The 72,089-nt window shown below is 32.8% G+C and overlaps 3 protein-coding genes across 7 annotated transcripts; all 3 read left to right on the top strand.

Moving 5' to 3' along the window:
• Positions 1 to 19,751: 19,751 nt before the first annotated feature.
• Positions 19,752 to 22,371, top strand: LOC114943106 (uncharacterized). 2 transcript variants are annotated; one of them, XM_029318685.2, is made up of 2 exons: positions 19,752 to 21,896; positions 22,252 to 22,371. In XM_029318685.2, exons 1-2 carry the CDS (start codon positions 20,134 to 20,136, stop codon positions 22,253 to 22,255), a joined length of 1,767 nt encoding a protein of 588 aa, XP_029174518.1. In that variant the 5' UTR covers positions 19,752 to 20,133; the 3' UTR covers positions 22,256 to 22,371. The 2 variants fall into 2 exon arrangements, with proteins under 2 accessions (XP_029174518.1, XP_085344157.1); XM_085488031.1 differs by lacking the exon at positions 22,252 to 22,371 and having other exon boundaries at positions 19,752 to 21,900.
• Positions 22,372 to 23,929: 1,558 nt separating this feature from the next.
• LOC114943103 (luciferin 4-monooxygenase-like) lies at positions 23,930 to 50,598 on the top strand. 4 transcript variants are annotated; one of them, XM_029318683.2, is made up of 10 exons: positions 23,930 to 24,010; positions 25,496 to 25,603; positions 28,419 to 28,538; positions 38,838 to 39,045; positions 39,906 to 40,381; positions 40,888 to 41,065; positions 41,198 to 41,419; positions 44,964 to 45,193; positions 49,872 to 49,971; positions 50,222 to 50,598. In XM_029318683.2, the coding sequence occupies exons 2-10, from the start codon at positions 25,583 to 25,585 to the stop codon at positions 50,263 to 50,265; spliced, it is 1,599 nt and encodes a 532-aa protein (XP_029174516.2). In that variant the 5' UTR covers positions 23,930 to 24,010; positions 25,496 to 25,582; the 3' UTR covers positions 50,266 to 50,598. The 4 variants fall into 4 exon arrangements, with proteins under 4 accessions (XP_029174516.2, XP_085344180.1, XP_085344179.1 ...); XM_085488054.1 differs by lacking the exon at positions 50,222 to 50,598 and having other exon boundaries at positions 25,568 to 25,603; positions 49,872 to 50,124; XM_085488053.1 differs by lacking the exon at positions 50,222 to 50,598 and having other exon boundaries at positions 49,872 to 50,124.
• Positions 50,599 to 68,871: 18,273 nt separating this feature from the next.
• LOC146720782 (uncharacterized) lies at positions 68,872 to 70,470 on the top strand. The gene has a single exon (XM_085488045.1). It carries the CDS (start codon positions 68,872 to 68,874, stop codon positions 70,468 to 70,470), a length of 1,599 nt encoding a protein of 532 aa, XP_085344171.1.
• Positions 70,471 to 72,089: the final 1,619 nt, after the last annotated feature.

Below are 72,089 nucleotides of genomic sequence, written 5' to 3'. Positions count from 1 at the left end.
AATGGGCTAAGTGAAAATTATAAAAATGAATTTACTATACATTAATATATGCTAAAGACGTATACATATACATATATATGTTATTAATATATGTATACCAGGGTTGGGAAGTAACGAGTTACTTGTAACGAAGTTACAGTTACAGTTACTTTTTTTCGGTAACTATAACTTAACTTCGTTACTTTTTTCCATCTGTAACTGTAACTGTAACTTAGTTACATTTTTTTAGTAACTAGTAACTATTTTAATAGTTACTTTATTAGTTACTTTTTTTGGAAACATGCGCTAAAAGTATTGTTTAAGTATGGTAGCCGTTATATTATTAAATTAAATTTTGATAACAGTAGCATATGGATCTTCATATGATTTAATCTTTTACCTAAAATTTTCATTTTGTGTACATAAAATAATATAACACATAATTAAGATCGACCAATCACAGTCAAATATTTAAAAAAATTCTTAAAGGTAATAATTGATCGATTTGCTTGCGACTTTGCGATTACCATTTAGTAACTTACTATAACTATTTTTACTGTTGTATATAAAGATCATTCATACATTGATGTTAATTGCAAAGTCGCAAGCAAATCGATCAATATTACATTCAAGAATTTTTTTAAATACTTGACTGTAATTGTGCATAAAATGTAAGCTCCTTATATTTAAAACAATGTATAATTATTTTTAAAAAGTAACTGAAAAGTAACGACTCGTTACTTTTAGAGTAACTGTAACTGTAACGAGTTATTTTTTAAAATCGGTAACTTGTAACTGTAACTAGTTATTTTTTCAATGAAATAACTGTAACTGTAACTAGTTACTTTTACAAAGTAACTTTCCCAACCCTGATGTATACATATATTAATTAATGTATATGGAGCATTTCAAAGTGTTTAATTGATCAATCAAAATATAAATGAATAAAAATTTCTTTATTCTGATACATGTTTTAAAGCATTTGCAATGTTTTCCTGATCGCAATCAAAGTTTCGAGATAGATGTTTAAAGCGCATTATTTTCATTATGAATTTTTTTATAAAAAAGATTCAAATATAATTTCATGATTCTTTAATTTCGACTTATTTTGACTTCATCATTTCACTCTCCAAAGATAGGATGCGACTTCTGTGTGTGATATATTCTGTATATACACATTTCGTTACTAATCATCATTTTTAAGGACGTTTCGTAGTCAAAGGACTATAATACAAAAACAGCGCTAAGTATTTTTTGTACATTACATTTTTTTTACTTTCTTTTTACTTTTATTTTTTAATTTAAATTAAAAATTTTTATTTAACTTTAAATTTTTTTAATTTCCTAAATTTAATTCTTTGTGCCTTATATTACCTTTTTTGAATATACGTTTAAATATATTTGAATTAAATAGTTATTTAGAGATAAATAATTTATTTTTTATATATATCTATTTATCTAAATATTTTATAAAAATATATAATAACTTTACAATGTATATACATTCCAGTTTAAATTAATTACATAATTATTCATGTTATTTAAATATAAAGATGAATAAATATATATATATATATATTTTACTGAATTTATTTTGTTATTGTATATATTATAAACGTTTTAAAATAAAGCAATAATTATACATTTGTATCATTATAAGAAATTTATCTAAATATTATATATTATGTTGTCACTTACTTAGTGCAACTTTTCGATTTGACTACTTTTTGATGCTAATATTTTAACCTTTTTTCTCGTATTATCAATATAATTATTTAGCGCAATTTTTTGATTTCACTACTTTTTGATGCTAATATTTTAATTTTTTTCTAGTATTATTAACAAAAATAAAATATAATTTATAAATATAATTTTTGAGAAAATATTTTTGATAATGATTAATTTTTGCAAAGAATTATTTTGGCTATAAACATAATTTTTGAGAAGATTATATTTTTTATTATTATAAAGAACTATTTTTGCTGACGAAAGATATAACTTAGCGCTTTTTTTTTACATCTGTGATGTCTTTTTTTGTGGGATTTCACATATTTTTGCAAAGATCATTAAACAAAATGCATTAAATAAATGTATATTTTTTTATATTTATAATGAGAGAAGACGAGAGAGAGCAAGAGGACCCAAGAGAGAGAGCGGGAGAGAGCAAGAGGGAGCAAGAGGGAGCAAGAGAGAGCGAGAGAAAGCGGGAGAGAGCAAGAGAGAGCGAGAGAGAGCGAGAGAGAGCGATAGAGAGCGATACAAAGCGGGAGAGAGCGAGAGAGAGCGATAGAGAGCGATAGAAAGCGGGAGAGAGCGAGAGAGAGCGGAAAAAAAACGAGAGAGAACGAAAGAGAACGAGAAAGAGCGGGAGAGAACAAAAGAAGGCGAGAAACAGCGAGAGAAAGCGAGAAAGAGCGAGAGAAGACAAGAGAGAGCAAGAGAACGCGAGAGAGAGCGGGAGAGAGCGAGAAAACGCGAGAGAGAGCGGGAGAGAGCGAGAGAACGCGAGAGAGCGGGAGAGAACGAGAGAACGCGAGAGAGAGCGGGAGAAAGCGAGAGAACGCGAGCGAAAGCGGGAGAGAGCGAAAGAACGCGAGAGAGAGCGAAAGAAAAGCGAGAGAGAGCGAGAGTAAGCGAAAAAAAACCGAGAAAGAGCGAGAGAAGACGAGAGAGAGCGAGAGAGAGCGAGAGAAAGCGAGAGAAGGCGATAGAGAGCGAGAAAAAGCGATAGAGAGCGGGAGAAAGCGAGAGAGAGCGAAGAGAGAGCGAAGAGAGCGAGAGAGCGAGAGAGAACGAGAGAGAGCGGGAGAGGACGAGAGAAGGCGAGAAACAGCGAGAGAACGCGAGAGAGAGCGGGAGAACGCGAGAGAGTGCGGGAGAGAGCGGGAAAGAGCAAGAGAGAGCGAGAGAGAGCGAGAGAGGGCGAGAGAGGGCGAGAGAGAGCGAGAGAACGGGAGAGAACGAGAGAAGGCGAGAAACAGCGTGAGAAAGCGAGAGAGAGCGAAAAAAACCGAGAGAGAGCGAGAGAAGACGAGAGAGAGCGAGAGAACGCGAGAGAGAGCGGCAGAGAGCAAGAGGGAGCGAGAGACAGCGAAAGAGGGCGAGAGAGAGCGAGAGAGAGCGATACAAAGCGGGAGAGAGCGAGAGAGAGCGAAAGAAAGCGAGAAACAGCGCGAGAAAGCGAGAGAGAGCAAAAAAAACCGAGAGAGCGAGAGAAGACGAGAGAGAGCGAGAGAACGCGAGAGAGAGCAGAGAGCAAGAGGGAGCGAGAGACAGCGAAAGAGGGCGAGAGAGAGCAAGAGAGAGCGATACAAAGCGGGAGAGAGCGAGAGAGAGCGAAAGAAAGCGAGAGAGAGCGAGAGAACGAGAGAAGGCGAGAAACAGCGAAAGAAAGCGAAAAAAAACCGAGAGAGAGTGAGAGAAGACGAGAGGGAGCGAGAGAGGCCGAGAGAACGCGAGAGAGAGCGAGAGAGAGCGGGAGAGAGCGAGAGAGAGCGAAAGAAAGCGAGAGAGAGCGGGAGAGAACGAGAGAAGACGAGAAACAGCGTGAGAAAGCGAGAGAAAGCGAAAAAAAAACCGAGAGAGAGCGAGAGAAGACGAGAGAGAGCGAGAGAACGCGAGAGAGAGCGGCAGAGAGCAAGAGGGAGCGAGAGACAGCGAGAGAGGGCGAGAGAGAGCGAGAGAGAGCGATACAAAGCGGGAGAGAGCGAGAGAGAGCGAAAGAAAGCGAGAGAAAGCGAAAAAAAACCGAGAGAGAGTGAGAGAAGACGAGAGGGAGCGAGAGAGGCCGAGAGAGCGCGAGAGAGAGCGATAGAGAGCGGGAGAGAGCGAGAGAGAGCGAAAGAAAGCGAGAGAAGGCGGGAGAGAACGAGAGAAGACGAGAAACAGCGTGAGAAAGCGAGAGAGAGCGAAAAAAACCGAGAGAGAGCGAGAGAAGACGAGAGAGAGCGAGAGAACGCGAGAGAGAGCGGCAGAGAGCAAGAGGGAGCGAGAGACAGCGAGAGAGGGCGAGAGAGAGCGAGAGAGAGCGATACAAAGCGGGAGAGAGCGAGAGAGAGCGAAAGAAAGCGAGAGAGAGCGGGAGAGAACGAGAGAGAGCGAGAAACAGCGAGAGAAAGCGAAAAAAACCAAGAGAGAGTGAGAGAAGACGAGAGGGAGCGAGAGAGAGCGAGAGAGGCCGAGAGAGCGCGAGAGAGAGAGCGGGAGAGAGCGAGAGAGACCGGAAGAAAGCGAGAGAGCGAGAGAGAACGAGAGAAGGCGAGAAACAGCGAGAGAAAGCGAAAAAAACCGAGAGAGAGCGAGAGACGAGAGAGAGCGAGAGAACGCGAGAGAGAGTGGGAGAGAGCGAGAGAAAGCGAGAGAGAGCGGCAGAGAGCGAGAGAACGCGAGAGAGCGGTAGAGTGCAAGAGAGAGTGAGAGACAGCGAGAGAAAGCGAGAGAGGGCGAGAGAGAGCGAAAAAAGACGTGGGAAAGCAAGAGAGAAAGGGAGAAAAAGGGGGGAGAGAGAGGGGAGAGAGAGGGGAGAGAGAGAGAGAGTGAGAGAGAGCGAGAATTTATTTTTCGTTTGGTTGCTTAAAAGGTTAAGCAGCTGAGGAAAATGTCACTATACTAGGATGGGTGACCGCGGATAAGGTAAAGCAGCTTCGGACAGAATCACTTTGTCGGGATGGGTGACCGCGGACAAGTACGACGCCGTAGTCTTAAAAAAAGTGACACCTTTTCGACCAAAAAATAACTTGAAAAATTCATATCTCCGCAACCAATAGAGCTATCAAGTTCGTTAAGGTCTCATTTTACTCGGAAAAAATCGCGCTTTCGATTGATATGGTCATCTTTTGAAAAATATGTTTCCGTTCATGAAATATTTCAAATTTTTGTTTTCAAGGTTACGAAAATCGTGTTACGTCCGGTAAAGGATACACAGTAGCGTCCTACGGATAATTTTCGCTATTGTTTCGATATTTTCGCTATCTTTTCGATATCTTTCGATATTTTTTTTTGTTTTTTTGTAGATTGTATTTTAATTTGACGAATGAAAGATATAATTTAGCGAGACGCTACCGCGTCTCCTGATAAATTGCAATATGGATAATATAAGTCTTTCTTTCATCTTTCTCTACTATAAGATGTATGATTAGTACAATCGACCTTTTTATACACGTAAAAAAGAGAAATTATGCGTTAGATTATTTAAAAAATTTACGAGTAAAAAAATTAATACAAATATGACGAGATTAAATTTAACACGTTTTATTTACAAATAATTTGAGTTTTATTTGTCCGATATTTTATATAACAGGCATGGTCGGTAATCATTTTTTAGTATGATATTATAAATAGGATGTTATACTACGCATATTTTTTAATTGAACAAATAATAATCTGTTATTTTTTATGTACAAAAATATAATCTGTTACATCTTTTTAATGATTATAAATATAAAAATATTAAAAAACTGTTATGTTCAAGTCTCTTTAATTTGTCACACAGCTAATTATTAATGTTACTATTGAATATTCAAACATTTTTTACAACACGGCACGTTAAATAAATAAATGTCACTTGTATGATGCAATAATTAAAGCATATATATAATCGCATTATTTAAAAAATTCAATTAATATCGGTTTTTGAGACAACTTGCAATTTATTATGCCTCTTCTATAAAAGTTAATTGTTTCAAACTGCTTGCCACTCATAAACAAGTCACACGTCAATATTTTTTTAGTATAATCAATATATTTAATTAACATAAAAAATTCAAAGTTATTATGCATACCTGACGTCAATCTGTCATGAGTTGAAATGTTATGCAAACGTAACGTAATAATAATTACAAATTATGTAAAAAATAATTCGTATATTTAAAAATAACATTAAAGACTAGAATTAAAACTGAAATTGATGTCAGTATTTAATATCTGATAACGTAGATTACTTATTCTTTGATTATAAAAAGATTTTCAATCTTTGAAAAAGAAGTTTTTATAATTCTTGATTAAAAAGCTTTAAGTTTTCTTAATACATGTTATAATACTCATTTAATAAAATCTGCAATTCTCTCATTTTAAATCGATAATTATTAATGTTCTCATTAAATAAAGTTGTGATGAAGGAAAAATATATTTATAGTGCAAGATTTTCAATCTTTGAAAAACAAGTTTTTATAATTCTTGATTAAAAAACTTTAAGTTTTCTTAATACATGTTAATACTCATTTAATAAAATCTGCAATTCTCTCATTTTAAATCGATAATTATTAATGTTCTCATTAAATAAAGTTGTGATGAAGGAAAAATATATTTATAGTGCAAATTGTACACTATAAAAAAGTAAAGTTGTTTCACTAATAGAGGATCGAGAGGGATATACGCTTTATTTGCGATTACCTTGGACAGCGATGTTATCTGCGTGATGAATGTGCAATCATAATTCACTACGATGGTATAACGATGTATCGTTATCATTTGAGAACCGGTCAAAATAGTGCGCCAAAGATACAACCATCCATTTAAATATTTTAGGGTAAAGGGAGGGAAGAAGCAAATTTTTTAAAAAATTCATATACACAGTATGTTCAATAAATAAGGGGACTTTTAAGATATAGAATAAAACACGTATCGTACTATGTTTGAAAGTTATTTTTTATTCGAAATAGTCTCCATTTAACTCAATACAACGTTTAGAACGATCAACCAATTTATGCATAGACTCTTTCATGTCATCTAAAGGAATGTTCTTTAACACCTGTGTCACGGCTGCTTGAATGGCTGGAATATCATTGTAAAACGCTCCTTTCATGGCAGTTTTCAGTTTAGGGAACAGAAAATAGTCGCATGGTGATAGATCAGGAGAATACGGAGGGTGGTCGATGACACAAATCTGTTTTTTTCATCAAAAATTCACGAACTTTTTTGGTTTTGTGAGGTAGTGCATTATCATGCAATAAAAACAGCTGTTTCCCCTCTGGATTCAGGTCTAACACGAACAATTCTTGACCACAAACGATGTAAAACTTGTAAATAGTATTCTCCATTAACAGTTTGACAACAACAGCAATGATTTCGCGGACTTTTTCCACCAATTCAGCACGATTACTTCCTTCTGGACGACCAGGTCTTTCATCATTATTCAAATCTTCACGACCATTTTTAAATCGTTTAAACCACTTATGAACTTTTGAACGAGCTAAACAATCATCACCATACACTTTTCGCATCAATTCGTACGTCTCACTAAATGTTTTTCCAAGTTTAAAACAAAATTTAATATTTCCATTGTATTTTTACGACACAAGCACAAAACATACTGTCATTAAAAAGCGCGTAACTTTTTAACCTGTCAACCGATTTACATGAAGTTGGCTGCGTTTGAAAGGTGAGACCTGTACCTTTCTAATGCTATCAACGTTCAATAGATGGCGTTACGTGTTCCATGATTTAAATAAAAAGTCCCCTTATTTATTGAACATACTGTGTATATAATATCTAGAAAATAATATGCAAAGCTGCGATTTTTGAAATGTCAAATCAATATTGCTAAATCAGTGCGAGTGTTAATACATCCTACATATATTATAAATGCAAAAATATATTATAACCATTACAGCGAAAAAATGAATAACTTTAAAAATAGGATTCTTTCATAAATAAATATATCATAGAAAATCTGAATATTTTTGAAATTTATGTAAGATGATTTAATTATATATCATAGAGATTTGATTGGTAATAGAATGCAAGAATTCTAGATGACTTCATATAGTTTTTCTATCAACATTACATATGTTGGTCTTTATATATTATATATAAATAATATGTTTTCTTTCTTTCGTGTATTTGATGCCTTTTTTGTAAACGCACAATATTTTTACTTACTTATTTATTATACAGAAATTATTGCTTGTACATAATATCGTCATATAAACTTTACTTTATTATACCGTGTTTCTTGTTTTAAGAATTTATTTTAACTTTTTCCCATCGAGGAGTTCCTTCTATACATTGCAAAATTCTGATATAAATGTCGCGAAGCAAAAATGTCACACAGAAAAAACAGTATTTTTGAGAGAATGCAAATATGCCTTGATTCAAGTATATTTTATCCTTATAATAGCGCCAAATATAAATAATTTTGGATAAAGGATAATTTATTCTTAAAACAAAGTGCAAAATATTCTTAGTTGAAGCTGAAATTTACTTATAAATATTGCAAGGACAAGTGACAAGTGTGCATCGGATATAAGCGGTACTTTCAAATATATATAATAATTCTTAGTTTAAATGTGACTAAGTTTGTTTTTACCATATGCGATTTTTAAAACAAGAATATATCTTAAGGATAAAATATACTTTACACAAACTTATTTATTATTAAGGCTAATGAAAATTTGTGATTAGAAAGAGCATTCTATGCTTAAATCAATCAAAGAGCTTTCAAGAATAAAAATATACTTGAATCAAGGATTCCTTTTTTTCTGTGCAGTTTTTAATAATACATGTGCAATCACGTAACGGCAAAATGGCTCGAAAAAACAGATTGCATCTGATGTCTGCTACTACTTCTTGAGCGTTCAATATAACTTTGACCCAACATCGCGGCGACGGCGGGACATAATCGTATTAAAGTTACACACCATTGATCGTCGCCTATTAATAAAATCAAATTTTTATCCCGTAAGTGCGATCGACCCGCGGCCATCATTGCTGAAACCAAACTGGTACCGTTGAAGTGGAGGCGACTGCTAACACTGGCTGACTGAAGCCAGGTAGTTTTGTCCGAGATACGAACAACGAATTCATTAATGGCCTCATTATTTGTCTACCTCCGCTTAAAATCAAATTTCTTACGTTAACAAACATTCGTACGAGTCGGCACATCTACGAGAAGTACGCTAACTCGGTTTCTCGGTTCACGATGGGGCTCACTTGACCTCATTACTTGCTGTTTCGTAGCAATTTTCGACTTCGTTTCAAGTTTCATGATTGCGCACAGAGAGTTGCGGCGGAATTTCTTTGCTTGGCAGCGCTTGCGGGATAATTATTAAAGATCCAGTAGTAGCTACTCGTTATATACGCGTGCAAAGCCAAAATTGGCATTGTTATTTTTGTGGTAATACTGAGAGAAAAACATTTCTCACATTTATTTCACGCGATTGTACATCAAGATAATGCTCTCTCACGACTGTTTAGATCGGATATAACTGGATTATTATAAATTCTCTTTGCCGGGAGAATATTTCCATTTGATTGCAAATGACTCATAATTTTTCATGCTCGAAGTTCATCGTGAAATAGTAACGAACTGTCATGATTTATTATCATCAAAAATAAGATTTAAAAATTAAACATAAAAGTAAATGAGGAATTATAATGTTGATTAATCAATAAAATAAATAAGACAAAGATTAGTAATAAGACTAATTAATTAAAATTATTATAATATTTGTCTCTTCAAACTCATTTATCAATAATAATTATTATGTAACTGGGAAAGTAGTTGATAATAAATAATATATGTATAATATATATATATATATATATATATATATATATATATATACACGCGCAACATATAATAACGCATATAATTATTATTAACATATAAACCTATATATATTAAAATATGTGATATAATAAAAGGCCAACTTAACGAGCTTATATGATATTAATTGAAAAATTTTTTTATTAATTTACGTCATAATATACAAAAGTTAAGATAAACGTTTCGACTGTACGACAGTCTTTTTCAATATCCTACTAATATGTCAAAAAAATTAATTAAGTCATATCGACCTTATTATAAATACAACATTTATGAGATTATATGACGAACGCAGTACAAAAGTCATGTTTGTTGGCATGAGTTAGAGCGTCAGATTTATGTATGTCATGCTGTTATATTATGTAACGACACTGTGAACAAATTAATATATCCGCTTAAGGGTCGGCAGTACACCCAGGCAAACTCCGAATTGATATTGGAGACCTCGTGCGGTGACAACGCAAAACTCCGGTTTCAGTGTTGCCAACGCCGAGAAACCAATTCTCGGGTTTTATGTAGTGGTGTATGTCTGTACACGTACATACACCAACTGCATCGCTCACGCGGACGCACGTAAGAGAGACAAGGACCGATAATCACGTGTTCTCCTTGTTCATCTACCGTGCCGGTATACGCGAGATGCCGCCTGAAAATGCTTTCTGGCCTTCCGTAGCAGAAAGCAGTAACGTAGCAAGACTAATAAGCACCCACTTTTTGGAAATTGTATATATGGTTATGCACATATGTGCATAACGTATATATATAACATATATATATATATATATATATATATATATATATTATATAAGGGATATGTTGATTATATTCTTGATTTCTTTTTGATTATTGATGCTATTGTATAATTTGCTCCAAATACTTATAACGTGAAAGAACGTTGAGTAATGTATAATCAATGCAAGGATGTTCAGTATATCATAAAGCTTTATAATAAATGAAGTCAAATATATTTCAATTACCTCCATTTTTTCATCAATATATATACGATATTCAGACCTCGAACCCTATAGGAACAATGATTAAAAACAATAATTTCACGGCGATTTAAAAATTTTATTATACTATGAAAATATTTTTGACTACAGCACCTATATATAATGGTCCCCACAAATCACACTCAGAACAATAAATTTAATAAAATTTACATACCAGCTTGTGTCTAGGTGCACTTGATTTACTGTATTGGCAAACTTTGGTACGCGACCGCTTATTTTTGTTATTCTTCTCATTTCATTATTATCGTTATACGCATGTGTAGTGTAAAGACTCAAACCCCCTCTGTTCTTCAATATCTAAATTTATTGCGGAAACGCGAAATTTTCCCGGATTTTTATGGGTGCAGGGTTTTAAACGGGCGGGGGAGTACTGTGGCGATTACATCATCACATACTTCCCTGAAATTAATAAGGAAAACACGCATACGAATACGGACACTGACATATACGAAAAGGACAAAGGCATAAATAAATATAAATAAAATATTACAGACGAGACGAAAGACGAGTAGGACAGAAACAAACAAGTAAAAATAGATAGAAAATTCGCAAAGCCTCTCGAAGCCTAGCGAAGGGCGTTTTTGAGGCAAGGTATAAATAGGAGATTTTTAGATAACGAGAGATTCCGTCTTCGACAGTCGCCGCGCACGAACGCACGTTTATTAATCCGAGCGATATACGTATATGTATTTTACACTGATATCTTGCATTGAAGAATATATACTGCGAGTTAATTATAATCGCTGCATCAAGTTATTAATTCCCGTATCGTTTCTTCTAAGCAATTGCGACGACGCGCGAAAAGACACTAAATATGTATAAGATTTAACGTTGTAGGATGCCGGGTTAACGTGATCAAATGATTGTACGCGTTTTGAAACGGTTTAAATTAGTTTATTCACTTTCTACAAGTTCGTCGCGTACCGAGACTTATGTTTCTCGGCGCTCGCTCTCTCGAGGACTGACTTGAGGGCTGCGCGAATTTCGGAGCTCGATTGGACCATCAAAAAATCAGGCGATGTACACACGCCAATTAGCGGCGAGTGTACACGTTGGTTTCACGTGTTTCCTTGGCGTAAACACTAAGGAATTTCACAAAAAAAGCGTTCTAGAAAATTTGATCGTCCTCGAGGATTCGCTCCGAAGAACGAATCTTCAACAATTATAATATTTACTTATGGGTATAATAATTATTATGCTTATACATATAATTATTATATTTAATTATTTTTATTATTAATAATTGTATTAGTAATTATCACAATTTTATAATTATGATTTTTTTTATATTTTCTAGATAGTAGTGCAAAATTCATATACATATACATATAATTAGAATGTTTAACATTAAAAAAATTATAAATACGAAAAAGAGCAATTCGAGAAAAAAATTTTAATGGAATTCAAATAAAAGATTTATTTAGCATTATTATACTAAAAATGTTTTGCAAAAATTAAAGGAATGAGAAATACAAAGATAAGAATATAAAAGAATAATGATTAATAACGCTAATTATATTATTATTACATATAAAGAAAGAGAAGAGTTAATAATTAACACATATATTCGACAAATTATATTCTACAAATATAAAAATAATAATAATAATAAAAAATAATAAAATAAAAATAAATTATCTCTTATTAAAAAAATGTATAACCAATAAATTTTAATTAAAATCATAAAATGCGGAAATAATTATTATGTGATATTTGTCTTATCTCATGCAAATAAAAGTAGAAAGAATATGCTTCTATTTGCCATCACTTTGCGCAACATCATGAGATAAATCTGTATTTGCAAGATCTCCACATATGCTACAATAATTAAGCACAAGTTTTAAGTACACGCAGGCCTGCATTAAGGGGATCCTAAATGCACGGGCGAACTCCGATAGGGTCGATAATGAAGATTTTTTAAATATAATTATCGACAAAACTCTACAGATGTCGCAATAAAAAAGTTGTCAATCGACACACACATACATATACAGGGTGTCCCATTTTATATAATTTATAATTATATAAAAATTATATATACACAGGTTGTTACACATACATATACACATATGTATGTGTGTGTGTATTTATACAAGGTGTCCCATTTTTACTACCCCTAATATCTCTTTGTTTCAATGCATTTTATAATAAAACAACAAAAGTTATACGGTTTCAAAGGAACTATAAAATAGTACCATTAGTGTTGACCTTGCACAGTCATAAAGATTACGTGAAAGTCACTATCACATGATAAGTTATAAAGTTTCAACATTGCAATATCGCTTCTGAGAATTTTGCGCACATGCAAACTGCATCTGGGGTAAAATATTTTGTACAGTTATCAGCAAACGAATAGATCGCCTGTGGAATTATTTTTTAAAACAACCAGCACACGAATAGATCGCCTCTGGAATTATTTTTTAAAACAACCAGCACACGAATAGATCGCCTCTGGAATTATTTTTTAAAACAACCAGCACACGAATTGGGGCGCCCGGGGAATTTCATTTTTAAAAAACCAGCACCAATAGATCCCTCGGAATTTTTTTTTTTTAAAAAAAAAAAAACCAGCACACGAATAGATCGCCTTGGGAATTCATTTTTAAAACCAACCAGCAAACAATAGATCGCCTCGGAATTTTTTTTAAACCCCAGCACCCCGAAATAGACCGCCTCGGGAAAAATACTATAAAACTATAAAATTTTAAATTTTAATTTTTACATGAAAAAATAAAAAAGGAGGGGGTTTCTTTCAGAAAAAAAAATTGAAATTGCTTTTAAAAAAAAAAAAATTTAAAAAAAAATTAAAAATAAAAAAAAAAATTTTTTCTAACTCTTATTGAAATTTTTTTTTTTTTTTTAAAAGGGTTTTAAAAAAGGGGTTTTTTTTTTAAAACCCCCCCCAATTTTTTTTAAATATCTTTAAATTTAAAAAATGTACCCAATATTTTATTAAATTTTAAACCCCCATTTAAGCTAACATAAGTTACTTTTTTGGGGAAATTTTTTGGGGAAAACATTTTAGAAAAAAATAATTTTAAAAAAAATTGTTTTCTGTTTTCCCCCAATCTATTACAAGCAAAAAAAAAAGGGGGAAAAAAAAAATTTTTTAAAAAAAAAAATTATTTCCCCCTTGGGGTTTTTTTTAAAAATTTTTTTTTATATAAATCGATTCCCCTTTATTCTGCATTTTTTGGTAAGTAGGAGGCCCCCAAAAAAACCCCCGAATAGCATGAGTTATTTTTTTTTTTTTTAAAAATTACAAAAAAAGGGGGAAAATCTAAAAAAAAACATTTTTGATTTTTCCCTTTTTAAAAAATAAAGGGTTTGAAAAAAAACACAGAATAAATAAAGATAAAAATTTTTTAAACCCAAAAAAAGGCCCCTACATTTTTTTTCTTAAAATCAAATATTCGAAAAATTTTTTTTTTTTAAAAATTTTTTATTTTTAAAATTTTTTTTTTCCCCCCAAAAAAAATTTTTAAACAAATTATTTAGTTTAAATAGGGGGGGTTTTTTTTTAAAAAAAAAATTTATAAAATTTTTTTTTTTCAGGGAAAAAACTTTTTTTTTTAATTTTTTTTTTACCGAAAAAGCTTTTAAAAAAAACCCCAAATTTTTTTGGGGTCCCAAAAAAATTTTTTTTAAATTTATCAGAAACTTTAAAAAAATTTTCATGCGCCACTTTTATAATTTTAAAAAAATTTTTTTATATATATATATAAAAAATTTTACAGCCCGGGCATACATAATATTTTTTAAACTTTACAGAAAAAACCCCCCCAAAAAAATTTTTTAAATACTTTTATTAGCACAAAATGTATATAACGATTAGATATACAAAAAAAAAAGAAATAGAAGAAAAAAAAAAAAAAATAGAAAGAAAAGCGAACGAGTGAGCCTTTTTAAAACCGTCGACAAGGAAAAAATTATTATGTATGTATACATGTATGTGTGTATTATATAAACTTTTTAATTTGTTTTATGATATTTTTTTATAATGTAAAGAGGCAGAAAAACCCCATACCACTATCTTTTTTTTTTTTTTCTTCAGCTTCTGTACATTAATTTATCTTTAAAAAATTTCCAGTAGTTTTAAAAAAAAAAAAAAGATGTAAAAAATTTAATTTTTTATTGTACTTTTTATAAGGTTTTATAATTTTTTATTTTAAAAAGAGATTTTTTTTTTTTTTGTCTAAAAAAATTTTTTATATACATTTATTTAAAAAATAAATGGGTTTTTTAATATTTTGTTTTTTTGTGCAAAAGGTTAAAGGAATTTGATTGAATAAATTTTTTTGATAGACAAAAAAAAAAAACCCCTTTTTAAAAAGGGGGCCCCCTTTTTTCTACTAAAATCGGGGGCCCCAAAAGGGGAAAAAAGTTTTTTTTTGTTTGCACCCATTATAAAACTATTTTTTTAATAAAATAAAAAATACACTTTAAAATCGGGGGATTCTATCTATCAAAAATATTAAACACTTTATCCACCTTATGGGGGTTTTCGAGCCCGCCCCACTGGTGTAAGCACGTATAGTACGTACCCGGGGGACAAGTAAACCCCCCCCCGAAAAAATTTTATATTTTTCATTGCGCCCCCCAACGATTTTGTTAAAAAAAAGGGGGTTTTAAAAAGGGTTTTGTCTACATGCTTTTTTTGGGCATCCCCCCAAATTTTTTTTGTTATTTTTCGAAAAAAATTATAATTCCCACTTTTTTTAAATTAATTAAAAAAAAAATTTTTTTCCCCGCGTTATGTGTCGTAAGGAGATAGGGGGAAAAAATTTGATCGTTTGCAAAAAAACCCCCAATACTTTCTAAAAATTTTTAAAAAAAAAAGAGCTCTCTCCCCTCTCCCCTCTCTCTCTCTCTCTCTTTTTGATCCTTTAGGGTAGTTAGTTTTTAAAAATTTTATTTAATCAATGCAATCAATCATATTTTTTACGGCAACAGGGGGGTTACTCGTTTCACTCACTCAAAATTCCCTTTTTTTTTTTAAAAAAAGGGGCCATTTTTAAAAAATAATTTTTTTTTAAAAAATTTTTATATAAAAAAATTTTAAGGGGGGATAAAAAATTTTTCCCAAATTTTGGGCAAATTTGGGAAAAAAAATTTTTAAAAAATTTTTTAAAAAAATTTTTTTTATTAAAAAAAGGGAAAAAAATTTTTTTTTATTTAAAAAAATTGGGTTTAAAAATTTTTTTTAATTTCAGGGGGGGGGGGGAAAAAATCCCCTTGGGCCAAAAACCCTTGGGGGTTTTTGGGTTTTTGGGGGGAAAAAAAATTTTATGATTTTTTCCTTAAAAACAAAAAGGGGAAAAAAACCCCCCAATTTTTTTTTTTCGGGGTTTTTTAACGATTGAAAAAAATGGGTTTTTGAAAAAATAAAGGGGTTTTGGGGGGGTTCCAAAAAATTTAAATTTTAATTTCCCCCTTCCCCTTTAGGTTTTTAAAATAAAAAGGGTTTAAAAAAGTTTCCCTTTGGGGGAACCCCAAAAATTTTAAAAAATTTTAGGCCCCTTGGGTTTTAAAAAATTTCTTTTAAGGGGAAAATTTTTGGGGAAAAATTGTAAAAAAATTAAACCCCCTTGGGGTTGGGAAAAAAAATTTTGGGGGGGTGAGGAAAAATTTTTGTTTCCCCCAAATTTTTTTTACCAAAAAAAATTTCCCCTTTGGGGGACCCGGGGTTTTCCCTTTTTCCGAAACCCCTGTGGGTTTTAATTTATATATTTAGGTTTTTTTATTATTTTTACAATTTTAAAAATTAAAATAAACAACCCTTTTTTTGGGGGAAATTTTGTATAGGGGGGGGTTCCCCTAATTTTTAATTTTCCCTTTTTTTCCCCCTTTTTTTATTTTTCTTATTTAATTTTAAAAACCCCCAAAATTTTTTCCCCCCCGGGTTTTTTAAAAATTTTTTTTTCCCCCTTTTTTTTTCCCCCCTTCCCCTTTTCCCCTTTCCCCCCATGTTTTTGGGGGTTGGGATGTTTTTTCCCCGTATTTTTGGGTTTTTAATTTTTGGGGGGGGATTTTGTAAAATTTTTTAAAAACCCCCTGTTTTAATTAAAGGTTTTTGTAAATTTTTCCCCGGGGGAAAAAATAAATTTTCGGCCCCAAAAAGGGGGGGAAATTTTTTTATTTTTTTCCCTTGCTAAAAATTTTTTTGCCATTATTCAAAACCCCTTTTTTAAATTTTTTTTATTTTTAAAAAGGGTTTTTTTTAAAAATAATAAATAAATAAAAAAATTAAAATTGAAAAAATTTATTTTTATAAACAAATATTTTTTAAAAAATTTTGGGGAAAATTGACTTTTAAAAAATTGGGATTTTTTTTTTTTTTGCAACTGCATTTTTTCCAGGGGATAGAAAACAAAATTTTAAAAAAAAATTAACCCCAACCCCCTAAACACCCCCCCCCCCCAAAAACACCCCAAACCCTTTTTATTGAAAAATGTTTTATTACCAAAGTTATAAGGGTTACTTATCATTACATAGTAGTATTAGTATTATGTTGAATAGCATTATCAAAGTCACATAAAGATTATTTGGAAATAATGGAAACCCTCATTTTTTATTGCATGTACATACATGTAGCTTACTTTGAGAGCATTTCTAAATAAATTTTTCATTCTGTGCATGCAATAAAAAATGAGGGTTTCCATTATTTCCAAATAATCTTTATGTGACTTTGATAATGCTATTCAACATAATACTAATACTACTATGTAATGATAAGTAACCCTTATAACTTTGGTAATAAAACATTTTTCAATAAAATACGTATTTTCTTCTAAAAACTCCTGATATATGATCGTTGTTACATCCTGTATATGTATAATTTATATAACATTTGTTATAAGAAGTTGTGTGCGTGTGTGTGTGTGTGTGTGTTGTGTGTGTGTGTGTGTGTGTGTGTGTGTGTGTGTGTGTGTGTTGAGAAGATTGGAATATATTATTTTATTACTTTATGTTTCTATCTGATAAATGCAGCTTTTTTTAATTAAATTTATAAAATACAATTTCTATGAAAGTCAATTTTAACAAAATTTCGATTTCACAAATATATGTTTATATGAATATATTCTTTTCGATATTTTATATTTTCTCTATTTACTATTTATTATTTGTTCAATAAATCCATTTTATTATGAAATAAATTAATAAAGATAGAATAATGCAAAATATATTAGTCTAATTGTGCAGTAAAAAATATTTTGATAAATTTAAAATATTTGTAGAAAAATTATTTATTTCGGATATTTACAAAAAGCTGCATTTATAATATAAAAACATGAAATAATAAAATTTTATCTATTCCAATCTTCTCAACATACATACAAATCCAAATTATACATGATACACATACAACATAATAACATGCATGTAAAGACAGACAAGAATGGGGAAAGAAAAAGAAAATAAAAGTTTAAAATACCCCGGGACAAAAATTTGTGTATATAATAATATAACATTATATAGAAATATATAAAAGTATACGTATAATCGCAGAATTATATTATGAAATATGTCTATACATAATTAAGTAAAAGTGCTTGTTATATATAATTATATAAATTTATATATATATATATATATATATATACAAGTGTAATAAATAAGTATTTCTTTATATATATAAATATATATGTTTTATATACAAATTTGACATGATTATATATGCACCCTTATTTTTTATATATAAATTTACATAATTATGTATAAAAATGGACATATTTTAAAAGAATAAATGAGTGAGTGAACGAGTAACTGGCTGTTGCCGTAAAACGATATGATTGATTGCATTGATTACTAATTGATAGAATACTAACAATAAGCATAAAGGATCAAAAAAGAGAGAGAGAGAGAGAGAGAGAGAGAGAGAGAGAGCTCTCTTTTTTACTTTTCAAAAAATAGTGACATTCAATGCAAACGATCAATTATACATATATTTCTTTACGACACATACAACCCGGGAAAAAATTTTTTATATATAATTATATTAAATAATTGTGTAATTTTATACATATATAATCGCAAAATTATATGCATAATTATACAATTATTTTATATAATTATATATAAAAAATTTTTCCTCGGCTGTACGTGTCGTAAAGAGATATACAATTCACCGTTTGCATTGAATGTCTCTATTTTCGGGAAAGAAAAAAAAGCTCGCTCTCTCTCTCTCTCTCTCTGTCTCTCTCTTTTTGTTTTATAGATTGCATACAATTTATCTTACATTTACAGTAAAAGTAATTTTTATAACAATTTACAGGTATATGCGAACAAATAAAATTCGTTAGAATCACAATGTCTATCAAATATATATTTCAGTAAAATCATTACTCGAATTACTTCGATGTATGAAAAATAAGATTTAGTTTTTATAAATTATAAATGCATATACTTATTATCTATAAAAATCATGTGAATATTATTGTATTATACAAATATAATTAAAATAAAATTGTATGTCATTATATATTTCATGTGTTTGATAATATAAATAACACAAAATTTTTTCTGTTTTATATATAGTTTTTTATAGAAAAAAATTGATGTATTATTTATATTATCAAACATAAAATATATAATGGCATACATTGGCTACACTAATTCAGAGGTTATCTTTTTCCTTCCAATGTCAAACAAAAAAGACAACTTCTGAACTAATGTGGCCAGTGTAGCCAAAACGAACAGACCTTATAAAAAACAGAAAGAGAGAGAGCGAAAGAAAGAGAGAGAAAGAGAGAAACACGTTGCAGCTCCATCTATCACGATATCACGCAACTAATCTACTGCTCTGTTTTATTCCGCAGCCTCGATTTGCACACACACATATGCGTGAAATGTTTTTTTATATATAACTTTTTTATTAGACTTGCAATCTCACTTTTAATTGCTTACTAATATTTCTTCATATAATCCTTACCGCGCATACTATATTTCATGCACAGACAAACTGCAAAACTTTTTTTATTAAATAAGTATTATTACGAACTGACACAAAGCAGCCGATAACAAAACTGTAATTTTTGATTTTTATATGATTTATATATGCAAACATAGCTAGCGCGGTCCGTTTTTATAAGTACTTTAATCGTGGAAAAGGATTTATTGATCAGTATAGTCAATAAAAAGTTATATGAAAAAAATAAATATTCTCGCATTCGGTCGGTAAAAACATCATTTAGGATCCCCTTAAGGGGAGATATACACCTAGCATGGTCGAAAAAATCGATTTTTTTTTTTGCATTTTCTTGATGCTTGAGGTCTCAAGAATATCTGGTTAAAATTGCAAGTCAATATCTCGATAAATAACGAAGTTACAGCCGAGAGAGTAAACCGTCTCCGAGAGCGCGCCGTACCGCCTGTTTTGCGGCCGAGCCGAGAGGCAGCGACCCTTCGAAGAGAGCGTGTCTAGACCTGTTTTACGATTCTATTGTGTTTTCGAGCGTGGTCGGGTCCAGGTATAACGCAAATATCACACGACCGTTATTCTTTGCCGGAAATTGGACGCGTTTCGTCAGTAACTTGCCGTTCGTGCAACTGTGCGTTACAGTGAGTTTTCGTCTGTGAATACATATTCTGAGGAAAATGGATAACAGATATAAAGGTTCTCGGGAAGCTCATCAATCCGGATCTTTTCGCAAAGATCGAAGCAAGAAGAAGATACCGCCCAAAAATCGAAATACTGCCGAAAAAGTAGAACTTTCCGACGAGAATATTAGTTCCAGTGCCAAAAAATTGAAGACTGATCGTGAGACATCCGCACCAGAAGATCCAAACATCGGGTATCGAATTTTGAATTTTCTGGCAGTGTTTTCTGCCTTATCGGAATGTGTAAAATGCAAAAAGTGTGATAGTGATGTTCGATTCTCAATAGAAAGCACTCGAGGACTCGGTTTTAAAATTGTAGTTTCGTGTTCATCGTGCAAACCGACTTTTATTCCTTCGTGCCCGTACATCAAGACTGCTTACGAAATAAATACACGATTCTTTTTTGTTATGCGTTTATTGGGGATTGGTTTGCGTGGAGCTATGAAATTTTGTGGCCTCATGGATTTACCGCCTCCGGTTCAACAAACGACGTATGATATGATAATTGAGAACATTCATTCTGCTGCTTCAAGTATTGTTCAATTGGTGTTAAAACAAGCTGTAAGAGAAGAACAACAGGAAATAATAAAACAAAATTCGAGTGATGATATCAAAAAACTGACCATTTCAGGAGATGGTACGTGGCGAAAACGTGGTTTTACCTCATTATATGGAGTTGCGGTTCTCATTGGTCACTTGACAGGAAAAGTCGTTGATTTCATTGTAAAGTCTGCTTATTGTGTTGAATGCAACTATTGGAATAAACACGTCAATACCGAGCAATATCAGGAATGGAAATCTAATCACGAAGAAAATTGCCAGGCGAATCATGTCGGATCGGCAGGCAAAATGGAAGTAGACGCCATGAAGGAATTATTTTCAAGATCTGTCGAAAAGCATGGAGTTATGTACATTAATTACGTCGGGGATGGCGACTCTAAGACGTACACGGGATTAGTGAATGCGAAACCGTATGGTGATGAGATTGAGATTATAAAAAAAGAATGCGTGGGACACGTTCAAAAGCGAATGGGAACCCGTCTTCGCGAATGCAAGAAAAAAAATCCTGGAATCGGCGGCAAAAACAAATTGACGGCAAAGTTTATAGACAAACTGAGCATTTACTATGGCTTAGCCATTCGAAGAAACAGTAACTCCAAGGATGACATGAAAAAAGCGATATGGGCAACATTCTACCATTACGGCTCAACAGACAGCAAGCCTGAACATCATTTTTGTCCCGAAGGCCCGGAATCGTGGTGCAAGTGGCAACAAGCGAAAGCTAAAGGAGAACTGAGGAATTTCCGTCACGATTATTCAGCATTGCCAAAAACGGTGTTAGATCCCATCAAACCAATTTACGAAGACCTCAGCAATGACAAATTGTTGGAACGCTGTGTTGGCGGATACACACAAAACAGCAATGAGAGCTTCAACCAACTTATTTGGAAGATAGCTCCAAAAACGATGCACAGCGGGGCAAAAATTGTTAACATTGCTGCATTTCTTGCAACATGCACGTTCAACAATGGTGTCACGTCATTGTTAGAAATTATGAACGTATTAGGAATATCAGTCGGATCGGGCGCGCACTTGTACGCTGCGCAAGAAGACGAAACTCGCATAGCGAAAGCCGAGCTGCAAGCGCAAGAACAGACTAAAGAAGGTCGAATACGGCGCCGACAACAAAATTTAGAAAATATGAACATTCCGTCGACCGTAGAAGACTTACACTATGGGCCTGGTATCGATGATTCCATGTAAGTTGACAAATTTAATGATTTATTCATTCCCAAATTTTCAAACGCGTTTTTCTCAAAACCACGTTTTTCAAATCGGTACCCAAAATTTCTCGAAAACCAATGAACCGATTGCCTTGAATTTTTTTGTGGTTATTCTATACATCATTATCTAGTACTTGTCATAGGATTTTTTTTTTTCGTTGCTTAGTTTTTGTTTTATAGGCAAAATAATAACTAATTTTTGGTCGAAAAATCGCTATGTTATGTTCAAACGTCCGCCATTTTGTCATAAATCGATATTTTCAAAATCGGCTATGACAAGTACTAGATTATAGTATCTAATTTAATAATCTTTTTGGTTTTTTTGTTTCAGATGATTTTTGAAGAAACGCCAGTGGGTACCGTTTACCCGGATTTTCTTACGGCGCTCCAAAGATTATACCACAACCTCGTCAATTTTTGATTTTTTTTAATAAAAAAAATTGGACATATTCCTGAATGTGTATACTTTTAGATAGAAAAACCCCCAATCCGAAATTTCAAATAGTTTTCCTTAAAAAAATTCACAAAGATGACCTTTTTTTCCGGCTCCTAGGTGTATATCTCCCCTTAAGAGGGGGGGGATGGGCTATAACTCCGGGACTCGCTTACTAGAGGGCCTCCTGAGCATCATTAAAAAATAATGTTTTTATTGTAAATGCTTTACGATTTTTCGGGAAAATTTTTTTTTTATTTTCTTGTTTTTAAATACATGAAATCAGACATGATTTCAAAAGTGGTTCGTTTACGACTTAAATGCAATTTTACCTAATTGCAAAATTTTAATTAAATTGTTATTAGAATAAGCAAATACCATCTTAAACAGTATAATTCAACAAATGAAAAGTACAATGACATTATACGTGTGTCAATGCGTGTTGATATTTTTCCAAACATTTGCATCGCGTATCGGTTATTTTTAACTATTCCTGTTGCAAATTGTGAGGTCAAAAGATCGTTTTCAGTTTTGAAAGGATAAAAAATTTGTATAGATCGTCAATGCTTGATAGCCGTCTATTATCCTTGACAAGATTAGCTATCGAAACCGAGTTACTCAGAACTCTTTTCGATGATGTTATTAGAGAGTTTGCGGAAAAAAAATGTCGGAAGAAGTATTTATAAATAAAATAAAATAAATATAATTTGTAACAGCTCTTTAGAAAATTTTAATCTACAAATAAAAAGGCAATAAGAGCTAATTAAGTTTTATACTAGAAATATATTTGTGAAAAGATTTATAACGTAAAATATGAAATATTAGACAGAAATAAATTCGTTTGTACGTTTTGATTGTCTTTTTCAACCTTCTTCAGCGCATCAATTAAAAATTAAAAATTAGTAGAAATTAACAATAAATTACTCATCACTGTCATTATAATAAAAATATACGGAGTCAAGTTATATTCTAACACACGAGATCAACGCATTTATAAAGCAAGAGCATTTTTAGTACATATAAAAGAGAGTTTACCATAACATTCATATCTTTAATGATGTTTCTATATTGTTCAGTGAGTGTCGGTAAAAATGGGATGCAAAAATACGAAACTTTTACATTTTGGTCATTCTTGTTTGTAAGATTAATATATATATATATATATATATATATATATATGTTTGTAAATTCTACGTATTTTACTTTTAACAATGTTTTGCACAAATATATTTCTAGTATAGAACTTAATTAACTCTTATTGCCTTTTTATTTGTAGATTAAAATAAAATAAATGTAATCAAAATTATGTTAGACTTTATTTTATTTCTATTTTTTTTTATAAAAGCTGTACAAAAAAATTGATTTGTGCATCTTTTATATTAAGGGAGAGAAAAGTATAAAATCCCCCCCCCCCCCCCGCTGATTCAGCAGAAAGCCTCCATAGAGTTAATAGCCCCGGGCCTCCAAAGACTTAAATGCGGCCCTGAGTACACGTGTCTCAGATAATTGTGTCATTGATAATTGAGATAATTTTTCTTGCGAGCAGCGTATGACAAATAAAGAATCAAATCAACATTATTATCGTATAAATGAATAGGTGCAGTGAATTCAGTCTTCTCATGTCATTAGTAAGAAATTCATAATTCTCGAGAAACTGGTACGTTTTTACACTTTTGTCATTTAATACTAATATATCATTCAATTCTCTGTATTTATTATCAATAAGTGCTTAATTTATTTTAAATATTTGTGACACATATATACATTTTAATATTTATGAGTCAAAATATCTACAGGATCGACTAAATAGGTGGTATCAAATTTTGACGTATGTAGTTCATGTGAAAACAATCCACAAAGTCATAATAAGTAGTATTCCAAAAACCATTTATTGCCGAGTTATATATAAAATATTTTTTATGTAGAAATTAATTCAATCTGCAGGAGTTCTACTGTTTTCGTAACTTTTTCACACATGTCTGTCATTTCAGAATTTGTATAAAAATGAGCCGTTTCTTATTATAATAATTATATACTTAATAAATAATATGTACATAATTATTATTACAAATTCTTTATTTTAATTATTTATTTTTTTAAATATATTTTTTTGAAATTTTTACTCTCTACTTTCAGCATAATCTTTTTTTAAGAAATTGAAACTAATAGTTATACAGAATGTCTCAGAACTGGCGGAAGTTTTTCGTAATGACAGATTTCTGGTATCATTCGGAGATAATTTTTCCTCAGCAAGAATATTCAGACACCAATAATTTTCGAATTATAAGCAGTTGAAAATAAAGGTTTTTTTTTAAACTAAGTGTTGTGGAAAAAAAATATTAATAGAATTACATTCTTCAGTTAATTTTAGATAGAGTTTGCTTTAATAGAATTTCAATATAAAGCTTAGTTATAAAGATATGTAATAACAAAAATTGGGAACATGTTAAAACTGATGGCCTCTCTCAATATTTTCACTAAGGAAAAATCGTCTCCAAATGATACCAAGAATCTGTTATTAAAAACTTTTCCGCCAGTTCTGGGACTGATCCTATATATTTTTTGACTATGTGTTTTTTTTATAGCAATTGAATCTTCTCATTAGTTTATGCATAAAAGTTATTGAGGTAAAATAATTAAAAAATAAATATTTTATAATATATTTTAAACAAATATTTTACAATATATTTTATAGTTTATGTAAAATTATGTCAATTTAAAGTACGAAATATCTCGTGAACTATTCATTTTTTGGTCATATTCTTTTTATGCCAAATATTGCAAAAAATCTATTTATATACAAAAATTATGGTAGTTCTATTAAAAAAAACAAATTTGATCTTAAAATAGTTTTGAAAATATCCATCAACTCGAAAATAAATATTCCTGCTATATTTGCTCCCTAAAACCAAGTAACTTTTGTGTGTGTGCAATTTTCTTTTTAAAAATGTATTGGTTTCTAGATATTTAGATGTCTCAATTTAAAAAAATTCATCCTGTATATATGTTGTACTAAAGATTTTTCATTTTATATCAAAAGTTTTTATCCTTGTGTTCATGTCACATTAATAATCAATTATCATTTAATTAAATATAACAGCAATAAAATCATTTAACGAATATAAACATTTGTAATGTGCAGTAATATCATCGAATTACTACGTCAGTTTTTAATTATATTTTACACTTTATACCTGGGACCATTTAAAACTAGAATAACATTGGCGAAATGGCTACAAATGACTTGAAGGTAACTACAAGAACAGTCGCAACTATTATGAATTAATTTGTTATATAATAATTAACTAGAACAACATAAACGCGCGCTGCGCACATTCTTCAATTTTATATTACAAAAATTGATGTAGTTAAAATAATATAATAAAAATATTCTTAAATAATAATCCTTAAGGTTGCCAGTAATAATTAATAAAAAACCACTCCTCAACGTTTAAAGTCGACCAGACTGGCGATAATTTATTATAAATAATTATTATATAGTCACATGAGTGACTAAGATTCTTGCGAACAGTTAACATCTATTTATTATGTGCTTACTTCTGTCAGTCTTGCATTGTTCATCAAAACAAGCGTTAACATTGTCGGTTGTTTGCATAGAAGTTGATTTACTGTTTTAAATTTGATGTACTTGAAAAGGGCTGCAATGACAGCCGAAACGTTGTATTTCAAATAATTATTTATAATAAATTATCGCCAGTCTGGTCGACTTTAAACGTTGAGGAGTGGTTTTTTAAAAATATTCTTATTAAAATAATATAATGTTATTAATATAATATTAATATAATGTAAAATAATATAATGTAATAATAATATCACTTAAACTCCGTTAATCTTTTGGCAGAAATCAGCTGATTAAAAGTCTGAACATGATAATTAAATATTGAAATAATAATACGTTTTAAAAATTAAAATAATAAAATTTAAATTAATATATTTTACAGTTATTTAAACTCAAATAATATCTTTTTGGTAAAAATTAACTGTCAAGAAATATAAATAGAATTTTAATAATTAAAATATATAAAACATTATTATTTTGAAATTTAATTAGCAAATTGAGATTTTAATCAGCTGATATCTGTCAAAAAATATTTACGTTAAAAGAATTATAACATAATATTTATAATATATTACTATATTAATATTTTTAATATATCATATCAAAATTTAATTAACAAATTGACGTTATAATCAACTGATTTCAGTCAAAAAATATTTAAAAAACAATTTCTTTGTTAAGTAAATTTTAAAATTTACTTAGCAAACGAATTGTTTTTTAAATATTTAAAATAAAATAAAATGTAAAAAAATTAAAATAGTAATATCTAAATAACAATATAATACATTATCTTAGATAAATAATTTTTGACAGAAACAGCTGAACTGTTCAAAATATTAATCAAATTTAAAGTATATAATAAGGTATTTAAAGTTATAACATATTCTTTAAAACATACATTCGGCCAGAAAAAACCAGAAAAAGACATTTGAAAAGTAGTAAAACAATTGTGAAATTTTAAAAATTTATAATTCAGCAAATAATTATGATAACATCAAAGTATTTAAAGAACGAAAATGAAGTTTGGAGTCTGTAGTTTGGGAAAATTTTAGTGCCAATTACGTAGATTTATCAGTTTTGCAATGTAAATGACAAAGTGATAACCTGTAAAACTGATAAAGTAGAAGGTTTACTTTCTTGAATTGCACGGCGTAAATCCATTGGCGTATAGCTCAATGGAATAAAAAGCACGTAAAAATTCAAACTTTTTTTTCTTTAAAATGCACTTTGGCAAACACAATAATTTTTCGCTGAATTATCTTAATTTTAAAAAGAAAAGTTAGAATTTTTACGTGCTCTTTATCCCATTGAGCTACGTTAACTCTGATTCACACCGTGCAAAATTCAGAAACAAACCTTCTATTTATCAGTTTTGCAAATTAATTCTTACTCTGTCATTTGTCATTGCAAAATTGATTATTCCACGTAATTAGTACTAAAATTTTCTCAAACTTTATTTAGGTTTTTAAACATTTCGATATCATAATATTAAGTGAGTTATAAATTCTTAAACTTTTACAATTTCTTACTACTTTTTAAGTGTACCGCTTTTTTTGGCCGCGTGTATTATTTTTACTTTTGTAACATAATTAATATAAGAATTTAATTAGCAAATAAACGTTTTAAATGTTCTGATTTTCATCATCAAATAATATTAATAAAGCGTTACACTTTATTAATAAAATTGAAAATAATGTGTTATATACAATAATTAAATAGTAATATGTTGGAAAAATAATACGTTATAATATTTTAACCTTTTGATTATTTTCAATTTTATTTCATTTTACAAAATTTAGTCAATGCATGTTTTATATTGTAGAATAATTAGTTTTAGGTAAAGTCAGCGAGAAACACAGTCAGTCGAGTTCTACGTATGCAAATATATTTTATCTTAAGTTCGAGTACACTCGATCTTGTTCTTATTCTCACGATGCTTGTCGATGGTCGTATCGATATCGACTCACTTCGGCCGCTTCGTATTTTCGCGATTTCTTAGCCTGTTCTCCCACTCTTCCGCGCCACATACTTCTCATCAACACACACACACATGCCCATTCACACGCATACATTCGACTTGTGAGGAATTCGTCAATATATTATATCCTACAATATCACTTAATCACAAAATTAATAATGACATCCGCTCACAAAAGTAAGCGCGAAAGAAACAATAAATATTGTGAGAAAGAGGCAACAATATACTTCGAGATATTCGAGAATCAATAAGAAATCTTTTTTTAGAGAGATTTTTTTATATAATATATAAATAAAAAGTCATCGCGTAATATGACGTAAATACATACACAGATTAAAGATATGAATGCAAGTTTACTACGACTTGCAGAAATATAATCATTATAAAATATATTATAAAAATTATTATACTTAAAATTATTATTATTAAAAATTATTATATTTTTATAAAATATTATATTTAAACATTATAATTATTAAAAGTAACAAACTCATTTATTAATTTTAGGATTTTACTGTGCAAAATAACGTTTTCATAGGAAAAGTGTCGCCTTATGTTAGTAACTATAAGAGCCTTGCAGAGTTAATATGGATTAAAATGAAGAGTAATGGAGATAAAATTGCACACGTGAGTCAATCTTTACACGTTTACTTAATCATTTTATAAAAAAAGCCATAAAACAAAAAATATTTTTTAAAGATGTATAATATTTGTTAAGAGATATAAATAATGATATATATATATATATATATGGGAAATATTAGAATTTATTTTTATACTATGTATCGTTTCTTTATGGATGTGTTTGAAAGAAACATAATGTACATCCATTAGTCTAGTAAGGCGGGTGTTTTCATGAATAAAATTTAAAAAATATTATAAATAAACTAAATTTTGCTACATTTGTTATCATTTAATTGTAAATACAATATTTTATAAGATTCTGTTAAAACTCTTGTTTAAGGGAGTCTCTTCCTTCAATAATCTTGACTTTTACATTATATTGTATATTATAAATATATTATAAAGGTCATCCTCTTGAGTAACAATTAAATAGTTTCAGTCGTCGCTCATTGTTTATTATAAAGTTATTAACAAAAACATTTTTAAATATAAATCCAACTAAGAAACGCCTTAAGAGCCATACGCGGATGTTGTTGTGTATATTTCCAACAAAAATTAATTTTTTGTTGGAAATAAACAGTAGTGCACAATGCACATATTATTCTCGGTGTATTATCAATACTTAAATCTGAAATAATTTTATACTTGAGATATAGGCCGATGGCAGAGAACTAAACGTAAGCGCTTATGTCTGCCGTAGTCGTAAAGTAAGACAGAAAAAAGATGTAACTACGTAAGTCGCAAAGTGCGTAGTACGGCCCGTTCTACAATACGTCGTATGTCGCAGTCGGATGTCGAAACGTAAGCGATTGTCCAATGCGGAAATTTTGTTTTCATAAAAGAAATTTCCTCATTGGACAATCGCTTACGTTTCGACATCTGACTGTGACATACGACGTACTGTAAAACCGGCCTACATGATAGTACAACTACGCGCTTTGCGACATGATTTACGTAGTTACGTCTTTTCTCTGTCTTACTTTACGTCTACGACTACGGCAGACGTAAGCGCTTACGTTTAATTCTCTGCTATCGGCTATAATTCCATAAACCCCTCTAAACCCCCCTAACGGAATAAAGAAATAAATAAATGTAAGAGAAAAATATAGATCCAAAAGTCGCTGAATCGGGAATCGAACCCGAAACTTTTCGCTTGTCGGGTGACTGGGGCAACTGTTCTTCCAACTGAGCTATTCAGACCCTTTGATTCTATACTTTTCTCTGCCTATAAGTATTCTAAGTAACGTTTTTTCAGCCGGCATGTATAAACAATCAGACCACGGTCTTATATACAGGTCAGGACACTTATTGAAATGAAGTGTATAAAAAATGTAACCAATATGGCGGCCAACTCAGGCCTGTTATTGGCAGATAATATGGTATAATATAATATAGATAAAGTATAGTATAATATAGATCCGTAAAGTATGCAAAAGTTTTTTCATTTTTTAATTTTGAATGACGTTTATTAACTATTTATGTAATAAAATATTTTAGTGTTTTACTTGATAAGGACCACAACCACATGGTCGAAACGTCGTGAAACTGAATAAATGATTTACTTGCTAGTCTGGTCGATTAATTTCTACAATTTCTATTAATCAATAATAACTAAAAAAGATCGACCAAACTGGCAATAATTTATTAACGACGTTTAATATAAATACGACGTTTCGACCGTCATTGCGGTCCTTTTCAAGTATATCTGCAAAAATATTAATAACAATTACAAGCAATTACACAAAAATAATTATTGAAAAATAAGAACAACAAATTAAATAATAAAAGAAATAACGTTACCAAAAACTCAGAAATATAAATCACATTTATAAGATGGTAGTGAACAATTTAATTCTATTGCAGACTGGCATCACTTCAGCAATTATTTTAAAGAACAATGCGAAAAACGCTATACTACATACAGAACGTCTGAAGCGATGTTACAAGTTCGAAAGCAACTTAGTCACTAACCGTATGACATACAAATTATGTAGATCCAGTAGTTAAAAATAACAGTAACAAAGTCAAATAAATAAATACAATTAAAGAGCATCAAGCACACGATCATAAATCACGCTGAAATTCTCCGTATCTTTTTGTAAATTAATAACATTGCTATGTTTTTTGATGTAAAACATCTCTGCGATTTCTTTTTTCTTTGTGTGTTTTTCATGATGTAAAATCTTAGGAGAATCCCACCGGAAATCATGGTCATTTGAAGTACGGTGCAGACTGACCACAGAATGAGATAAACTATCTTTTTTAACATTATTACGATGTTCTTTAATACGTGTCTCTAAATGTCGTTTTGTCTGTCCAATATATATCGAATTACAACATGCACATTCAATTTTATAAACCACTTCTGTTCGCTTTCGAGTGTCAAGCCTATCCTTGCCTTTTTTAATAAGTGTGTCTAATTTTTTGGGATGGTATATACTACATCACAACCATTTTTATTAATACAACGTGTAATATTTACTAAGACCTTTTATGTACGGTAAGAGAATACATGATCGAACATCGAATCTGTTTTAATCTTGTGAGCTAAGATTACGATAAAAAATAAGAGATTTTATCCTTTCTTGATATTCTTATTAACCACGAATAGAGGGTAACAATTATTAAGTAATATTTTTTTAACAATATTAACATTTTCCTCGTGAAACCTGGGATCAGATAGTAAGATAGCTCTATCAACAAGACTTGTAATCACACTAAGCTTGTATCGCATTGGATGGCTTGACAAAAAATTAATATAACGACCCGAAAATGTTGGTTTACGAAACCAATTGGTGGTCAATCTGCCCACTTGTCGGAAAAGGTTGGTGTCCAAAAAACTCGACGAATTATTTTTCTCTAGTTTGTACGTAAATTTCAGGCACGTATAAAAACAGTTAAAAACCATAAGCATAAGTTCTACTTTTTTTTTTGAATAATTGTAAAAATATTGTCAACATATCTAAAATAACAAAGAGGTTCAAAATCCAACTGACTTAAACAATGTGACTCTAAATCCTTCATAACAATGTCTGCCAGTATTGGAGACAAGTGTCCTGACCTGTATAAGACCATGAATCAGACTAACTCAAGGTTCTTTAATATTAAACATAAATCCAACTGTTAGGAATTGACAGTGAAACTCCTTAAATCAATGTAAAAACTGAACAAAAACTTAGAATGTTTATTGAAAATGTTACACGTCTGTCACTTCTCTCTGTCTCCTTCGTAACAAACTCGCAATTGTTTTCTTCTTTGTGTTAAGAATAAAGGACGATTTACAAAATGTATGGGCTGATAAAACAGAGTTGATGATGGTAATACATAGATACGTAGTGATGGTAGTTAACCAGATTTGTATACATGCGAATTCGTACATCCCGGCCGCCTTGAAGTATAACTTCAAAAAAAAAAAATTATAAACGATATATAAAGAAAGCTAAATATATATTAATTTGTCGCTGTGGTTTCTAACTTCTTTAAATTGAACATAAATATTATATTGATAATATAGTAGTGAAATACAATACGAATAACATCAATTCATTCAACTAGTAAAATACATATTTTTGGTAATGAACGCTGAATAACTCTTCCGCTAGTTTTTAACAATACGACTCTCACCAGACCATCATTGCCGGGGTGAAGTTCGCATATTCTGCCGGTATGCCATTTTAATGGAGGCAGATTTTTGTCACAAATTAATACTAGTCTACCTACTTGTATTTCATTATTGCACGCAGTATTTTTCCACTTAGTACGCTGTTGCATTAGAGTGACATATTCTTTAGACCAACGCTTCCAGAAAGACTGTTGGAGTTGAATTATGAGTTGATACCGATTAACACGATTTGATGGAACGTCAAGTACTGACTCTTCCGGTAATGCTAAAAGAGATGTTCCGATCAAAAAATGTCCAGGCGTTAACACTTCTAAATCATCTGGAGCGTTGCTCAACTGACATAGTGGTCGAGAATTAAGTATAGCTTCTATCTGGGTGAGCACGGTATATAATTCTTCAAATGACAACAAAGTCTCGTTAATCACAGCTTTAAGATGAGTCTTAACCGACTTTATATTCGCTTCCCATAATCCTCCCATATGGGGAGAATGAGGCGGAATAAATTTCCAAGATATTCCTTGAGTAGATGCAAAGTTGATAGTTTTCTCTTGAAAGTCTGAACATCATAAAAGTTCACCTAAAGATTGCAGTGTGTCACTAGCTCCAAGAAAATTCTTGCCATTGTCTGACCAAATAGATTCACATTTACCTCGGCGAGATATAAACCTTTTTAGCGCATTTAGAAATGTTTCCGAGGTGAGATCTGAAGCTAACTCTATATGTACAGCCTTTGTGGCCATACAGATAAAAAGACATACATAAGCTTTACCTGATTTGTTTCTCGACAATTTAATGTTGAAGGGTCCTGCATAATCAACCTCAGTGTTATTAAAGACTCTAGATGGAGTGGCTCTATGAGGCGGTAAATCTCTCATACGTTGTTCTAAACTACGGGGTTTTAATCTAAAGCAAAAGATACATTTTTTAAGTATGCGTTTTATCGCATTCTTAGCATGTACTATCCAGTAGGTTTCACGAAGCATTGTTAAAATCAATTGTGGTCCCATGTAAAAATTATTTAAATGCTGATCGTGTATAATTAAATCTGTCAATGTACCGTTAGATGATAGAAGGATAAAATGTTTTTGTGAATAAGATAATGGTGCATTTTTCAGCCGGCCGCCGACACGAAGTACTCCTTCTTGATCTATTATAGAATTGAGTGACAAAATCTTGCTATGTGAATCAATTGCCTTATTTCTTTGAAGATTGTGCAACTCACGAGAAAATGCTTCCCTTTGATGAAGTTTAATTAAGACAGTCATCGCATTCCGGAATTCTTCGATGGTAAATGGTCCGCAAAGTAAAGGATCCTTTGATCTTGACAATGTGCAGTTTATCCTGAATCTCAGACATGATGCAATCAATCTTTTTAGCTTAATCAATGATGAGTAACGATTCATTATGTCTAATGAATCATTAATACAGAGTAACGTACACGAACGAGTATTTGTCTCAGGTATTTCGCTTATTGTTTGTAGAAATTTAGAAATTGGCCAATGTGAGAAATCTTATTTGAGCCATGAAGGGCCTTCCCACCAAACTGTATCTTGGAGCAGTTGTTCTGATAGTCTTCTACAAGAAATAATGTCAGCGGGATTGTGTTCTGATCGTATGTGTGACCAATTCTCCTTATTAGTTAATCTTTGGATTTCAGCGATACGATTACCGACAAAAATTGACCATTTTGATGGTTCTCCTTGAATCCACGCCAATGCAATTTCTGAATCAGTCCATAGGTAATATTTAGCAATTCTGTATCTAAGAGCTCGAAACACTCTGTCAAATAAATTAGCCAAAAGTAGCGCTCCACAGAGCTCTAGTCTAGGTAAAGTGGTAAGTTTTAGCGGTGACACTCGTGATTTTGCAGTTAAAAATTGAATCTTGACTGTTCCAGTATCATTGATGGACCGGACATAAATACAAGCTCCGTAAGCCACTTGAGATGCATCGCAAAAACCGTGTAGTTGTATGTCAATTAGATTCTGTAAGATAATGTGTCGAGGTATTAATATCTGATTGACAATAGGTAATTGTTGATAATAAGTTAGCTATTCGTTTTTGATCGTTTCAGGTACCGGAGTATCCCAGTTTATTTTTAGTTGCCAGAGTGATTGTAGCAAAATTTTTGCCTTGATAATGATTGGTCCAATCAATCCTAAAGGATCAAAGATTTGAGTAGTTAATGACAAAATGATACGCTTAGTGATATTATCTGGCATAGATTTACAAGTGACTTTGTAACATAAAAGGTCTGGATTAGATTGCCATACAAGACCGAGAATTTTAGTGTCAGTAAGCTCATAATTGTCTAAACATTCGTCTAATCCAAGTGGTATGTTTGAACGAAATTTGCGTAATTCGAATCCTGCTGTTTTCAGTATATTTGTAACTTAAGGTAGTTCTATCGCTACAATATCAACTAAAAGTTTCGTCTCTAATCGATAAGGAAATTCATTGTTTATACAATGTTACCGTAGCAACAATTTTAGTTGAGTCTGTACAGTCTGAACCTCTTCACATAGAAACAGCTCATGTATGAATACACATCATTGCAATTTCTCTCCATGTTCCGTTTGGAAAAAAATTCATTTCTTTAAAAAGTAATATCTTTGAAATTAAACGGTGGAAAAAATTTATTTTTTTTTTTAAATAATCCCACACTCATATTGTATACCCCACTAGTTTTTTATTAAAATCGTAAGATCCGTTCTATTGTTTTAAAATGTGAAAATGCCATCCTTTCACGTGGTGTATAGAAAAAATGCTATTTTTAATTGTAAATAACTGTTAAACTAAAAATCGACTTCAATCGGTGAATCGACTTCAAAATTTTGTAATCGATAGATATTAACTCCGTCTACAACATATTAAAATTTCTAAAAATTCGTAAGAATTGTGAAAAACGATAGAACTACCTTAAACCTTTATTTCTAAAAGTTGTTGTATCGTTGTTTCACCAGTAATCAGATCGTCAACATAAAAATCGCGTGCTATTACTGTAGCCGCTTGAGACTGTGTATGCTCAAAATCAACAGATAATTGATGCAGTGAACGTATAGCTAGAAATGGTGCTGAAGCAAGTCCATACGTGACGGTATTTAAAGTGAATGTGGTTACTGGTTTATTCGTATCAGTTCTCTATAATATACACTGATATAATCGATGTTCTGATTTTAGTAGAACTTGTTTGTACATCTTGGCAATGTCACCTGTTAATACATAGGGATGTTGCCGAAATCGTATTAAAATGTCGAACAATTCTGATTAAATAATAGGTCCGACTAGCAAACAGTCATTAAGTGATTTCCTAGTTGTAGTTGGACAGGAAGCATCGAATACCATTCTTAACTTCGTGGTTGTTGATTCTTCTTTGAAAACCGCATGATGTAGAAGGTAATTAACCTTTATATTTTTATTGTCTGACAATAGTGACATATGTCCAAGTTTAATGTATTCATTCATAAATTCAGTGTACGCAATTTGTAATTGAGGATTCTTTTGAAATTTACGCTCCATACTCTGTAATCGCTTGAATGCATTATTCTTTGATTTGCCTAGACCTTCTGGACTCTCACGAAAGAGGAGTGGCACCTCAAATCTTTCGTCAGGTGTTCTCTTATAATCGTTACAAAAAATCTCTTCACATTTGGATTCTTCTTTGGATAATAACCTTGTGTTTGTACATTCTTCAATATGCCAGAACTTCTCGATTTGTTCTTGAAGATCTTCATTTCGAACAAGCCCGCATATAGTGTGAGAATGCATATTAATTGGTAATCCAATTTGTCCGCATACCAATCAGCCTAATTTTGTCGATTGTAATGCGAGTTGTTTTGCTCCTAACTGGATTCGGTCTACTTGAAGAACATCTCAGAAAATCGTTGTTCCCAACAATAGATCTACATTTTGTGGTTTGTGAAACGTTGGGTCTGCCAATTTGATCTGCTGTGGCAAACTTAAAGATTTAGTATTAACGAGTTTAGTAGGAATAGGTCGTGTAATTTGATTGACTACTAATAAATTAACGTCTGTCTCGTACGTTAAAGTGGTTGATGCTATCATGGTTCGCGTGATGTCAGCTGTTTGTTTTTCTGTTGCATCTAGACATGAAATTGTGTGTCTTATAGAATTTGTTTTGAGTCTTAATTGCTCACACATAGATTTGGTAATAAAGCTTGATTGGGATCCATTATCTAATAAGGCTCGCGCTTGGTGAAACCTAACCAGATGATCGCGTATGTAAACCATTGCGGTAGACAAAAATACCTCGGAATCGAATTTGTTAACATTTATCGTTTTCATTGACACAGTTGTGGCGGAAGCGTCAGGTGACTTTATGTTCGAATTTGCGTCGTTCGAATTAGTCGCTGCACTACTTGAAATAGATGAAGTTTGATTGGATACGTTGAACTGTTCATTCGCATGCAACAAAGTATGATGTTTTTTAGAACAGTATTTGCAAGTACGAGAAGTACATTTAGATAACTTGTGATTTGAACCTAACAATTGTAAACAAAAATTCAATCTTTTTGCTTCATTACGCCGTGATTCTACTTCAAGAGCTTTGAATACTTTACATGCATAAATTCTATGTGCTTGTTTGCAAAAAATACATTCATCTTCTTCGTTTGTTGTTACATATGTATGCGTAGTATTTTGAGTTTTATTTGAATTGTTATGATTTGATTTTACCACTGATTGCTTTGCAAAGGAAGTCTTTAATTGAATTGGATAAAGGGCTTCAAGGAACTTGCATCGTGCAGTAAGAAAATCCATTAATTGATTAGTTGTAGATGCCCTTTCCTGAATTACCTTCAATTCCCATTCTTTTTTTGTAATGGGATCTAATTTGCTGGTGATTAAATAAATGATTAGCGTATCCCACTTATCTGTAGGTTTTTTTAATTGTTTTAGTACTCGCAGATGTTTATTAAAATTGTCTGACAATGTACGTAATGACTCCGCCGACTCCTTTGGAATTACAGGCACACTAAATAATTTATGAACATGATGTTGAATCGTTAAACATACATTTTGAAATTTTTTTGTCAATAATTCTAAAGCAATTCATTAGTTGTCTGTAATGAATTAATTGTCTGTGCAGCTGAACCTGACAAAGCAGATCTCAAGTAATGAAATTTTTGAACAGCGTCGAGCTTAGTGTTATCGTCGATTAACGCTTTAAATGTGTCATGAAATTGTTGCTACTGCTCATAATTTCTGCTGAAAGTCGGTAAAATGATTACAGGAAGACGCATCGGTGTTTGATTTACGTTCATATTACTTGCAGTTGCATTATCATTTTGTAAATTATCGCGATTTGCTGTACGATTGTTTCTAAATTGGGCAAGTTTTGATCGCGCGGAGGCTTGTACAACGAAAAAGGCATCTTCAAATCTTTCTCTTTTTGCGATATCTGCTTCTGGGAGCATCGCGTCTATCTGTGTCTGTATTAAGTAATATTCATGCCACAATTTATTGAACTTTTCCAATTTAGCTTCTAAGATTAATCGATTCTCATTACTATCTATATTACTATCTATTCTCTACATAGTTTTTAAACCTAGTCGCTCGAGCTTTGAGTGTTGTTCGTTGACGTTTCACAGTTTCTAACGCTTCTGCCATCGCATGTACAATTTGCGATCTAATTGCGTGTGCAAATTACAATTTAACTGCGTGTGCAAATCACAATCTAACCGCGTGTACAAATTACGTTGTAACCTAACTTAACGTAGTAACAAAATACTTATTATAATGCTACGATTGTTGTTTTGCTGATGATGACTTGAAATCGCGTGTGTAATGGTATCTAATATGATGTCGTATGCTCGTCGTCAGCTTGTTGTCGGCTCGTCGGTGATGAGAAAATGGCGGTCTTCTATGTCCGTCGTTGTTGACGAACAAATGACGATTCTTTTTCAATGACGTATTTCTTCGGCTCTAAGATTAGAGTGTCGTCAAATGTGACCAGAGAGCAGTAGTCCTTTGCTCAAGTCGATCCTTGTTTGATGTATCCGATGTCCACACGATCGGATTATCCCGCTTCACCTTGTACAAAGCCACAGACACGATGTGTTTGCTGCCAATGGTTTCAATGCTAACTATCCCGAGCTTCGTTCAGTTTTGTTGCCGATATTAATATTCGGCTCGAAGGACCAATTTTGTTAGGAATTGACAGTGAAATTCCTTAAATCAATGTAAAAACTGAACGAAAACTTAGAATGTTTATTGAAAATGTTACACGTCTGTCACTTTTCTCTGTCTCTTTCGTAACAAACACGCAATTGTTTTCTTCTTCGTGTTAAGAATAAAGGACGATTTACAAAATGTATGGGCTGATAAAACAGAGTTGATGATGGTAATACATAGACACGTAGTGATTGTAGTTAACCAGATTTGTATATATGCGAATTCGTACACCAACTAAGAAAAACCTAAAAAACATTTTTGTAAATAGATTATTATTTCTCCGATACTTTGTACATTTGAAGAATATATATATGATGTATATTATAAGTAAATATATATACCATAAATAACAAAAGTTATTGCTTTGTTTTGGTTTCTGCGATAAAATATATTGTCGGTTAACAGTTAGTATGTGTTATGTAGTTCGATATCAGATTTAAAACGTAAAAGAGACATGTACATTATGTATCATAACAATAATTTTATAGTTGGACGCACGCACTGAGAAAGTAGTTACATATACGGAGCTACAAGACAAAGCCGTAAGATGCGCATTATGGTTACAAAAACAAGGAATAAAATCAGACGATGTTGTCAGTGTGTGCACAAATAATCATCTTAATTCCATCGTGCCCTGCTTAGCGGCAATTTATGTCAACGCTATTTTTAATCCGTGGAACGATGGCATTGACTTACGTAAGTTCTTCTGCAATAGCAGTTAAAAGCATTGCTAAATTATAATTAATTAATAATTAATAAGAAATAATGAAATTTCAGCAATAAATTATGCTGTAGAATATAATTTTATTTATTTTATATTAATAAAATTTTATCCTTTTTATTTATTTTATTTATTATATATTAATATTTTTTTATAAGTATAACATTTATGTCATTTCAAATTTTTATATTGTTTTGTTTAAAAATATAAATGTAATTAATATAAATTTAAATTTAAACTGGCTAAAAGAATCGTATAAAGATGGTCCAAAAAAATTTGAGAAAGGGGAGGTATGTAAATTTAATAAAAGCTTATACGGATTGCCACAGCCAGAGCGAAATTAATATTTTATATTAAAAAGAGGAATTATCATCAAAGAATAATTTCAAAGAATTAAATTCAGAAAGTTGCATTAATCTTACAATTAAACAAACAGATTTCTTTGTATTCAGCTGTACGTCGATTACTTTCGGGGGAATTTAAAAAAATCTAATGTACTGTTATAAATAGTATATTAAAACTTGAATTTAAAATACTTTTTCAAATCTTTTTATCGTATCTATTGTAAAATTTTGCTTAGAAATATAGAAATTAATATTTTTCAAGGGAATGTTTTTTAAGGATTTCAGCCTTTTAATATTAATTTAAACCAATATAAAAAAATACGTATCTGCTGTTTTTTTTAGATCTAAACTGCAACATTTAATACTCACCAAAATCAAAATTTATGCTTTACAATGTTTTTTTAGTGAGAGAATAATCTCAAAATTAGAAGTAAAAGCCCGGACGTTTTTGCTGCACTCTAATACTAATATTTAAATGCTTATGTCATTAGAAACCGCGCTGCATATCATGCAACTGACTGCTCCAAAGATAATCTTTTGCAATGAGAAAGCCGTGAACGTTATTATGAAAGTGATAAAGGAGAGCAACCTCAACTCCATTGTGGTAGTTTTCAGCAATCATTCAGACGCGATCGCGTTTTCGGACATTTTGAAAATTCACAGCGATGCGGAAGTGGCGAATTTTCGATTTGTCGAACACAACGATATCAAGAAAACAGCGTGCATTTTGCACTCATCAGGCACTACTGGAATGCCAAAAGGTGTCGAAATCTCCAATTATTGTCTATTATTTATCGGCGAAGATACAAATATAGATTTGGCCAATGCGGTGGCAATGTGGTTCTCGTCACTTTATTGGATCAGCGGAATAATGATGAATCTAAAATCGATCGTGCAGGGCGCCAAAGCGATTATTTATCCGGAATTTGATGAAGAAATGACGTGTACACTAATTGAAAAATATAAGGTGTGAAAGCTAACAGAGAAAATTGCGATAACCCTATATATGTTTTAAAACTTATTATTTACTTCATTTATAAGAGATTTTTTCCTTGTAAAATCGTAAGAGCTAATATTTTTTAATATCTGTTTTTTTGTGATTTAAAAACAATAATACTGAAGATACATATATCAAAATTATGTGACTTGTTGCTAGATACTTGTATTTTTTTAATAAGCAGTAAATAATAATGTTGCTCTTAGGGATTTACTTTGTTATAAAGTTAATTATTTCTTTTAAGTAAATGTTTTTTCAACGTAATATTCATATAAATTTGCCACTCTTAGAAGAATGCCATTAATTTGCTGCTAGAGTCTATTTATTCGGAGATTTGCATTTGTTATGAGCAATAAATGTTTATCATTACAATAAATCATATGTTAATAATGTACAATAATAGTTTATATAAATTTAAGTTACATATATAATTTTATTGGAAAATATGAATCTTTTTTTCTCATTTTACTATTCAGATAACAGTGATTTTTCTAAGCCCGAGCATGATCAATCGATTTCTTAAAACGGATTATTTAAGAAAGTATTCATTATCAACTTTAAAAATCATAAATAGTGGTGGCGCGGTAATCGATCCAAAAGTTCAAGAAGAAATAAAACGTATCTTACCGCATGTTCAAATGTTGCAAGGTTATGGTAGGTAATATTTTAGTGTAATAAAATGTTATAAATACAAAATTAATATATGTATAAAAAATTAAATAATATATAATAAGTGAACAAGAAAGATTTACCGCAAAAATTTGATTATTTATTTTATATTTCTAGGAATGACAGAAGTCTGTGGATTCGTTACATTTCAGCTCCCACATCACAAAGCTGGATCTTGCGGGACTGTAGTCCAGAATGCGAAAATAAAGATCGTAGACCCAGAAACCGGAAAGATTCTTGGTCCAAATAATCCAGGAGAATTGTGGATGAAAACGGCAATTATAATGAACGGCTACTACAGAAATCTTGAAGAGACTAAAAACATTATTGATGAAGAAGGTAAAAAAACCTATTTTTCCTTTGCGCCAACGCAACACGTTAATAGTATAATTAAAATAAAATAATTAATAATAATCTTAATGTGTTGATAGATCAATCAAAACTATTGAGCATAAATTATAAAGATGTAAAAAAAATTAAAAAAAATTTAATTACATAAAATAAACAAACAAATAAACATGACATACAGGTTCAGTAAAAATAATAAACAATTTTGTCATAATCTCTGACATGTAAATACACTCATAATAACATTTTCACATTTTATCGTTGGAAACCCTTATAGAAATTTATTACTAGTAACGCCAATTTATCATTTATTTCGAGCACTTAATCACTTATTTCGAGTATTTAAATTATTGTATATCAATATTTTAAGTGCTCGAAATAAGTTTTTAATTGGAGTTACTAATGATAAATTTCTACAATGGAAAGAGATAGTTACAACTACATAACAGATTATTATAAACTCATTAAGAATAGACACATATGTAAGTAATTTAACATTAATTTTCTAAATCCACAACATTAAAATCATCCTTTCTATTTAGTGGGTTCTTTATATTTTCGAGAACTATGACATTTCTACGCCTTCAAACAATGGAATTAAGAAATATTCTCCACATCTAAGGCTATATTAAGAAATCCATGGGAGAATGTGTTTACATAAATTACAGATACAACTGTCTATTTTAGAGTTTGACATTTATTCCTAATAATTTTATATAATAGATTTTGTGCAACCGGCGCGCGAAAAGTTGCCCTTTCCGCACATGATGGAATTTTAGAAAGGGCTTCCTTTCCACGCACCGGTCACACAAAATATCGTAGCCAATATGTGCGGATCATAAATCGGCCGATTGTGCGGATTGTCTCGGCTTCGCCTAGTGCGCCAAACTTCCGCACTCTCGGCCGATTTACGATCCCCCGCACTTGTTAGCTAATATACTATTAATATTGAGGAAGACTGCGTACAGTCAAAACGTCTGTTATCTTTGTAATATTAAATCTTTATAATGTATTTTGTGCAATTAAAAAAATTATTTTAAAAATTTTTTATGTGAACATTCTTATAATTTATGCTCGATAGTTGGCCTTATCAACACATTAAGATTATTATTGTAAATATAATAATACATGAGCGTTATCAAAATAATTTTGGTATAATTAAAATTAATTGATTATTTATACAATACAAATATTTATTTATAAACGTGTATATGTATATAGATCAATCAGTTGAAAGAACCTTTTATAATAAAAACAAAAAAATGTTATTTATTAATTTTTCTTATTTTTATAAATAAAAATATTTTAACTGAAAAAACTAATATGTGTACAAATTGTTGTTTTAATTCCCTAGAAAAATTATATTCAAAATTAAAAATTTATGAAAAAAATTAGAAATATATAAGTGAAAAAAACAAAGAAAAAGAAATAAAAATAAAACAAATTTAATTGAAAAAACTTAGCGCTCTCAACTTCATTAATATATCAGTTAGATTACCAGCACCAAGTTTCTAAAAATGTATCAACATTGATTTGTACAGATAAAAATAACACTATATTTTTAAATAATATTTCTTACAGTAATACAATTTTTCACAACTGACCTCTATACTTAGCACTGTCTATTTAGAGAATTTTCTTTCTTCAAAAAGATAAGTCGGGAAGAAAATATACCATAAAAATATAAGATCAATCAAAATTAATATTGGACGTTAGTGGTAAAAATAAACTTGGCAAACTTGATTTCGACGTAACTAGCAATTTTATTTAATTCTTTCACGACGTTTCGACCATTTGGTTGTGGTCCTTATCAAGTGAAAATTCTATAACATAATATTACACAATAATTTTTACCAATGTTGAAACATACACAAACATATTTATATGTTAAGTTAATAATATAAATATAAATTTTATAAACATACCCATCAATTAAACTGAGATTAACGCAACATCACACTGGTCTTATTTAAAATTAATAGTTAAAAGTTAAAAGAGGAACACGTCCCATCGCTATGATGTTTCGTCAACGACTAAATTTGAAACGCACCACTAAACAATCTTTATTATTTTGTCGTAAATATTTGTCAAATTCTCAGTGTCTTTCTGTAGGTTAACCGTATTATCATGCTTCTTTATGAAGAATATTTCAGCAATCTCTCTCTTTCTTACATGTTTCTCATTATGTAAAATGGTCGGTGATTTCCAATTAAAGTCATTTTGTAAAATCACATCTGTGTTTACTCAAAACCGAATGATTAGACTCATGTAATTTAATATTGCTGGCATGTTTCTTCACTCTAGTGCATAAATGTCTTTTCGTTTGTCCAATGTATGAGGCATTACAATTTTCACAATTGATCTTGTATACTACATTTGTTTTTATATCATTAGTTATTAAATCTTTACCTCGTTTTATCAGCCTATTCAACTTTTTTGGCAAACTATAAACGACATTTAAGTTAGCATTTTTAAGTGACCTTTTAATACTGTCGCTAACGTCTTTAACGTATGGAAGTGAAATTACATAATTCTTATCTTGAGCCGAATTCACATTATCGTTATTATCCAAATCATTACTTAAATTGTCGTTATTATCCGCATTGTGACGATGAACATTCCTATTGTTATTTAGTACATTAATTCTTTTATTTACATATTTATTAATAATACGATCCGGAAAGCAATTATTAATTAAAATGTTCTTTACAATCTCAATATTCGTATTATGAAATTGTTCGTTTAAAAGTAAAATTGCATGGTCCACTAAATTGTAAATCGTATTAATTTTATACTTAAAGACGTTATAGTTTGCCAAAAAAATTGAATAGGCTGATAAAACAAGGTAAAGATTTAATAACTAATGATATAAAAACAAATGTAGTATACAAGATCAATTGTGAAAATTGTAATGCCTCATACATTGGACAAACGAAAAGACATTTATGCACTAGAGTGAAGGAACATGCCAGCAATATTAAATTACATGAGTCTAATCATTCGGTTTTGAGTAAACACAGATGTGATTGGAAATCACCGACCATTTTACATAATGAGAAACATGTGAGAAAGAGAGATTGCTGAAATGTTCTTCATAAAGAAGCATGATAATACGGTTAATCTGCAGAAAGACACTGAGAATTTGACAAATATTTACGACAAAATAATAAAGATTGTTTAATGGTGCGTTTCAAATTTAGTCGTTGACGAAACATCATAGCGATGGGACGTGTTCCTCTTTTAACTTTTAACTATTAATTTTAAATAAGACCGGTGTGATGTTGCGTTAATCTCAGTTTAATTGATGGGTATGTTTATAAAATTTATATTTATATTATTAACTTAACATTTAAATAGGTTCTTGTATGTTTCAATATTGGTAAAAACTATTGTGTAATACTATGTTATAGAATTTTCACTTGATAAGGATCACAACCAAATGGTCGAAACGTCGTGAAAGAATTAAATAAAATTGCTAGTTATGTCGAAATCAAGTTTGCTAAGTTTATAAAAATATAAATTTGAATTTTTATAGGATGGCTACATTCGGGTGACATTGGTTATTTTGACAAAGACGGAGAACTTTTTATAATTAATAGGATAGGAGAATTTATAAAATATAAAGGATATCAAATTTCACCTGGAGAAATTGAAAGAATTATAAGAACACACCCAGCTGTGATGGAAGCTGCAGTAGTAGGAGTGCCTCATCTAGTAGATGGTGAACATCCTGTTGGTTTTGTCACTAAAATACCCGATGCAAAGGTATAATTTTGTTGCAATTTTAATGAAATCACACAGCGAATCTCTACAAAGTAAGAATTTAGCGATAGTGAGTTAAAAAGTTTTCTAGCCATATTATTTGTTAAAAAGTTTTGTTCGAAAAACTTCTTTAAAAATATAAATCACAAATAATAAAGGCCTAAAGAACCATTCGCAAATGTTGCTGTGTACATTTCCAACGAAAATTAAGTTTTCGTTGGAAATAAACCGTGCATAAGGCACGTATAATTCTCGGTGTACTACCAAGACTTAAAATTTGAAATAATTTTATACTTAAAATTTAATTTCAAAAACCCTCTAACCCCTCTACAAAAATAAATAAATAAATGCGAGAGAAAAATATAGATGCTGAATCGGGAATCGAATCCGAGACCTTTCGCTTGTCGGGCAACTGCACTTCCCACTGAGCTATTCAGACCCTTCAATTCTATACGTTTCTCTGCTTATATAAACTCTAAATAACGTCTTTTTGGTCGGCGTGTATAAACAGCTAAAATTAAATCACGGCTGTGTAATATATTAAATATAAATGACAAATAAGAGAGGCCTAAAGAGCCATACATGTACGCGGATTTTGCTGCGTACATTTCCAACGAGAACTTAATTTTTGCATATGAGCATTTTATTTACATTAATTAAAAACTGCAGAATTTCCTTTCTTCAACACAATTTTTGTTTTTTTCAATAACTGCATGTATTAAAAAATGACAGCTGATTAGTTTCAGCATTTTCCTATGGGACACCCTGTATATATATATATATATATATATATATATATATACATATATTATAAATGAAGACGATTTTGATTATTCTTACCATTCCTTTATTATATAATTTTATAAATAAAAAGTTGAGAATGGATAGCAGAAAATGTGACATTTTTTATAAACTTATGTATGTATTTATGAACAGAAATAACTCTACATAAAATCAATTATCTAGAAAATAAAATTTTGGATGAAAAAGTTTTATGCTCCATTCTTGTCTTATATTTACATAAGAAATTACTTCCATTTTTCTTATGTTATGGTTTCTAATATATGTATATACAGGGTGTTCCGCAACGTGATCTCCACACTGAAACTATGTATCTTGGTATTATTCTAATTGTAAGTCAAAAAGTCTTAATACAGATATGCCCTTAAATCGATTGTTTTAAAGTTACAGTATAAAGAAATAAAATTGCATAAAATAAGATAAGTATTATTTATTGAAGATAATAATATTATTTATTGAATGATAATATCCCTGGTAGAAATTTTAATTGGGCGCTTGCATGGCAATGGCAAGCGTGCCATACTGCCATTTCAGGAGCTGGCATGGCACGCTGGTAAGCACCATGCTTCGAATCGTCACGTTTTGCCCGCTAGTGCCACAACTTTGGAAAGATTTGGTATGGTCCTGGCATGGCGCTAACATGGTGCCAGTAAGGTACTACATAGTACAGACATGGAACTAGCGAGTTATTGATGTGGCGTATGCATGAAATACTATGATGAATTAAATAAATTTAGTTTCAGGATTTTAAGCTGTCACCCTTTCGAAAAAATACTATTGAACTATATTCGATTTTTGAAGAAGAAGTTATTGATTTTCAATAATATGTAATAGATTTTTCGTCAATAATCGAAATGTTTAACAGTATTTTTTTGAAAGGATAACAGCATAAAATCCTGAAACTAAATTTATTTAATACATTATATATATTTTTCATTAATCATTATTATCTTATTTACATATCTAATATTAATTCTAAAAGTTATAATAAAATAAAGTATAAATAATATTTTTTTATAATTTTAAAATTTATATTGCAGAAAATATAAATATTATAGAACTCGTCTTATTAATTTTACATATTGAACTTTAACTAAACTATAATTATACAGTAAAATGACTCGTAGCCCGTGAGCTTTAGGCCGTGTTTTTTAATTCATCGATGGATCAAGCGCATTATGCGCAAATCTGCACGTGTAGCATTTGCACATCATGTGCTTGATCCATCGATGAAATAAAAAACATGGCCTTACTTAACTCGCTTATAATAGCATTACTACGAAGATATTTGTACTTCATCTTTGGTATTAGTTTATTTTTTACGCTACTATATTTAATTCGGTCTTTTCTGTGACCTTCCCAATCTTTCGAATTTGAAAGCGCTGCACTCATCGCTTTTATAAGATGATTTCTGGAGGTAATTTCTCCTTTAAATTCCTTTTGTAGCAACAAATCTGAAAAAAACTTTTAAAAAATTTCTATGATGAATGTGTTATAATTCACTTTGTTATTGTATTCAATTTGTACATACGTATTGTATTAGCAGCAGCTTTGTCGTACTTACATTGATATATTTACTATGTGTAAGTAAAGCTAATACAATACGAATGTGTAAATTGAGTACAATAAAAATGTAAATTATAATACATTCAGCAGAGAAAGCTTTTTTTTCTTCTTCAAAAATATTTATTATTCAAAATTAAATATAAAATAACTCACTATTCAATGGTTTTGGCTCATAATCAGATGGTTCTGACTCACTATCATCAAGTGTATTTGCAGCTGGTATGTGTGTCGCAAAACTCTTTTTTGTTAAATTTTCCTTCTCCGATTACTTGGATGACTTGACAAGTTTACGTTGGTCTATACAATACAATATAATATTAAAGCTTAAATTTTTAAACAAAAATAAATATTAATACTGTACATTTTTTAAGATGCAATCATATTATCAGTGAAAAATTTTTTAACCATATTATGAGTTTTTTATACTTATTATTCAAAATTAAATATAAAATAACTCACTATTCAATGGTTTTGACTCACAATTAGATGGTTCTGGCTTAAAATCAGATGGTTCTAGCTCACAATCAGATGGTTCTGACTCACAATAAGATGATTCTGATTCATTATTATCAAATGTCTTTGGAATTGGTATGTGTGTCATTAAACCCTTTTTTGTTAAATTTTCCTTTTCCGATGACCTGACAGGTTTACGTTGGTCTACAACATAATATAATATTAAAGCTTAAATTTTTAAATAAATATTAATATTGTACATTTTAAAATGCATTTATATTATCAACGAAAAATTTTGTAAGCATATTATAAGTTCTTTATACTTATTATTCTGAATTAAAAAAAAAGAACTCATTATCAGATGGTTCTCACTATTATCAAATGTCTTTGCAGCTGGTACATGTGTCGCAAAACTCTTTTTTGTTAAATTTTCCTTCATATTATTGTGTTCAATTTTAAGGTTAAATAAATAATGATAATTTTTTATATGTAAAGAACATAATTATGCATATAATTATATATATATATACAGGGTGATTCAGGAGGAAAGGTAAAGATTTTAGTGGGTGATAGTATAGGCAAATGCGAACAAAAAATGTCCTATTAACATGTGTCTTATTTTTATTTTTATTTTTATTTTTATTTTTATTACATAAAAGAACGTCAAGATGACCTCAGAAGAGCTACACGTAGTACAGTCAAAAGAATTAGAAAGTGTATTGAAGTCGGAGGTGGCATTTTTGAAAATCAACTTTGAACTTAGTCATTTGCGTCTACTTTTGTTTGTGCCTTTGACTTTTTTCTGCTGTGAGTGGTTTATTGTAACCAATAAAAATAAGACACATGTTAATAGGACATTTTTTGTTCGCATTTGCCTATACTATCACCCACTAAAATCTTTACCTTTCCTCCTAAATCACCCTGTATATATATATATATATATATATATATATATATATATATTGTGTGTTGTGTGGGGGGGGGGGGGGTGTAAATGCGTTAATTCATATAATTAATATAATACTTACCGTGCAATTTTACCCCGAATGAGCTGATGGTGCATGCAAAAAATCCAGGCAAAGGAAAGGATCCAAAAAACAAGAGATATATGTATGACAAAAGATATACATTAAATGTGAAAATCAATAAAAATCTCGACAGCATTTGACGTGGCGCAAATATGGGCCGCATTAGAAATCTGGTCAAATCCAGACTTGCGCCCGTTTAACTTTATAATGAATGCCACGCCATTTATATATCAGGCGCAAGGATGGCCCTGATATGTATCTTTCCAATTCTTTTAGATAAGGCTGTAGTGTGGCAAACTTGCATGGTGCTAACAAATGTCGTGGCACCGGCAAGGCAATTTCTACCAGGGATATTAAATAATAATTAACTACTTTATAGACTGTGCGGTAAAATAAAGTCATAAAGATGCTTTTCTCGCACTTGTGTGGTAAAGTAAGTCATACTGTACATTGAATCGTTGAGAAATAAGCTTCTTTCCGCACGCTAAATAGCAATCGAAAATTAAACTTTCATGACTAGCATTATGAAAAACAATTATTTGCATTGTCATAGTAAAAAATAAATAATAAATAAATGTGTTAATAATAATTAATAATTATAAATAAATAAGTAAATAATTGTTTTTGCATTTTTTTGCCATAACATTAAAACAATCGACTTTAGGGAATATGTGTATTAAGACTTTTTGACTTAGAATGATACGAAGAATATATAGTTTTACAATTAGTGTAGACATTACGTTGCGGGACACCCTGTATATATTTCTTGTATAATATATATATTCAAAGACTAATGCAATTATTTTAATGGAATATACAATTATTTTTTGTAGGTAACGGAGCAAGAATTAATAGAATTGGTATCGACTAACATGAAGGATCAATACAAGCTTCGTGCTGGAGTGATATTTCTGGATGCTCTCCCATATACAGGTTCAGTAAAAATTGCCAAGAATGAATTAAAAATAAGAGCTAAAAAATTAGCTATTGAATAAAATAAATATTTATATTTATATTTACATTAAAAACTTCATGTAATTTTACTTATGGAAATTACTTGTCCAAAATAAAAAAATTACTTAATTATCACTGTAATTTTTTTTCATATTTTTAAAAGTAAAAATACATATTAATGTAAAATATATGTAAAATATAGGTAAAATTACTATTTGTATATTTGTAGGACATATAATAAAAAAAGAAGAATATTTCATAAAGCGCCAGTAAATATAATCACAAGGATAAAAATCTTTGAAAAAACTTTTTAGACGACCAAACTGGGCAAAAACCCGTTATTACAGTGTTCATTTGATAAGGATCTAAACCAAAGGTCGAAACGTTATGAGAAAAATTTACTAAATTAACATGTTTTGCCCAGTTTGGTCGTCTAAAAAGTTTTTTTTAAAGATTTTTATCTTTGTAGGACATATTATGCAATTTAACAGTTTTTTTAACTAAAATTTTTCTAATTTTTTTGTTAAAATATTTCTAAAGACCAAATGTGATGAGCGATTATATGGTTGACAATAATATCAAATGAGACATATATATTTTTTATTTTATATTATACTCTTTAATCCAAATAAGATGTTATTGTCAATCATAAATCGCTCGTCACATTGGTATTTTTAAATAATTTGTTGCGTTACAATATATATAAGCCATATGTTTAATTAATTGTTATTTGTAAAATATTTCTACGAAAAAAATTATTTAATAAAATAATAATAATAAAAGATTTTATAGTATATAGGATTTTATTTGTTGCAATTTTTTGATATCATTATTTCTTTGAGAAATATTTCATCATTTTGTACAATAAAAATATATTGTATAAATTCAAAAAAATAGCAAAAATCTTTAAAAATTACAAATATTACAATTTTTTCCTGATTTTTCAAAATAAGTGCTTATTATAATTTTGTAAATATTAATTTTTTAAATCGAAATAGTGTGCAAACCAAAAAATGCGATTTTTGAAAAAAAAATTCGAAAAATGGATTAAAAAAATCGAAAATATTTGAATCACCTTTTTGCCAATATATTACAATAGCTCAAAAAATTTTTTTGAAGTCTAAAATGTTATAATTTTTATGAAAAAAATCGTAATGATCTCATTGAGAAAAAAAATAATTTCGGTTAAAATTGACTAAAACACCATTGAATTTTATATTTTTAATTATTTCAATACTTTGTTTAAAAAATACATTCAAAAACAAAAAAATGACCACCTTATTAATGACACTATATTTATTTTTCTTCAAGTTATAAATATTTGTAATTTTTTAATTAAAAAAAATCAATGTTTTAAAAATATTTAACTCTAAAAATAATAAAAATAAAAATCTAAAAAAATTCATGGAAGCTACTTTCAATAGATACAAATAGAAAAAAAAATGAAGCAAATAAAAAATGAGGGAGGATCCTGATAGCTTACAAATCAATTGCCAACAGCATTATTTGCCGACATTCCATTTGCCAACATCTCGTTTAACTACAAAAAGTATTGCCAACAGATCAATTGCCCATTCATACTATTGCACACAAATGAAAAATAAAGAGACGGACGTATGTTTGTACACATAACAGTTTTGCGCACAAACCGCATTGCACACATAATACTATTGCCAACAGATTGATTGCCTACAAGCACGATTGTGCACAAATAAAAAGTTAAGAAATGGATGTACGTTTCCACGCATAATATTATTGTCAACAGATCGATAGCCTACAGGCCCTATTGCGTACAAATTAAAAATGAAAAAACGAACGTACGTTTGCACACAATATTAATGCCTACAGATCGATTGTCTGCAAGCTTTGTTGCGCACAAATAAATAATTAAGCGGCAAAGAATAATTAAAAGACGTTTGCACACATGACAGTTTTGCGCATAAACCGCATTGTACACATAATGTTATTGCTTACAGATCGATTGCCTACAAGCCCTATTGCGCACAAATAAAAAATTAAAAAACAAATGTACAGTTGGACACATAATTTTATTGCCAACAGATTGATTGCCCACAAGCTCTATTGCGCACAAATAAATAATTAAGAGATAAAGAATAATTAAAAGACGTTTGCACTCATGACAGTTTTGCGCACAAATCGCATTGCACACATAATATTATAACTTACAGATCGTAAAGAGTCGTACGTACAGGTGATAAAGGAGTTCTTATTGAATATATATATAAAATATATCGATAATTTCCGAGTTAAAAGCGATTGACAAGAAAAAAGAATAGTTTATAAAGTAATTGTAAGCTTTAAGGAAAAATCAAATAGATTTATCAACACTTTTACTGATAATGAAAAAAAATTAAAGCGATGAACAGTGTACAAGCCAGTTCGCAAAAAACATTTTTTTTCTTAACTATAAAGTACATACCTTCTGCGATATTAGTGGCAAAATCGTCGGTTACAGCTTGAGTCACGGAGGATGTAATTGTTCCAGCAATCAGAATACAAAAATTATTTAAAAACATTTATCCCTTATCTATAAGGTGCAAATTATTCGAAATTTTGAAAGTAAACGCGAATTTGTAAAGCAAATCGTCTTTGCGTATAAATGTTTTTATTTTTTACAACAAAATAGCGAAGAAATTTGATTTTTAGTCAATAAATCTAAGCATAAACCGCAAAACTATGTTTTTGTATTGTTGTTATAAAGAATTAAAGTATTTATACAAAAACAGTTGCGTCATTAAATAATGCAAAATAAGAATAACTGATATACGTATTGTAAACACTATTTTGAAGTGAATGCTAGAAAGAAAAAATCATCTCTTTACTTTTCTCTGTAAATTGCGACCGCGTCTACGCGGTCTTTCACGACCACGTGGAGGTATTCTATTTGTCCTTCCAATATTGTCAGCAAGTGACATTGAATCGATAATAACCGTGATTTCTGATGCTATCAATTGAATTTTAAAGATTAATTAAAAATACAAACAATATATATATATATTTAATAAAGATTAAAATTAGATATTTAAAGACAAGGCTCGTGTAATATTATAAAAATAAGATTTAGAAAGACAGGGCCAATCATAACGAGCATATTAAATTAGTTAGAGATGTAATGTCAACACATAATTACTTTATTTGTTAGTATATACAATGATATTAATAAAAAATAAACGTTTCGGCTGTTACCTCAGCCTTCTTCAGTAAATATATAAAAAATAAAATTAAGAAATATTACGCATTAGAGTCTATTTTGTAATGAACCTTTGGTTTGATGAGTCATTAAATTTATATTGGGTGACGCTTATATCATTTATTAAAAATAGATATTGTTTTTGATCGGCTAACCATTTTTTAACTGAGATGGTAACTTTTAAATATGTCAAAAAACATGCAACGAGCTCACTGTTGTTATTAGATCAAGTTGACAGTCCATTCCACGTCATCAATCCTTTTGCACATTATTAGTTGAGAATATCATCAGAACTGCTTAATATGAGAATTGAAACAATTAGATGTTATCCAGCATCAAAAAGTTAGTCCCCATCATCAAGCATATTTCCGAATAGGTTCATCATTGTAGTGTATTTCACCGTGTTTGTCTAAGTATATTTTTATTTTTTTTGGTATATTAATTTATATTAATTAGTTATTTTTCATATGAAAGATCTTGATTATGATTAAAAGTGCTTACTTAAATTGATGAGTAGTCAAGATTCCGCCAAGTCAATGTGTTCATTATACAGTGTCACAATATGATATGTCGAATTCAAACCGTAACTCCTATTATTATTATTATTTATTTATACGACAATTCTTCTAGAATGTCAAAATATGACTCGTCAAGCATATCGGTATCTTTTTTTAAGTTTAGACCGTTTTTTTGTTCTTTTATATGAATCATTTCAGAAACATTTCTCTTCTGAAAATTAGATTCGGAATCTAAAATTTTTATGTCTTCCCAATTAAATGAGTGTTGGTAATTAAGAATATGTTCCGAGATGACCGAGTGTCTTGACGAATCTAACTTTATATTATTTACATGTTCTTTAACTCTCGTTTTAAGATATTCTCAACTAATAATGTGCAAAAAGATTGATGACGTGGAATAGACTGTCAACTTGATCTAATAACAACAGTGAGCTCGTTGCATGTTTTTTGACATATTTAAAAGTTACCATCTCAGTTAAAAAATGGTTAGCCGATCAAAAACAATATCTATTTGTAATAAATGATATAAGCGTCACCCAATATAAATTTAATGACTCATCAAACCAAAGGTTCATTACAAAATAGACTCTAATGCGTAATATTTCTTAATTTTATTTTTTATATATAATATTTACTGAAGAAGGCTGAGGTAACAGCCGAAACGTTTATTTTTTATTATTATCATTGTATTTACTAACAAATAAAGTAATTATGTGTTGACATTACATCTCTCACAAATTTAATATGCTCGTTATAGTTGGCCCTGTCTTTCTAAATCTTATTTTTATAATATTACACGAGCCTTGTCTTTAAATATCTAATTGTATTCTTTATTAAATTTAAAACCAAAAGAATTAGGTAGTTCGTCAATTGAGAGTTAAATTTTTGTGTCGAAGAAGGTTCTTTTGTTCGTAAAGAGGATTTTGTCAAGGGCTTGTCGCCGGAGCCAACGTAAAGTAGATGTGGCGCGGTTAGCACGAGCTTTCTTACTTGCTCTATAATTACGTTTCTTTCGACGTGCGATCTTCTGTTTCCGCGTCTTCATGAGGCATAGAATGGTAGTGAAGTATCTAATTTAATAAGGGGATATTGTCAGGGAGATATTAATAAGGGAAATGTACTAATGGAGATTACATCAATGTTGCATTAATATCTTTGTTGATTTACCGCTGGATTCCGTCAATTGTATTTAGGTAGACATTAGGAGAATAGTTAAATATCTAGATAATTAGCATATTGATCGATTTCAAGTAAATTGTCTGGACACTGATCTTTTAATGATTGTATCAAGTCTTTACGATGAATTTGTTCCTGAGAAGTATCCTCTTCTATTTGTGATACTAAATCACACAATTCTGCAATTAGTAACTGTTCTGAGAATTGATCTTTTATCGTTTGTACTTCATCTGTAGGATAAAATTCCGGGAAAGTATTTCTTTCTACTTGCGATACTAATTCGTGTAAATCCGTGATTAGTAACTGCTCTGAAGAATCGGATTCTGAACTAAATATATTAGATGGTTCATCTAGCAAGGATTCTATTCCAAAGTCAGGGGGAATTCCTTTGTCTGAGATTGGTGATAACTCTGGAAAGTTAGTTCTGAGATCAAAATAATTAAGTGCTTCTTCTATTAAGGAATCAATTGAACTTGGTAATTCAGGAGTTGAGAATTCAAAGGAAATAAGAGATTGGTTGATTGAGGGTTCAATCTCAGTATGAGGGGGAGTTCCTTGTTCGCTACGAGTTTATTGTCAAGATTTAGTTAAATAGGTAAAGTCTTTAATCTTTTTATAGTCTCCGGGGAAATGGCAACTATTTCACACGATTTGATGCAAGGTTTATTGTCTGGTGACCGTAGCCTGAGCCAACGTAGAGTAGATGCGGCGCGGTTAGCACAAGCTTTTTTCCCAGCTCTGTGATTACGTTTATTCCGACGTGCGATCTTCTGTTTTAATGTTTTCATTTATAATACGTTATGAAATAGTAGGAAAATGGTTATCAATTTAATATAAGGATACTAATGAGGAGGATGTACTGAGGGAGATTGCGTTAATTGAACCAAACCCAATTAACTATAGAATTTATCAAAATGATATTCGTTAAATTATTGATCTCCTGGTATCGTTTTATTAGGAAGGAGAAGATTGAGGAAAATAATCTACATCAGGGCGGCAAGGCACGCGACATAGATGATAGGTTTCTCGGAGGTTGAGAAAATGATCTACATCAGGGCGGCAAGGCGCGCGACATAAACAATAGGTTTCTCGGAGGTTGAGGAAACGATCTACATCAGGGCGGCAAGGCGCGCGACATAGACGATAGGTTTCTCGGAAGTTGAGGAAACGATCTACATCAGGGCGGCAAGGCGCGCGACATAGACGATAGGTTTCTCGGAAGTTGAGGAAACGATCTACATCAGGGCGGCAAGGCGCGCGACATAGACGATAGGTTTCTCGGAGGTTGAGGAAACGATCTACATCAGGGCGGCAAGGCGCGCGACATAGACGATAGGTTTCTCGGAGGTTGAGGAAACGATCTACATCAAGGCGGCAAGGCGCGCGACATAGACAATGGGTTTAAAAAGTGTTGGTGGAAGAATGGCCTTTGGTACGCTATTCAGCGCTCGGGGCAATGGAAATATGAGAATGAGAATGAAGGAAATTATTAGAGTAATAATAGGAGTTCTGTCTTTATGTTAAAATCTATCACTTAATATTGATGTATTTTTTTATTAATAGGACAATTGGAAGATGATTGAATAATGATTGAGAAAAATCTGCGCGACCTTCAAATTTCGTTCGAATTTTTATGTAATGCTGGAGTGTTAGATGATCTGCGTGATTAACAGATTCCTACCTTTAATACGACAAACTCTTTGTAGACCTGTGATGTGCCTGGCCAGCTTTGCTCTCTCGCAAGGATCTCGGTCGTGAGGTGCTTATGGTGAAATCAAACACTAGGTTGTACGATGCACTAAAGTTCTTTATTCGTCTTTAAGCCGGTTACAAATTGTGCGCGATTAAGAATTAAGAAGTTAGCGAGGTCGACGGCTAACCCGTGACTTGAACAATATACCAAGTTACAAATTTACGCAGGATTACAGCGATTAAGCGTCGTTGACAAAGTTATATATTTCGAGATTTGCGTTATAAACTGTTATGATCTTTTTAGAATGATACGAAATTGTTGCTGCACTCCTCGGCTAGCGACAATTTAAGATGTAACTCTTATGATGAAATGCCGTTGCGCGGCTAGATTTCCTAGAATTTATATACCCCTTGAAAACAAAAAATTTTGGTGTCGTGTGCAAATTTTTGGGTGGGAGGATTCCCACGAAAACGCTTTTCCAGAGAGATATCATAATAAATTCTCTTATAAAAGAAGGGGGTGGTTTGGAGGTTCTGAGAAGGCAACAAGTGAGCTCTTCCTTTGATCAAATATAATCAAGAGGATCTATCATGATCATATAAGGTGATAAACGAGAAAATCTAAGATAGAATTCGTAAAAGTCCATGATTTGCTGCTTCTCGAGGTTCATGACGTGCAAATGTTAGCATCCCGAAAGGCGCGGGGTTGCTTATCGTATCAAGATCGAGGGCGGTCCGGGCGACAAAGAAAGTTCAAACGGTAGCCGCACGTACGAGTTTCTATTGTTCGCTTGCTAGCTTCTATACGTTTCTGAAATCAGTTTCTATATAATTCTCTGCTATATTCTAGTTATTGCAATTTAATATAATAAAATGAAGTTATGATTGTTAAATTATATAGTTATGATTTCACAACATGGTATATTCTTATATAGTTACGGTGAAATGTTGTTATATTCATGGAATGCTTATTTATGTGAATATATTGAAAAAAGGAGAATAACATCTCTGATACTAAGTTGCGAGAATCCGAGTAGTTTCAATCATTGATAATAGTGATAAAGATAGTGAGGTTCCATAAATATAATTACAATTGAGACGCATCGTTTACGTTATCTTATAAATCAAAGAAAAGATTTTATGGAATATTTTATGACAAATAGTCGGTCATTAGAATTTATCAATTTTTATAATTTATTCACCATTGTATGATTAAGATATTTATTCAGACGATTCATCATTTTAACTATTCCATAAATAAGATTACTCAATTTCAAACATGTTGATTATAGGGTTCACACATTGATTAATAGATTTGCACACTGTGACGTCCCGTCTATTTTAAAATTTTTATTTTTAGTATAACTATTGCGCGCTACTCATATTCTCGTAGAAATAAGACTATTAGTAATTATTATATTAATTGCTCTAATCTGACTATTTTAGTATTAATAGCTAAAATTGCCAGATCTGGAGTCCTCTACCTAGGAACCAAACATCTCTATCTAGTCCTAACTACGCGACCAATCAGACACCATCTAGGGACCCCAGAGACAGCATGCAACCAGCGGAATTAACCAAATATTCCTTTACAGGAGCACTTATCGATACACTTATTACAATAACGTCAAACTATAAATAATAAGTATGATAAATATTAATATAATCAAGCACAAGATATAAGGACTAAAAATGTTAACTCACCCCCTCCTAAAGTAAATAACAACACAACGCGATGTATTATTAATTCCAAAACAACCTTCTTTAGTCAGATTTACAGAATCCTAATCACATCAAATTTATATGACAATTAAAAGAGAAACTAATTCCTTCAGAATTTATACCTGAAACGAAACACGATTCTGTAAGTGCGACTAAGAATTACCCGAGTACACGTTTGAATATGTAAACCTTTCAATATTGCATTAATGAATTATGGACCCATAAATGATTATAGACCCTTTTATTAACTATAAATACCAAATATTATTAATGAAGTATGCCATAATTAACTATAAATATCATATATTATAATTGAAGTATGCCATAATTGATTGATCAATATACGTAAAAGGACCAAACAAGGAGTAATAAATGTACTACTAGACATAAGTATTCGTAGAGATCGACTCGGCGACACGATGGCTTGTAACTTGACCCCGTATGACCCCTCTGCCGCATTCCTGAACTTTAGGAAAGAAACTAATGCCCTACGCCGAACCAAAGATTTAGGAAGCGAAATATTATCTTTATCATTATAAGCTACAACTCAAACTATCAAAAGCTAATCCTTGAATCCTTTACAGAATAACGTTGCACGTTCTTTTATTTTAACAATAAAAACCTCTCAATTATTAATATAATGAATATTCAAGGAATTACAATCTCCACATTTTTGTAATGGCTTCTAGGGCACGCAATTTAACCCTTTAGTATAAATTATAATGATAAATATTAACGTTTTATAAATAAGCAATTCGGAAACTAATGTAAAAATTCCCATTCGTCTATTAAGAATCGTAATTATACTGCGCCAACGAATCATCTTAGCTGATGGACCACCCTTCGCCCCCTTTTTGATGACGCAAACCGAATTCCTACGGAACCATATGTCAAAATCTAAGCACGCCTGGTCCTTCAAAGAGTATATAAACCGCGGATTTGGCGTCCTGCGAGCACTTCTTGTCAACTTCTAGAATAGAGCATTTCGTATTACTATTTTCTAAATTCTAAATTCTACACTTAGCCGATTACGGTTAATCTAGTTTTCGTGTCAATTAGTACTTAGATTTTTCTGCGAATTTTTATGTTAGTTATTATTCTAGTTAACTCATCTGATAGTTTAAATTTGTAAACTCCAAATTGTACGATTATAAGTCACAGACTTAGAAATTGTTCATAAATAAAGAAATAAAGAATTAAAATTAATATAAAATCAGTGCACGTCTGCTCTTTCAACTCCATCCTGAGACCGAGGTCCCCAGGAGAACTACAGCCCAGGCATAGTCACCAGAAACAACAGAGCAGATCTTCATCTCCGTGCGAAATCAAGTAAGAACTAATCCTTTTTAATCCTCAATCTAATTTTATAATCTCCTAATAACTAATTAATTAATATTATAAGGATGAACATATCCTTGTAAATGGACAGCCGAAAACGCAACCTTGTACGTAAGAAGAAGCGTACACGCCCTTCAATAATTAGGAAATATAGATCAATCGCGACTACTTTCTCAAATCCTCAAGAGAAATTATCCGGAGATAAACAATTACCTGAGTCTCAAGAGGTGATCTCTCCTGACTTATCTCAAGGTTCCGGATCAATTGACAATTTTCAACATAAAATAGAACCTTTATCACCAATCCCTCTTGAAGAGATTGATAATATAATCAACGAATTAATAGAATCGTCTAAGAATTCTTATCAAGATTTTTCATCTTTTGAGGAATATAATTTTCCTGCTGTCTCTTTACCAGAATTAATAAGCTCAGGACCGCTAGAACCTCCCTCTGAAATTGACGACTATCCGACGTATCTAAATCTTTAATAATCTCAACTCGCGATTATTTGCCGATTATTCTAAATGTTCAAATCCTTGATAATAGACTATTACTTTATTTTATTAATAATATATTTTAATTTCATATCTTATAGCCTAAATAAAAAATACGATTTTGAACTAATATTAATTTTTTTAGACGATATTATACATTTCTATGAAACATTCCCTATTCCTAAAATTCCCCAAATCCGAAAAGTCAGTTCCAGCTCTTGGCGCACCCGGGGTATATGTGGCGGCCCACTTGTCCAATTCCCTTGATGGGGAAATACGCAGATGGCGACAGCGGTCGACATCGACGCTCACGCAGGTCGCTTCGACTCAACCTTCTTCCTAGTCATTATTCCGCCCTAGTATACGAGAGATTACGCCTCGTGTGTGATATTAAGTTAGTCGCGGCCAGATTTTGTATTTTTGCAATAAACTTATTGTTAGAGTTAATAAAGTGGGTGGAACTATTGCTGTCCTAATCCTCAGCGTTACAAATCGCGCCCCAGAGTAACACGAGATTCAAAAGGCGTGTCGGCGAAAACGCGCACGTGGCCTGAGCGCCATAAGTGGTGACCCCGACGTGATCACCGGTAACATTTTCTTTGCGAAGTGACTTTTAGTGGACAGAGTGACATCCAAAAGGATGCCAATGGACCGTACGCCAGACAGGCCGAACGACATTTCTAACGTGCCGGAGACAGAGGACTTACAAGGCCCGCTCGACACGGAACACCAGGCTTTGCCATTCATCGGATTACAAGCGAAACCAGGTTTCGCTACGTAATATTACATTTAGACCCGGCTATTCTTCCTTTGGTCGCAGATATCGTGACGTCTCCACCGGAAGTAAATCGGTACGCGGCAATTAAAGAACGTCTTACCACCGTATTGGGCGAGACCAGCGCTTCGCGATTGCGGAAATTACTAACCGCGCATGAGTTGGGAGACGACAAACCGTCTATCCTCCTACAGAAAATGCGTAATCTCGCGGAAGGGCAGGTGACCGACGGGGTCCTGCGCACAATATTTCTCGAGCAACTCCCCGAAAATGTTCGCGCCATTTTATCCATATCCGAAGTACGCGACTTGAGCAGGTTAGCCAACCAAGCTGACAAAATACTAGACATGGCAAAACCCGCCATGTTGGCCGTCCAGCTAGTCACCGCTGAGACAGGAGTGCTCAGCAAGATGGCCACCGAGATCGCCACTCTAACCAAACAGATGGCAGCATTAAACAAGCGGATCGGAAGCCGGTCGCGTAGCAGATCACGAGGACGCAGCGGATATAGAGACCGATTAAGGAGCAAATCTCGCGGCAAGGAAGATAACAAATTTTGTTTTTATCACTGCAGATTTGGAGCCAAAGCCTATAAGTGCGAAAGCCTATGCGCGTGAAAAGAAGTCGGAAAACTAAGCCCACCGCCACAATGCCAGGCGGTCGTCGGCGGGAACCCGGGGAGCGCACGCCTGAAAATTCGCGATAGAACAGACGGTACTACTTACCTGATCGATACCGGAGCGGACGTTTCCGCGATACCGCGAAACCTAATTCGTGGTACGCTCCGACCTACTGATTTAAGGTTATTTGCAGCCAACAATACTGAAATATCTACATACGGCAGCAGAACATTGGTATTGGATCTCGGCCTACGACGACCTTTTTGCTGAAATTTCGTGATAGTCAACGTGAGACAACCAATAATTGGAGCCGATTTTCTGGCGCATTATGGACTTTTGCCGGATCTGAAGAATCGCCGACTGGTCGACCAGCACACGACCTTGTTTACCAGCACACGCCCTAGTCACGCCGCACAGCTTTCCGTATTAACTGTAAGTAGCAGCTGTAAAATAAAAGATTTACTAAGAAAGTACATCGAGATTACGCGCCCTATGGCATTGTCAAATGCAACGCATGAGGTGAAACACCACGTCATAACTAGCGGCCCTTTGCTAGCAGAGCAAACGCGCAGGCTTGCGCCGGAGAAATATGCAGCAGCGAAGAAGGAATTCGAGATGATGGTGGAGCAGGGGATCTGCCAACCATCTTCTTCACAATGAGTCAGCCCGCTACTAGTCAAAAAGGAAGATGGTAGTTGGAGACCGTGCGGGGATTTCCGCAGACTGAATAGTGTAACGGTCCCGGACAAGTATCCGCTTCCGCACATCCAAGACTTCACGTACCATTTGGCAGGATGTAAAATATTCAGCAAAATCGATCTTATTAAAGCGTATTTCCAGATACCAGTGGCCGATGAGGATAAGCATAAGACTGCGGTAACAACTCCATTTAGGCTGTTCGAGTTCAATCAAATGCCATTTGGCTTGCGCAACGCCGCGCAAGCGTTTCAACGATTCATCGATACAGCGTTACGTGGTTTGGAATATTGCCACACATAGATAGACGACGTTTTGGTAGCATCCAAGGACGAAGAAGAGCACAAACAGCACCTGGAAGAGATATTCAGACGCTTGAAGAAGTTCGGCTTATCGATCAACGTAGCAAAGTGCAATTTCGCGGAAGAAGATATTGAATACCTAGGATACAAAGTAACCAAAGACGGCATACAACCTCTGGAGAAGAGAGTGACCGCAATTACTGAATACAAAAAACCGATACTGCCGAGTTACGAAGATACTTGGGCATGATAAACTATTATCATAGGTTCATTAAAAATGCAGCGGAAGTTCTAGCGCCGCTCAACCGATACCTGATTGGTAAGAAAAAAAGAGACAAACAGGCCATCGACTGGTCAGCAGAGACGGAAGAGGCCTTCTATGAGAATAAAAAGCGATTGGCAGAGACGACACTACTGGCACACCTTTTCGAGAACGCTAAGCTAGCAATTAAAACGGACGCTTCCAGCAAGGCAATGAGAGCGGTCCTCGAACAAATTCAAGACAAAACGTGGAGACCGTTAGGTTTCTTCTCCAAGAAATTGTCCGAAACGCAGCAAAAGTACAGTACGTACGATCGCGAACTTCTAGCCATATATTCATCACTGAAATTTTTCAGACACATGGTGGAAGAACGCGAGGTGACAATCATAACGGATCACAAACCGTTACAATACGCATTCCAGAAACCGTTAGACAAGGCATCCGAGAGACAGAGGAGGCAACTGAGCTTCATTAGCGAGATCACCACGAAGATTGTGTACATCGCTGGGAAGGAGAACACGGTAGCAGATACGTTGTCACGCGTAGAAGCCATTGACATGCCGACAGTAGTAACAACGGACGAATTATACGAAGAGCAACGGAAGAATGAAGAGCTAAAGACGCTACTCGAGTCTAACACAGCGCTCACTTTGAAGAAACTTTGTTTGGACGATGGAGACAAGACCATCTACTGCGACGTCACAGACAAAATTAGAATATACATTCCGACATCGTTACGGAGAAGGATATTCAACGTCACGCACAGAGCTTCACACCCGAGTGGTTGTACCACGAGGAGGTTGATCGCGCAGAAATTCGTGTGGCCTAGCATAAGGAAGGACATCGCACGATGGGCAAAGACATGCCTAGCCTGCCAGAGAGCTAAGATCCACAGGCATAATGTACGTAACCCTGAGTATATACCAATACCTAATGATCGATTCTCGCATATACACATAGATATAGTGGAACCCCTTCCTCCTTCAAGAGGGTTCCGATACTGCTTAACCATGATTGATAGAACTACAAGATGGCCAGAAACAACGCCAATCGCAGATTGTACAGCGGATACAGTGGTCGACGCGTTCTTTAATACATGGATCTCGCGATATGGATCACCAACAACAATCACCACCGACAGAGGAGCGCAGTTTGAGTCAGCGCTATTCGACGCCCTAGTCAAATTAATTGGAAGCAGGAGGATTAGAACCACCGCCTACCATCCGCAATCGAATGGGATGATCGAGAGATGGCACCGTTCACTTAAATCAGCGATAAAGTGCCATGAGACGCAGAATTGGGTTGATACCCTACTAATGGTTCTATTGGGCCTTCGTGCCAGTTATAAGGAGGACATCCAAACCTCAGCGGCGGAGCTAGTTTATGGCAACACTTTAAAACTGTCCGGAGAATACTTCACCTACGAAGATCCGATCGAATACCCGCAAATTTTTGTGGAAAAGTTGAGGGAACGGATACGCCAAGTACGAAGACCCACGAGAGCTTATCACGCCAAGATCAAGACATTCATCCACAAGGACCTGGAGGACGCCACGCACGTGTTCGTTCGTGTGGACCACCCCAGAGGAGTTGCCCTACGAAGGGCCATTTCGCATAATCGAAAGAACCTCTGATTTTCTTTACAGAATCGACTATAAAAAACGACCGGAGGAAATAAACACCGATAGGCTGAAATCAGCTTTCACCGAGAGTGAGAGAAAGGAACTACCACCTCCAGAGGGCGGAGATCATCAGCAGCCAGGAACATCGGACGCATTACCCAGCCAAAGAGATGGACGATCCGAGCGGAGAATCCAATTCGCGACTCGAACTGCGAATCACTAGAGGGGGAGTACTGTGGCGGCTCACTTGTCCAATTCCCTAGATGGGGAAATACGCAGATGACGACAGCGGTCGACATCGACGCTCACGCAGGTCGCTTCGACTCAACCTTCTTCCTAGTCATTATTCCGCCCTAGTATACGAGAGATTACGCCTCGTGTGTGATATTAAGTTAGTCGTGGCCAGATTTTGTATTTTTGCAATAAACTTATTGTTAGAGTTAATAAAGTGGGTGGAACTATTGCTGTCCTAATCCTCAGCGTTACAAATCGCGCCCCAGAGTAACACGAGACTCAAAAGGCGTGTCCGCGAGAACGCGCACGTGGCCTGAGCGCCATATATAGTCGGTGCATGCAGATTGCCCTAAATAAATAGAGAGCTAACCCTTTTTTCTTAGACCTAAAGCAATAAAGGAGGAAAGAAGGTCACTCGGACGTGACATTTCAAAATTTTGGTGGCAGCGGTGAGATTTGCCAAAAGAGCTGCTTAAAGATCTTTTGAAAATAGAATAGATTTTATTACTATCAACCCTAACGTTCGGATAATTGAATGTGACTTGAAGTTCAACCAGATTGTCGCTAACAAAGAGAGTAGCAACAGTCTATTATGATTGAACTTTATGGTTACTCATTTTTCCGATCGAATATATGTAATTTGAGCTTAATCAGATTGTCGCTGACGATGAGTGTAACAACGGCTGATTATGGCCAAATTTTATAATTACATTAGTTCTTTAAATTCAATTCGCATTTTGATCACTGCTACTGCTGAAAAGTGTAGCAGCAATTATCACTGTCGCTAACGAATATGCGTGGCAATAGTTGATTAAGATTAAACATAGATTACATAACCTTTTTCGATATTAGTAATATTAGTTATTATCAATCTGAGATTTTGTTACGCGGTCACTGTCAAAAGACACGTTTACCGTCGCTGACAAATATGTGTAGCAATGGTACTGTTACGTCCTGCGGTCTTCACGATTCTTTTCTTTCGAAGAACGCAAAGCGATATCTTGAACATCAAAGGCGGATAGAGAACGAACCGAAAAGCAAAGTAAACGTAATAAATCGTGAAATCTACGAATCTCTTTCCTTTCGGAGAGTGTAAAATGATATTCAAAATATCGCAGACCCGCAGATAAGGCACGATGTGACAGGCGAGGGAAAACAATTTTTGGTGCCTATTCCTTTCAATAGAACCCTTGAGAATCAATAAAACTTTCCGAGAACCTAAACAATCCTTGCCTGACAGATCACCGGACGCGATATCTGCTTGAGTCACAACTAGAGGAGCAATAAAATATCAACCTCCCTCTATAAGAACAAATTCTCCATTGGTCGAAACCCAGGACTCTAAACAAAGCCCGAACCAATCATATTAATTTTCAAAACCAAAGGACGCCTCCAAAGCGTCATTGAAAATTTCCTTATTCGCCGGGGATATTAACAACTAATGGAGAAAGAGGAGCAAGGAGGTTTATATACGAGTAACACCGTGCGAGCGAGACACACAGGCTTTTTCTCTCAATTCTTATTCATTCTCATTCAGTCAGTCTCATCCCGTTCGCAAACTTCAATTAGTTTTATTTGAGTGTTCAACCGAAAGAATTATTAATTCTGTTAGTATTAATTTCGCAAAACGAAATCCCAGCCGTCGTCAACCACCGAGCCACCTCCAGCTGACCAAGGTTCTTCTTGATAAGTAGTAAGTCTACCTAACACATTCACACCGATACTTCGTACAATTTCCGGGAGTTTAATCAAATCATAAAAACTAGAGTCTTTGGGTTCGCCGTTGAATTCGGTAACCCAATTATTTACCTCACACCCTTTGGTCCTTCTCCTACCTTTCTCCCAGAAATCACTCCGGATTCTCCGCAACAGCGGACGACTTCGTGATTTCTATCCTGTTCTTCCGAAATCACTCCGGATTCTCCGCAACAGCGGACGACTTCGTGATTTCTATCCGCTTCTTCCGAAATCACTCCGAATTCTCCGCAACAGCGGACGACTTCGTGATTTCTACCCTCTATTCCAGAAATCACTCCGGATTCTCCGCAACAGCGGACGATTTCGTGATTTCTATCCTGTTCTTCCAAAATCACTCAGGATTCTCCGCAACAGCGGACGACTTCGTGATTTCTCCCGCTAGTAAATTAGGAAATAAAAAGAAAAGCGAATATAAAAATATACACATTGTATATGTATGTATGTATGTATATACATATATATATAGCTCCCGCGATTTGTAACAGAACCCTTTCTTTCTTTTAATCCAATTTAAACCACCCGATCTCGTAGTGGACGGACCTCAAAACCGAATATCGCGGACCGCGTTCAGGTCGTCGAGGAATCGGCGGAATCGGCGGCTGAAACAAAGAGCGGGTCGGGGTGTAGAAGACCCTACTATTATTATCAATAATATTAATTCGTTCGACACCCACACACCACACACGTCTCCCATTCCCACATCCTCGGAACTTTCCCAAATTCCTTCCCCTTCCTCCCCTAAGCTCCCCGATTTTCCTAGATCTCCATCCCCTGCTCCTTCGACAATCATCTTCGAGGAATCCCCTGTCTCTTCCCCGTCATCCTCCGAAGACTCGGAACCTACCGAAGAGATCGAAACGATCGATCTCACCGAGGAAGAGCCCAGGTTAACTTTAGACCAACTCCGAGCCTGGTTAATTGATCAGATCCCCAGGGTACGTGAAGTACCTGAGGATGGATTTACGATCGGTCCCGACCTCGTGGATCTAAAGGCTCTGGCGCAATTCTTAACAACTGCACATCCCGACGAATTCGTATATTGGTATCTTTCCGAGTCGGAATATCCTCTGCTCGTCCCCGTCCAACTCCTATTTAAAAAACTTTATCCCCCCTCTACTGTCCAACTCGAAGAAATCCAATGACCTTTCACACATACCTATACACGCCTACTCTTAAAATTAACCTTATTGCTAAATTGTAATGTCCAATCGGGGTATTAATTCAGAAATAAATATTTTTATCGGCTCTCAATATAAATAATATAAGTATGCTGTCTTCTAAGCTGGGCAATAGAGCCAAGGAAACGAAACGAAAAATTAATTAAACGGAACTGTATCTTAATTTGAGATCCCAAAGTTCCACATATAAATTAATTTCGAAACTTACATATGGAGAAATAAGCGAGAAAAATATAGGTCCGAAAAGTCGCTGAAGCGGGAATCGAACCCGCGTCTTTCACTTTCCGGGCGACTGCTCTTACCAAGAGCAGTCGCCCGGAAAGTGAAAGACGCGGGTTCGATTCCCGCTTCAGCGACTTTTCGGACCTATATTTTTCTCGCTTATTTCTCCATATGTAAGTTTCGAAATTAATTTATATGTGGAACTTTGGGATCTCAAATTGAGATACAGTTCCGTTTAATTAATTTTTCGGGGTATTAATATTAAAATAAATATATCAGGAGACGCGGTAGTGTCTCCGGCCATGTTCAAACCCTAAAAGACCTTAAAAGACACTACAAGTCTCCTTATCCTGCACCATCAAAGTCCATTTTTTGGGGGTGTAGAACTACTAAAATATAGAAAATTTTGAATTGCACGTAACATAACCTGAAAGGCGGCATCGCCACGAGTAATTTAAGCCAAGAAAAAATAAAATCGGTCAAGCCGTTCCGGAGATACAAGCGGTCATATATATATTCTCACACACCCTGTCCGTTATAATCCCGATTGATGACCTCCGCACTTATGTAACACCCGCGAGATATACACACACACTCACATCGTGCACATAAGGTTTTCGTGTAATTTAAGTATTAGATATGTAAATACCTTTTCTTCTTTTCTAATTTTATTAAAAATAATTATATTAAACTAGATTTTTGGGATGAATCTGGACTTAATTATTTAAACACAAAAAAAAACAACCACTCTCATTCCTTTCCATCCTGGAAGTCGCACAGGGTCCCATCCCACGCAAAAGAGATTTAATTCTCTTGCTGAAAAGGGACCACCGAGCGAACTGCCCTTTAAATAGAGTAAGAGTCACCCTTGCGGTCGCTGACCTATTGCGGGGCCCTTCGTACGTTCGCTCGAGTCGAACAGACGCACCGTCTAGTGTCGTTCGATATCAGTATAGTCACGTTCTTCCTTCGACTCTTCCTTCTTATTGAGTCGGGACGTAACATACGAAAATTTGGGGGCTCAGCCGGGATAGTAATGTGCGATTTTCAGTGGTAGGAATGAGTAAAGGGACTAGAAGTAAAACAGATAAAAGTAACGTAGAAGATCTTTACAAAACCGCTTTAGAGATACAAGATACACGCAAATATAAACAAAACACTTTATACACGTCAACACCCGCTGGACCCTCTGGATCCACACCCCGACAAGGCAACTTCTCTTTCGAAAACCTCGAGACCAACTTAACGGATACCGCTTTAATAACCCAGCCACTCGTGTTGGATTCCGACGATTCCGCCGACACCGATTCTACCGTACATAAAGAAATCTCTAGAATTAAAATTGAGTCTAATCACTACTCTGAAGAATTAGAATCGGGAAACATGGCCAATGCTAACCTTTTTGCAACTTTGAAATATACGGTTGAAGCCGTCCCCTTCTTTGACGGTAGTAATATTCCGTTAAATTATTTTATTGAGGGTTGCGAGGAAGCAAAATCAATGCTTTCTAAAGAAGCAGAGGCCCAATTTACAAAAATTTTAAGAACTAGAATCGTAGGGGAAGCGCGTCGAACTATACGAGACCAAGATTTTGACAAGGTATCTAATTTAACCTCATATTTAAAACAAATTTACGGACCCACTAAAAACATTTACCAATTGCAAGGAGAGTTAGGATGCATTTATCAGAAAAACGAAGAAGACGTCGTTACTTATACAAATCGAGTTAAACTTCTTGGAAAACAAATACTAGAAGCATATAAAAACTCAGGACACATTTTGCCCGAACACAATATAAAAACAACAGTAGAAAAGGACATGTGCAAATGCTTTATCCGAGGACTTAAACCTGAAATAGAGCAGAGAATTGCGAGAGACTTAGATGTACAGGAAACCGTTGCTGACGCGCTAAGGATAGAAAAAGAGCTTCGAGAGATGACAAGTTTACGACAGGACCGAATCGTTAACATAGGTCACGCGCCTACTAATCGAGGGCGAGACACTTGTCAGATTTGTTTCAAAGAAGGACATGTCGCGAACAATTGTAGGAAGCTCACTCAATTTTCTTTACAAGGACATGATTTCCAAACAAGCCAAGGAACAGAAATTATGATTTGCCAAATATGCAAAAAACGCGGACATAGTGCAGATAAATGTCGTCAGCGGGATCCTCGAGCTAGGCAACCGATAAATGTAGTACAAGAAAGGGTCGTCTCTTGCCAATTATGCTCAAAGGTTGGTCATAATGCAAAGCTATGCCAGCAAAATAATTCAAAACAAAGGACTAATAAACCATCTGTAGTTTGTCAATGGTGCGATAGACCCGGTCATCCTGCTAACAATTGTTGGAAAAAACAAAACGAAGAACGGGATTCAGAAAATAGACCGAAAGTTACATGTCAACTTTGCGACAAATTTGGACACGCCGCTAAAGATTGTCGCGTTAAAACAACTCAACGACCAACTCCGAAAAATAATACATACTGTCGATATTGTAAAGAACAAGGACATATTCTAGAAAACTGTGAGTTGCGAATCGCGAGTAATAACCGGCGAAAGGGGAACAACCAGGAAAACTATGCAGGTCCCTCGGGGTCGGGTGCGCAACGAGGGGCCGAACAGACTTCACACCCGACAGCATCACGAGAAGTAAAATAGACCGCCAAGTAGAGATACGGCCTGTAACAGTAAACCTCGATAAACACAGTCGCGTGCCTACTGTTCAGGTCCACATTAACAACCTACCCACACATTTAACCTTCTTATTAGACACAGGATCCGGACCCAACATAATAAAGGAAGATTTCGTACCCAAAGAAGTTAAAATAAGTTATTCGAATATCTTAAAACTAAATGGCATAAATAATTACCCTGTCTATACCCTCGGTGAAACTACGCTTACTCTTTTTGAATTACCAGTCTCATTCCATATAGTAGCTAACGATTTTCCAATCCCGCAATCCGGAATATTAGGAAATGATTTTTTCAAACAAACCTTGTCAAAAATAGATTACGCGCAAGGACAGCTAGACGTCGCAGGAACTAGTGTGCCCTTTTTTTCACCGGAAACTATAGTAATACCCCCCAGATCCAAATCGCTATTCTACGTAAGAATAGAGAACACCGATGTTGAAGTAGGATTCATACCGAAATTAGAAATAAACCACGGAATTTATTTGATGGATAATATCGTGGAAAATGTTTCCGGAAAAGGATATTTAAGGGTCCTAAGTTTTTTGGACGAAGAAGTAGAAGTCCCCGTACCGACTCTACGTATAAAACAGCTATATCGATTATTCGACAATCATGAATCGGACACCCAAACGGATAATGACCAAAACAAAATTCCAATTATGAAAGAAGAACACACAGATGTCGACGTCAAATGCGACGAAGAAGAAAATTTCGAAGATAAAGAAGAAAATTTCGAAGATAAGGAAGAAGATCTTGAAGATGAAGAAGACAAAAAGACTAATGAAACTATAAATGAAAATTATAATGAAGATTTTATTAACTTAAACATTCATAGAGAGGAAAGTTACCAAACCTCTCCCGAAAATTTTTATAATTCAGAGACCTTTGGAGAGGGAAATTACCAAACCTCTCCTGGAGGGGATAATTCTAGAATTTCGAAGGGAAATTTCCAAACCCTGTCAGAAAATTCTAGCTCCGTCGATTGCGAGGAGGGAAGTTACCAAACCTCACTACGCAATTCGACACAATCCTGTTCTAAAAATTCGGAAAAACAAAGATCTCTATCTTTCTTAAACGTTAACTTTCCGAAGGTTGGATTATTTACAGGAAGTAGAGATGATACATTAAAAACATCTCACGTCACCATAAAAGACCTTCTTGAAAGGGAACAAAAATATAATTTAAATATTAAAGATCCGAAGGTTAAAAGATTCAAAAATATTAAAGATAAGAATAAACCATCTTTAAGGATCTCAACGTTTCTATTAAACAAATCCCAACAACTTATGGATAATTTTATGCAAAAACAAAAATTGAAATGTAAAAAGACGCAACAACTTAATGTTGAAAATGTTAATTTACAAGATTGTTTAACGATCTCTGAGAAAAGGGAAGAGAATCGACTTAGCAAAATAGTGGAATTATTACGTTTAAATCACTTGAATAAAAGAAAGCAAGACAACGTAATAAAATTAATAACTAATAGCCAAGATCGATTTCACATTTCTGGAGAAAAACTAACTGCAACTCCCGTACTAAAACATCAAATACCAACTACCGACGACCATCCAATTAACACTCGG

The sequence above is a fragment of the Nylanderia fulva genome, unplaced genomic scaffold, assembly GCF_048542155.1.
Source record: "Nylanderia fulva isolate GAGA-0341 unplaced genomic scaffold, ASM4854215v1 Scaffold61, whole genome shotgun sequence".
In the NCBI taxonomy this organism is placed as follows: domain Eukaryota; kingdom Metazoa; phylum Arthropoda; class Insecta; order Hymenoptera; family Formicidae; genus Nylanderia; species Nylanderia fulva.
Note: the sequence above shows the minus strand (reverse complement) of the source record. Positions and strands in the feature narration are given on the sequence as shown.

What these genes read in the sequence shown, in the direction of transcription:
- LOC114943103 (XM_085488054.1), top strand. Translation starts at nt 25,583, where the DNA reads ATGGCTACAAATGACTTGAAG. An exon ending in TGGCTACAAATGACTTGAAG is followed by an intron (nt 25,604 to 28,418) that starts GTAACTACAAGA and finishes TATTAATTTTAG; the next exon opens with GATTTTACTGTGCAAAATAA. An exon ending in ATGGAGATAAAATTGCACAC is followed by an intron (nt 28,539 to 38,837) that starts GTGAGTCAATCT and finishes ATAATTTTATAG; the next exon opens with TTGGACGCACGCACTGAGAA.
- LOC114943106 (XM_029318685.2), top strand. Translation starts at nt 20,134, where the DNA reads ATGGATAACAGATATAAAGGTTCTCGGGAAGCTCATCAATCCGGATCT.
- LOC146720782 (XM_085488045.1), top strand. Translation starts at nt 68,872, where the DNA reads ATGAGTAAAGGGACTAGAAGTAAAACAGATAAAAGTAACGTAGAAGAT.